The sequence below is a fragment of the Protopterus annectens genome, chromosome 15.part0, assembly GCF_019279795.1.
Source record: "Protopterus annectens isolate FY-2018-M chromosome 15.part0, PAN1.0, whole genome shotgun sequence".
Lineage (NCBI taxonomy): Eukaryota > Metazoa > Chordata > Ceratodontiformes > Protopteridae > Protopterus > Protopterus annectens.
In genome coordinates this window covers 810,304,953-810,377,041 of record NC_056749.1, presented here as the reverse complement: position 1 = coordinate 810,377,041, position 72,089 = coordinate 810,304,953, and positions in this window count along the sequence as shown.

The following is a 72,089-nucleotide window of genomic DNA, read 5'->3' as shown; positions in this document are numbered from 1 at the left end:
CTAGGCCTCTGCAGCAGCTGCAACACCCTCAAATGTTTCTCCTTCAGAGAACCCAGGGTATGAATACCCTGTCCTACACAGATTATCTTAAGGCCCTATTGCTTTAATCAGTCTCCTACAGGTTACTGAGATGTGATCTTTGCCTGGCATACAAGGCATCCTCTGAACCAGCTCTGATGGACTTCTTGCACATCTGAAAAACAAACATCACCAGGGTTACTAGACCCAAGAAAATGAACTTCACCTGCGACCCAAATAAACCATGCTGGAGAGACAGATATGTTGCTTAAAGGACCCCTGCACTATGGAACAAGCTCCCATCCATATAAAGTGGATTTCATCCCTGACCTTTTTCAAGTAAAACCTTGATCATTGGATGGGAAACTGTAAATTCACCCATGGTCTGATCCCCATGCCTCTGATGGACAGAAGCCAACAGTAAGTTAACTAATCCCAAACTGACATAATCCCCCCACATAACCCTTAGCAATGCCCTTACTAACATACCCCCATCATATACACATTCAATGTACTTGAGGCCAAAACTGTGTTGGGTTGCATGGCTAAAGTTATAAAGACTGGTAGTCAGTAGTACACTTATGAACCTATGAACTTTGAAACATTAGGCACAGGAACTATTTTGCATAGTGTCTGGCAGTTAACCCAGATGACTAAAGATATAAGCTGTCAATGAGCTGCTTCCTGTGTTCAGGGCATAGGATTTGATTCCTTCCACATTCATTTGCCTACTATGAGACTTTGAGCAAGTCACTTAACCAGACAGTACTCCTGGGTCATCCTTGGAAAGGGACAATTGGACCCAGCGAGGCTACCCAGTTGAGAAATAGGTAAACATGCTAAAAAATGTATATGTTAATAATAAAACAAATACAAAACAGTTGAAAATATAGCTCATTATCTATGTGCAATAATGACCTGTAAGGAAGTCACTGCAGAAAAATAACAGGCCTTCCACTGGTGGCTTTTGACCTCACAACATAGGATCATAGGATCATAGGAGCTCACTAGGATATTGACACAAAGGTCATTTCAAGCCTAGACATTTCATCTCACTATAATATAATAGAAATGCTAGTCAGTACCCAAGACTGCATTTGGTAATGACTGCCCATGTCCAGGAGGGTTGTGGGTGCTATCCCCAGTAAGAAATTATAGTGCATGTATTCCATCATATGTTCCATTTGATTTATGGATATGTAGCAAGCTTATTAGGTATGGGTATGAGATTTCTCTGTAGGCCAGTCATAAGTCTCCCCTAAGAAGTCTATATGATACAGAGTATAGTGACAGGGACTTTAGTCGGTCTGTATAAGGCATGTGTTGAAGTCCCTTGATCTTATTTGTTAGAAACCTCTGAGGTCTCTCCAACTGCTGCAGGTACTTTGTACAGTACATGTCGACTGGAGAATTATACTCAATTATGGACCGGATTAATTCCGAATGTGAGGATATTAGATATTGTTATCTGTGCTAGCATGGCTGGCTGAAGTTTTGTAAATACTTGTAAATAATTGTAAAGTACTCTATGTTATATATGCCAGCATGACTAGTTATACTTTTGTAAATAAGTTTATGTTTTTTGATTATTACTTTTATTTATGTAATATGTTTGAATCAGACAGCGTTCTTCTAATGTAGGTTATGCCAGTCAGCTGACTTAGATGTGATATCATCATGTGCCAGAGCTGAAAGGAATAGAATCTCTGCAGCAGCTGTTTTGTTTACTTTGTAAAGTCTGACATGAGACAGTAGAATTCTCATAGCGTTCTGTGACTTAAAAAAAAATCTTCTATAAAAGCAGGTTCTGAGTCAAAGTTCAGTAGCAGTAGTTGCTGTAGCTGTTCAGTGGTTGCTCAGTAGTCAATTGTTGTTTCCCAGATCAGTAGTTATCACTCAGAATTTTCCAGAGCTGTTCAGAAGAAATAGTAGGAGTTGCTTTTCCAGTAGCTGAGGACAAGACAACAGCCTGAAGAGTAGACATATATTCTTATTTTGCCTTGCACAAGTAAGAGTATCATCTTGCCTTGCTGACTTAAATAGATTAGACAGGGAAACATAAACTTTAGACACGTAGGGAACTACAGTTTTTTGCTACTGTCAGTGTGAAACCTATCCTAGAGTGTTATTTTCATAATTCTTGTGTGTGAAACTCTGTGGTTTATTGGAATCAGTTATTCAGTGTATATATGTTTTAAATCATTTATTCATTAAATATTTTAGGTTCATAGGTTGGTACTAGGCTATGGGCCCTAGGGCCTATACAAGCCTAGCCATAACAATTCCCTGGCTATTTCTTCCCACACTATTTACTTCCCTGGACCCCTGTCTAGCAGGGCAACTGACGTGATCCCCAGGGTGAATTTCCTTTCTCCCATCCAATCATCAAGGTTCCTTTTGAAGAGGGCCAAAGAGGTGCTCTGCTTGACATGTATGAGCAGTCTATTCCAGAGTCTGGGGAGTCTCTGGGTCAGGAACCTATCCCTCCAGCATGTTTTATTTATTGTGATGACAAAGTTTAGATCCCTGGAGCATGTGGCTCTGAGGGATTGGGATTTCTTTAAGTGTAGCATGTCCAACAGCTCTGGGTTTGACATGGCCTTGTATGTTAAGCAGAGATCACCTCAGAGTAGACGATATGTGACAGAGTATAGCTGGAGTTTTTTAAGACGGTCAGTATAGGGCATCTGCTTTAGTCCTGTGATTCTTTTAGTGAGTTTTTTCTGCCTTTTGTTGTGGCTGGTTATATAGAAAGACATTTAATCACCTGAGAGGGTTTATGCTTATTGTAATAACACCAGGGCCACTCTGAAAAGCCTTGCTGCTTAGATTACATGCTACCCTTTATAGCAATATTTGTTTTACCCAATATAATTGAACACCCCTTTTGAAGGTCATTGTGGTATTTGACAGGTGTCAGCCATTACCTTGTAATTTCGGGAAGAGGACATAGTAGGGAAATATGTGCCAATCTTTCCCAAGAGTGTTTGTATGTGTGAGTATCAAACATTTAAGAGTGAGTCTGTCAAATACCTAGAACTGGGACACAGTGCTCTGCAGTGGTTAGTGTGAAGACTTATTTGGGGACCTGGAGTGAAGCATATAGAATAGCCCCAGGTTTGTAGCCTGATCCTTGTGTACTCTTAGTGGAAATTGTGTATTTCTATCCCTGCTTTCAGTGATGGTCCCTTAACAGAGACAGTGGTGAGGATTGAGGTTCCTTAGTTACTGCCCTAGGTTTAAGTGGGGTCATCATACAGAGTAAAAAGGGGTTATAACCTCTTTTGCTCTTTAGATGATGACTTTACTAATCAAGTATGCTATGTAGAAAGCCTTCTTATTACAGTAGACATATGGTGGTTGAAGTTAAGGTCACAGTTAACTTGTGATCCCAGGTCCCTTATCACTCTGTGGGTACTTATGGTATTGTTGTTGATTTGATAGTGTGAAAGGACATTGTGCTGAAGGGAATGATGATGCATTTCTTTGCATTCAGTTTGAGACCATGACTAAGACTTCAGTCACTGGTCTGTGTAAGACCCTCCTGGAGTATACTGACATTGTCTGGGGATTCAAAAATTGCACCCAGTTTGCAGTCATCTGCAAATTTGGTCAGCCACAACACCTTAGCTTTGACCTAAAATTCTGAGAAGTAAATACAAAACAGTAGGGGGAGTACTGACCCCTGTGGCACCCTGCTGGTAACAGGTCTGCTGGTTAATGTGGACTCACCCACTTGATAGTGCGTGCCCAGTTTATGAGCCAGTTGGCAACCCATCTTAAAAAGAAGGGGTTTACATTAAGTTTGCTAAGTTTATCGATAATGCCCGAGTGTGGGATTGTGTTGAAAGCCTTTGCCAAGTTGAGATATACTGTGTGCACAGATTTGCCCTCGTCAATGGCCCTGGTCACATTTTTGAAGAAATCCACCAGATTTAACAGGCAGGATCTGCCCTTGATGAAGCTGAATTGGTAGGATCCAGGGTTTGGAGATCATGCTTTATTTATGAGGTCCATAATGATACTTTCCATGGCCTTAAAGATGAGGCTGGTCAGGATTATTGGTCTGTAATTCCCCGGGTCTGTTGCTAGGCCACCTTTTTGGAGGGGAATAACTGTTGCTGTTCTCCATTCCACAGGAAGAAAGCCTGTGCTTAGGCTATGATTGAAAAGGGTACTTAATAGTGATGTTAGTTCATGTTTTAGCCTGTTAAAAAGACAGTCTGGGATGCCCTCTTCACCCATAGCGGCTTTGTTTTTTGCTTTGGATAAGGCTTTGGTAACCTGCTCTTCAGATATCTAAGGTGGGGGGAAGTTTGGGAAAAGGTTTGTGATAAGTTTGGAGGGGATAAGTGAGTGAAATTTTCACCAAACTATCCACTAGCAGGTTTGATATCTCTGTGGGGTCAGTGTGTATGATAACATTGTTCAGTAGTTCTGCACATGCTCGGATCCTCCCTTTTAGGCTACGTAGCTACCTGTACTTGCTAAGTATTTCTCAAAAAAGCCCTTAGAGTATTTGACAAGTTGTCTTATTTGCCTGTTGAGGCTGAGGAGGATGCTTTTCCATTGTTTGGGTTCATATTTCTTTTCTTTGACAGCAGCTTTTTGCATTTACTGTAAAGTCTGTTGATGATAGATGTCCTCCATGGTGTCTTGTTTTTACTTGGGGCTCTGGCTTTGATTCTTTCTGGTACAGCTGTCTATACACTTATGCAAGTGATTGTACAGGGCTTTCATAGGATCATAGGAGGTTACAAGGCTAACAACCCCAGGGCCCTTACAAGCCTAGCCAAGTTCATCTTATGTTCCCAAGGGTATCTGGTTCAAGAAGACACTAAAATCAGCACCTATTGCCCCTATTCAAGAGGGACACAGGTGGAACCCCAGGGTGAATTTCTGGTTACCCATCCAGTCATCAAAATTATGCTTAAATAGGGCCAACAAGAAGATTTGTTTAACATGAATAGGAAGCTTGTTCCAAAGGTGGGGCACCCTCTGTGAGGCAAATCTGTCTCTCCAGCAATTTCTTTTGATGTCACATACCAGGTTAAGGTCCATTGACTGACTGACCCATGTGCCATTTGACTTGCAATTGTGCAGCATTTCCATTAAAGCTGGGTCAGAGATTGCTCTATATGCAAGCCACAGTTCACCTCTGAGCAGTCTGTACTACAGAGAGTAAAGTGAGAATGATTTCAGTCTGTACACGTAAGACAGATCTTGAAGACCTTGAATTTTTTTTGTAGCAAACCTTTGTGGTCTCTCCAATTGCTGGAGGTGTTTGGAAAAGAACCTACCAAAGGAAACATTCTACTCTATTATTGGCCTGATGAGGGAAGAGTACAGGAGGGTTATAACCTATTATTTTTCTGGAGGCAATGCCCTTACTTATGAGATGAGCAATACAGAATGCCCTTCTTACCACTGCGGAGACATGGTGATTGGATTTAAAGTTGATGTCGCATATCGCCTACTCAGAGGCAATCTCTGCCTAACATGCAAAGCTCTGTCAAACCCAGAGCTGTTGGACATGCTCCACTTAAAGAAATCCCAATCTGTCTGAGCTACACGTTCTAGGGACCTAAACCTTGTCACCACAATAAACAGAACATGTTGGAGGGATAGATTCCTGTCCCAGAGGCTTCCCATACTCTGGAACAAACTACCTATCTGTATCAAACAAAGCTCCGCATTAGCACTCTTCAAGAAAAATTTTGATGATTGGATGTGAGATAGGAAATTCACCCCGGGGATCACTTCTGTGGCTCTGCTTGACAGGGGCACAGGAAAATAATTTTCTTGGGTGGCAAAAGCCAGGGTACCATTTGGCTAGGCTTATATAGGCCCTAGGGCCAATAGACTAGTACCTACCTATGAACCTATGAACTTATGTCAACCTGTGTGCCCAGATCCCACACCACTGACTGTGCGCTTAAGGTATTGCTATTGATGTGGTAGTTTGCAGGAATATCAGTCTTGCCAAAGGGGATGATAATGCATTTTGCATTAAGTTTAAGACTGCGACCTTGGCACCAGTTATTAGTCTCAGTAAGACCTTTTGCTGGATGTTGACATCCCTAGGGGTTTCAATGATCACTCCCAGTTTGCAGTCATCAGCAAACTTTGTCAGCCACAGTCCTTTAGCTGTAGCCTGTACTTCAGAGAAGTAGCTTATCAACAGTAGGGGTTCCAGAACTGATCCTTGTGGAAAACTACTAGTTACAGGTCTTCTGGCGGAGATGGAGCCCCTATTGTAACCATGTGATTTCTATCAGTGACCCAGTTTGCAACTATGTTGTGTCAAAGGCCTTGGCTAAGTCTAGGTAAGCTGTATGCACAGATTTGCCCTTGGCTAGGGTTTTGGTGACTCTCTCAAATAAGTCCACCAAGTTTAACAGGCATGATCTTCCCTTGACTAACCCAAACTGGGCAGGGTCTAGCATTTGGAGATTTCCTATATCTTCTTTAACAAGGTCCATAATGATTCATTCCATGGCCTTGCAGATAAGAGTGGTCAGGCTAATGGTTCTATAGTTCCCAGGGTCTTCGGTTGCACCCCTTTGTGCAAATGGATGATGATAGCTGTTTTCTATTCCACTGGGATGGAGTCAGTAATTAGGCTGTGTTTGAAAAGCATGTTCAATGGTGATGCCAATTCCTGTTTTAACCCATGTAGAACACAGCCTAGGATGTTGTCTGGTCCCATACAGGCTGTGTTTTTGGCCTTGTAGAGGGCATTTAAGACCTGCTCCTTGGAGATATTAGGTGGGCAACAGGTGTTAGGGATTCTTTGGGTTATATGTGGCAGGGACAGGGGAGTGAAGTTTGCACTGAACCTGTCAGCCGGCATGTTTGCTATATCCACAGGTTCAATATATGTAGTACCATTAACTATAAGTTGAGCACAAAGTTGGGCCTTACTTTGAGGTTATGGATTTAACTAAAGAATGCCTTGTGGTTATCCTTAGCTTAGAGAAGCTAATTTGGATTTATAGTTAGCTTTGGAGGACTTCATTATGAGTCTTATTTACTTGTTTAAGTTGAGGAGGGAATGTTTCTAGTTTTGAGACCATTCCTTCCTACTCTTAGACAAAAATGTATTTCTCCTATTGTATAGCCTATTAATGGCAGTTGTCCACCAGGCAGATTTATTTTTCCTTGAAGATCTTGCTTTGGTTCTATCAGGTATAGCAGAGTCAATACAATTATACAGGTGCTTGTATATAACTTAGCATAGGTGTTTGTTCCACCAGTGGGGGGAGAGGCTATTAAGCTATTTATGCTGTCACATAAGAGGTTGTATTTGGCCTTGGAGTAGTTTGTTTGTCTAGTTGTTGCTAAGGGGATGTCTTGTATTATTGTTACTTCTACGGAAACTAATTTGCGGTTAGATCTCATCAGGGATGGCCACACAATGGGGGTAGAGCAGCAATCCCCCATGTTTGTGAGCACCAGACCTAGGATGTTTGAGCCCCTTGTAGGTGTGTCAACCAGCTGGTCCAGGGCATTCATGTTAACAAAGTCCAGGAACCTTTGGTCAAGTGAGTTAGAACACATATAATTTACCCAATCTATGGACAGGTAATTAAAGTTTACCCAATCTATGGACAGGTAATTAAAGTCACCCAATATCAAACACCCTAATTCATGGAGGGGGTCCTATAGCTGGCAATGACCTAAAGAGGGGTCTTACCTACAGTCAATTGCACCTGAAGTAATTCAAGGGAACTGTGCTGTTTAACCAATCAAGACATGTATTTATATTTAATAATCATTGATACACCACCTCCTTTAGTTGTCATGCCTTCAGTTTATGGTCTGAATGTGTGGAAGGAAATGTAACCTGGTATAGCTGGGGTGCTCACCACAGCCTTAAACCAGGTCTCGGTGGCTGCACAAATGTCAGCATCTTCTAGGGAGAGGACTGCTTCCCATGAATGCAGTTTCTGGTTTGGATGCCTAGCATTTAGCAGCATAACCATGAGGTTGTTTTTAGAAGGTATTTTTGCACTGGGAATTTTGTTCTTGCGACATTGCCTAAAAAAGGCACTATGGGGATGGCAAGAGCTTTAGCTAGTAACCGAAATTCCAGGAGTGACAGATGAAAACCATCTCTGGCAAAGCATTGAGGTCTGTTGACCATGTTATCCCAGGCTGACAGATACTGGATCTCCTTTGAATGACACCAGAAGCTAAGCCAATTATTAAAGTTAATAATTTTTTGTTTGTATTGAGGTATCATCTTAGGCAAAGGTAAAATGCTGCTTAAGGCTAGGGACATACCTGCCTGAGACACATAATCAGAGTGTTCAGTCATGTCTCTCTTCATATAGTCTAGTGAGATATGTTTCAAGTCATTCACATCTACATGGACTATGACAGAGTCATAACAGTGCCTGTTGTTGGGAGAGTAGTGTGTGTGTGTGTATGTGTGTGTGTGTGTGTGTGTGTGTGTGTGTGTGTGTGTGTGATTTGGTGGATCCTAGCATCTGACAGAGAGCTGACCGTGACCTTTTCCTTATCCAGCATAGTGAGAGGGACATCTGTGTGTCTTACAATTGAGTCACCTTTGACTAAGATTGTTTTAGTGTTATGTCTTAGGGGCTTGACTGATGAGATACTGATGTGTGATATATTATGTGTACCATGTTCTGCAGAGGCTGCATTATGTGAAGTGTGCTTGTGTTTGTGTTTGGGAGTTCTCTGATGTTTAGGTAAGCTTCTTGTAAGGACCTCCACATATGCAGGTTTATGTGTTGGTGGTTTGGTAGGTGCAGGAGGTGAGGTGTGCATGCTGACAGCTGGCTTAGCATCAGATGAACTGACTAGTGAGTGAGAGGGCCTGAATTCTAGGTTCTTGATATAGACACATCTCTGACATAATGAATTTGTGTGGACTAGAATGAGAGAATTGCCAGTGTACTACAGGAGGTAATTACTACATTGCCTCAGGAAGCCCATGTCAACCAGGCTGGCAGGACAACTGTGGGAAATTGTCTGCCCATAATGCTAGGTAAGTTGATATGGTCAGAAAACAAGACAGGAAGGACCAGGTAAAGTACAGGACAGGAGAAGTGGACAAAAAACATGAAGGGCTAGTAGGTAAGATCTGTGTTGGTGCCTCAGGAGCTTCATTGAATGTATCACCTGTCAGTGAGGGACAATCATGATAACTCACTAATGGAGAACCAGCATAGTACTAAAGGAAAATTGGCAGTCAAAATTGTTTCCATCTATAACCACCAATGGTGCCCACCCCTGCATGGCAGTGAGCAATGCACAAACTTGGTGTTATGTAGCAAATAAGTACAAACTGATCTAAACAAATTAACCAATAAAAAAACTCAAACCTGAGCCCTGTTCCAGCAACCTTCAATAAGATGAGTTCTAACTGCACACTCCTGCCACTAGGGAGCTGGGAATCCTATCCAACAAAAGATGACCTGGTTTAGTACTCAAGTTATACAAACAGAAATAGATTCAGCACATCTGAATATAGTCTATGCTACAACAAACAAAGTGCAACAATTTCAGCAAAAAAAAAAAAAAAAACAATTCAAACAAGCAGTGGCATGGTAAAAATGCAGTTCAATAGTATAATATATAGTGAAAAATTCTACTTACGTTTTGTAGAGATCAGCAGATTTACTGGATTTGCTGGTGTAGCAAATGAGAGCAAAATGATTTAAACAAATTAACCAATAAAAAAACTCAAACCTGAGCCCTGTTCCAGCAACCTTCAGTAAGATGAGTTCGAACTGCACACTCCTGGCACTAGGGTGCAGGGGAACCTTCTCCAACAAAAGATGGCCTGATTTAGTGCTCATATACAAACAGAACTAGATTCAGCATGTCTGAATCTAGTCTATGCTACAATAAACGAAGTGCAACAATTTCAGAAAAAAAAAAACAGTTCAAATAAGCAGGAGAAATAAGCCTTCAACCAACAATTCCCAGCCCAGAAAGGCAGAAGCTACCTTCTCCTCCTACAAAAGTGTAGACCACAAACCTTCTTAATGTAAAATAGCTGTCCTGAAGCCCAAGTGCTTAACCCAGAACTAATACACTATAACAGACACATTAAGGATTCAGCTATCAATTCCCAACTTAGAAGGATGTAAGCTACCTCCCCTGCCACAAGAGTGTAGACTACAAAAATCTTGATGTAAAACAATTGGCCTGAAACTCAAGTGCTTAAACCAAAACTGAGAGGCTTAGAATAACAGTTTAATGAGGCTACTAGCAAGCAGTAATAAATGCAACATAATAAATACAATTGAACACTTTTAAAAACAAGCAGCAAAAGCAAAATAAAGTAATAAAGTAGGAAGAAACATAAATACAGTAAAAGCAGATGAATAAAGTGCATTTTTAGGCTAAGTGGGAAGGGAGAAAACAGAAGATAATTCAAGTTTGAGAAACTAAGGGGTGAGCCTTCCCAAGTTATCTTTCTGTACTCAGTAGAATGAGCTGGTGAGATGGGACTGGGAGGAATGTTCAAAATCAGATTTATAGCAGGGGCTGGAAACTCAAAAGTCTCCAAGTTTAAGAACATAACAATTGGGCAGGTGGGAGGGAAAAATAAAATGCAACCAGAGATCAGCAATATTCAGGCAGAGTACAGCAAATAGGCCAAACACTTCAGCTAAATAGAGATATTTCTAACTAAAAGAGGAATGCTGTTTCTCAGCTCCTCCCACTAATTAACTGATGTTATTCACTCTTTGCAAAGGAATTCTTTGCTAACTTTTCTAATTAACCTTAGCCAAGACCTCTTAAAACTACAACATAACAGAAGACTTAAAATCCCAGCCCAGCTAGCTAGAATTTTGTAAATAACCATGCATCATTTGTAAATGTTAATATAATCCATAGGCTTGTCTTACAAATGTTAGTAAACTGTATGTTAAATGTGGAGCTTCAAAAGTGTAACCACATTGCACCCTACTGGAAAAGAGCAAAACTCTAAGAAAATAAATTGAATTGTTTATGATGGGGTTAATCTCAACTAGGAGACAGAATGTCTGCAGCTAGAAATTCTTTATATTGTCTGGAAAGAGAAATAATTACAAGTTTCCAAGGTAAAAGTGTTTAACAGTTTTATGACTTCCACTTCTAGGCAAAACTTCTGAGAGATAAGTATTTTTGACTCATAGGTGGTAAATGTTATGTTCCTGTTAGCCTGGAAACTAAATGCAGAGGTGACAAAAATGATGTAATCTGAGATAACCCAGCATAAATGTTTGTTAGAAATGTAAGAACTATCTGAGAGAGTGAGTCTGGGCATTTTGCTTTTGGTTCTGATAACATTCTCTCATCAGCACTTCTTGTGTTGCTCTGTTAGTTGTTTAGAACATAGTTTCTCTTAGGGATAGATAGGAATATAATACGATCAGTCTAGATGTTTTCTGTATTTATGTCAGACTGTCCTGCAATGTTGTTTTAAAATATTCCCTATGATTCTGAACACTGTTGTCACTGTGTTGAGTTATTGAGTATTGTCCTGTGCTTTTATTTTTTATTATTAAATATATTTAAAACTTTTAATTGTGGCTGGTTTGTTTAGAGATAGTTAAGCTCTTAGAGTACTTGCATATGTATTTGGGGGCACTGTACAGGCCACTCTTGAATAGCCTTAAAAGTTTGGTCACACTTACCATTTGGATAATAGTAACATTGCATGGATCTATATCAGTTCACCAAAACAACTGAAGTTCGAACACCATATGTTCGAACTTCTGACCACGAAGTACAAAAACATCAAAGTCTTAGAACTGTGATTTTTTTCCCAGGGAAAAAAAAATCGCTGTTCCAAGAAACACACACACAACACAAGCACACCAAAAAACAGCAATCCACAAACAAACACTTAAAATCCTACATATAACCCAACACTAAACTGTACATACACTATTTATCCACTTACCTTAACCCAAACCCTAACCCTAAGGTCCATCACTATCGCACACTCACCTGACCTGCACCCTAACCTTAACTCACCTATCCCACCCTAACCCTAAAGTCTGTCACTATCGCACACCCACCTCACCCCCGCCCTAACCCTAACTCACCTAACTTGCACCCTAACATCCACACAATCGCACACTTACCTGAACCTTGCCCGTAACTTCCAACCACAGTCCAGATAATCGTGAAGCCACAGAACCGGCCCACCAAATTCTTTCCCTAGGAAAGAATTCAGTGTTCTGCGGCTTCGCGATAATCAGTGTTCGAACTTCACAGTTCGAACATCTGGTGTTCAGTTGTCAGCCATTTAGACGGACTGATATAGACCCACATTGCACAGTAGAATTGGTCACCTTTTGGGAAGGGCCTTATAGTAGCTAAAAAAAGCTGGCTGGTGGCAGTGATTACTATCTTATAGTCTGGGCAGCAGGGGGCATAGCTGCTGAACCTGTGCCAGCCTTCCCCAGGAGTGTTTGTGTGTTAGTATAAATGAACTCTCACAGTGTGTGTGTGTGTGTGTGTGTGTGTGTGTGTGTGTGTGTGTGTGTGCATGTGTGGGAGCTACTTGGGCAGGGACATGAAGCACTGGTTGGACAGAGAGGGTGCTGGAGATTTTGGCTTGACCACTTGGCTGAGATCTTAACCCTATAACTGTGCCAGTGAGGAAACTTATTTGGGGATCTGGAGAGAGAGGGAGAAACCAGCCCAGCACTGATTGTGATCTCTTGTGCTCTTAAGGAAAATTGTACCTTACTGCAGTGTTCTTGTCATCCTCCCTATGTGGAAGTCCCTCATGGGTATTAGTGGTGAGGATTGAGGCTCCTTGATTACTGGGCCAGTGTAGGAGCATCACATATTAATTGTTTGGCTGTGATGGGATATCCACATCAAATATTAATTGGTTGACTGTGGTGAGATAGCCACAACACATATTAATTGGCTTGTAGTGGTGTGGATATTGAATTCCTGTAGCTTGTGTACAGTGGTCACTGAAGTTGTTTTTGCACTCTAAATCAGCCACACAGTGAACATTCAGAGTTCATATTACAATTGTTTTATTTATTTTTTTGTTAGCTTAGATAGTTAGGGAGAGCAGGCAAGCATGTCAGTTAAGGAGTATGGCAAGCTGGCAAGGAGATGTGCCAGGCTAAATTACTGGTGCATGCCAACCTGACTAAAGAGACATGATTGCAGCTTTTGTCACAGCTGCATCAGAGAATAGCAACCAGGAGGACAATCAGAATGGCCATGAAGGTGTACAACTCTCAAAAAATGGACAGCAAAACCTTTACACAGAGGACATAAAATTCATCTGGAGTTAAAGAGACTTGAGCTAGAGGCCAAGCATTTGGAAATAGAGGCAGCAGAGAGACTGAGGCTTCTAGAGACTGAGGAAAATGAGAAACAGTGATGCCTGGACGCTGAGGAGAAGGAAAGGCAAAGGCAACATGAAAATGAGATGCTGACTCTTTTGCAGAGTCATGGAAGTAATGGGGAAGTGGGTAACTGAACCCCAGAAGCAACAAAGGTTAGTAAATTTCTTCCACAATTTACAGAGGAGGGAATTTTGATAGTTTCATTCATATGTTTGAGAGGGTATTTAAATAGTATGATGCTGAACAAGGGCTCTGGGTACAGTTCCTGACCCCTTTACTCCATGGTAAAGCTGTAACTGTTTTTTTCAAACTGTCTGACCATGAATGTTTAAATTATAATGTTGTAAAGAACTGTTTGCTAGAATTGTTTATGTTAACACCTGAAGCTTATAGGAAAACGTTTCATGAGTATAGACGCATGGCAGAGGAAAATGTGTGCAAATATGTTGCTGAACTAAGCACTTATTTTCATAGATGAATGAGTGGATGTCAGGTCACCCCTTCTGAAGGGCTGACAGACCTTTTAGTGAGGGAACAAGTCCTTAGCTCTTTGCCTGAAGACATGAGGATCTGGTTAGCTGATAGTCAATATGCTACTGTTAATGAGCTGGGGAAAAGGGAGACATATACCTAGCAACAGGGCATCACTGCACAGGAAAGGAACACCCAGTGCTGCTCGTGGGTCTAAGGGAAACCATGGTTGGAGCCCAGACTGCCCAAACAGAACCTGCCAGCAGCAGAGGAAGCGACTAATCCAGGTACATGTCAAGGACCTAGGGATAAATGCTTTAAATTCAATCAGTGGGGCATGTAGCATATAGATGTCCACTGAGGCAAGGTGGGGGAACAAAAGGTGAGACAACCAGTAAGTGGAAATGATAAAATGCCAACAGTACCAAACTACCTCAAGAGGTTATAGCCTATCTTAGTGAATGGAAAATATACTATTGCTAAGAGATAAACAGCCTCTGACATAACCATTGTGAAGCCTGCAATGGTTGCAGAGGAACACTACTTGTCTGGGCAGTGTACTCTAGTCAGAGCTTTAGGAGGGACCCCATTCCAAATACCTTTGGCTAGGGTTCTCCTTGACTGAGAGGGTAGAAAAGGTAGCCAGCAAGTAGGTGTGTTTGATGATATCACTGCAGATGTCCTGATAGGGAATGATTTTTATAATGCAGTACTGTCTGTTTATGCAGTTACACACAGTCAGGCTTGGATACAAGCATGTGGGTCTGGTAGCCTGGGGAGACCCAGACAGACCACACACTTGCAGCCAGGACTGGTGAGGCGGTTACTTCAGGGAGGGAGCTACCCTGTAGCAGTGAGACTGAAGGTGAGCCACAGCTGCTTGTGGGTACTGATGATCCCTTGAACAGAGTGACCGCAAGGGCAGAGGTGAGTAGTAGTACCCAGGCTGATGGTGAGGCACCACTGTTGGAGAATGCCAGACTTCCTGTGGAAGGGGAGCTGGGAACGGTTAGAAAGAGACAGTTGAGACAGTCTCCACTCTCAGACCCTAAATTACAAGGCCTGAGGAAGGTAGCTAGCAAGGAACCTGATTGTCAAGGGAAGGGGGAATCTGTATACTGGGATAAAGGGTTGCTGTATAGAGAGTGGACCCCTGAGGAAGGGATAGAAGGTGAGAGAATATAGCAGTTGGTAGTGCCCAGAGCTTACAATCTGGCTCCCATAGCCCATGATATTCCCTTTGCAGGTCATATGGGCATAAAGTGTGCAGAGACATATTATGCAGAACCTCAAATTAAGAGATTTCCAGAGATGTAAGAGGGTACTGCAGGACCTGTGAGCAGTATCAAAAGGTAGAAAAGGCAGGAGACAAGGTGAAAGCTCCTTAGATGCTTTTGCCTGTGATTAAGGAGCCATTTCAGAGGGTAGCTATGGATATTGTGGGGCATCTGAGTACCCCAAGTTCCACAGGGAAAAAGTATATCCTAGTGGTAGTAGATTAGGCTACCAGATACCCTGGAGCAGTGGCTCTGTCCTATATTGAGGCAGAAAAGTTGGCAAATGCTTTGTTAGAAATTTTCAGCAGAGTAGGTTTCCCAAAAGAAATACTGATTGACAGAGCTGCCAATTTCATGTCAGATCTGCTGGCTTGTCTGTGGAAGTACTGTGACGTGAAGCACCTAAAGACCACCTCTTACCATCCCCAGGCTAATGGTCATGTTGAGAGATTAAACTCTACACTTAAGACCATGCTACAGGCATTTGCAGACCAGTTTAGGAGGGACTGGGGCAAATATTTGTCCCATCTGTTGTTTGCTTACAGAGAGGTTCCCCAGGAATCCACACGTTTTTCACCCTTTGAGTTGTCGTATGAGCATATGATGAGGGGACCTCTAGATTTAATTCGAGATGAGAGGGAGAGTGAGTGTGAATCCCACAAGGAGTCTGTTGTGGCATATGTCCTAAACCTGAAGACAAGGCTCAGGGAACTCATGGGCTTGGCCCAGGAGAACCTGGCAGAAGCTCAACAGCAGAAAAATGTCTGGTATGACAGAAATGCTCGAGCTAGTGAGTATGCTGTAAGGCAGCAGGTAATGGTTCTCATTCCTGTCAGAAACAACAAGCTGCAGGCAGCTTGAGAGGGACCCTAAAATGTGGTAAGGAACGTCAGTGATGTAAACTACATGGTAGAATTGCTAGGCAGGAGACAGGGGTGCAAATTGTACCATGTTAACATGATGAAACCTTACCATGATAGGGGAGCCCTTTTTGCTGAGTATTTGCAGTGGATTGCAGGAGGAGTCTGAGGGAGATCTGGTGACCAATCTCCTCAGTCAGCCTTGGATTGACACATCAGTGGAAGGAGTAGCAATACAGCAGCAGGTATCTCCTACCCAGGTTGGAGAAGTCTGCACACTGTTACGTAGTTTGTGGACATGTTCGCTGAGAAACCAGAGTGCACCCACCTGGTGCAGCACCATGTGGATACAGGACCTCAAAGGCCTGTTAGGCAGGCCCCTTATAGGGGGAGGGAGGAGATACAGGAAATGTTGCAACTAGGGGTAATTCAGGAGTCCAGCAATCCCTGGACTTCCCCAGTGGTGCTGGTACCAAAGAAGGATGGCAGCACCAGGTTCTGTGTGGCCTACAGGAAATTAAATAGTCACACAGAGTCAGATGCTTACCCCAAGCTTATGACAGATGAAGCCCTAGAGCAGCCTGGTGGAGGTAAGTATCTTACCACTATTGATCTTACCAAGGGTTACACTGGGAGGTGCCCTTGACTCCCAGTGCTAGAGAGAGGTCAGCCTTTGTGACTCCTTTTGGCTTGTATAAGTTCACAAAGATGCCCTTTGTGATGAAAAATGCCCCAGTGACTTTTCAGAGGCTGGTAGATCATATCCTAGAAGGAGAAGGTGATTTTGCCCTTGCTTACCTATATAATATTTCCATCTACAGCCATTCCTGGCAAGAGCACCTTCAGCATGTTGGGAGGGATGCTGGACAGACTACAGAGGACAGAGTTGACCATTAAGCCCAGCAAATGTCAGGTGGGTATGGCAGACCTCTCCTACCTCGGACATAGAGTGGGGAGTGGTAAGATCAGGCCAGAACCTGCCAAAGTGGAAGCCATTCAGGCATGGCCTGCACCTGTTACCAAAAAGCAGGTGAGGGCATTCTTAGGGACAGCAGGCTACTACAGAAAGTTTGGCCCCAATTATAGTACCATAGCTGCTCCCCTCACAGACATGACAAGGAAAAACAGGCCAGATAAGGTAGTGTGGACCCCATCATCTGAGAAGGCATTCCAGAATCTTAAAGGAGCTTTAGGAGCACCCCCCCCTCCATGATAGCCAGTCCAGATTACAGCAAAAAATGTGTTGTGTAGGTGAATGCTTCAAACCATGGGCTGGGGGATTTACGCAGCCAAATTTCATCAGAGGGAGAAGAGCACCCAGTGGTTTATCTCAGTCATAGGCTCCAACTCAGGGAGGAGTGCTATGCAGCTGTAGAAAAGGAATGTCTAGCCATAGTGTGGGCCCTGCAGAAACTTCAGCCTTATCTAATTGGAAGGAAATTCACTGTAGTTACAGACCACAATCCCTTAACATGGCTACATCGAGCCATCCAGCAAAATGTCAAGTTACTAAGGTGAATCCTAGGATTGCAAGCATATGATATGACAGTGCAGCACCACAGTGGGGTTAGCAATGCCAACACAGATAGGCTGTCAAGACAGGGAATGGGGTAAGTTATTCCCAGATAGGCTCAACCCCTTCAAGCAACATTTCTCAAGGGTCACTTAAAAAAACTAGCTTGAGTTCTCATGGGGGGGGGGATTGTGAGGCCACCATACCAGCTAGCTAGAATTTTGTAAATAATCCTATGTCATTTGTAAATATTAATATGATCCATAGGCTTGTCTTACAAATGTAAGTAAACCGTATATTATGTGCTGAGCTTCAACAATGTAACCACAGTACACCCTACTGGAAAAGAGCAAAGCACTAAGAAAGTAAGTTGAATTGTTTATGATGGGGTTTATTTCAGTTAGGAGACAGAATGCCTGCAGACAGAAATTATTTCTATTGTATGGAAACAGAAATAATTACTGGTTTCCAAGGTGAAAGTGTTTAACAGTTTTACGACTTCCAGTTCTAGGCAAAACTTCTGAGAGATAAGTATTTTTGACACAGATGTGGTAAATTTTAAATTCCTGTTAGCCTGGGAACTAAAGGCAGAGGTAAGAAGAATGATGTAATGTGAGGATAACCCAGCAGAAATGTTTGATAGTAATTTAAGAACTATCTCAGAGAGTGAGTCTGACCATTTTGTATTTGTCTTTGGATCTAACAACATTCTCTCATCAGCACGTCTTGTGTTGCTCTGTAAGTAAGTTATTTATAGCATAGTTTCTCTTAGAGATATATAGCAATATAGTAAGATCAGCCTAGATGTTTTCTGTATTTATGTGAGACTGTCCTACAATGTTGTTTTAAAGTATTTCCTGTGTTTCTGAACTCTGCTGTCACTGTATTGAGTTATTGAATATTGTTTTGTGCTTTTATGATTTATTATTAAATATATTTAAACCTTTTTAATTATGGCTGGTTTGTTTAGAGATATTTAAGCTCTTAGAGTACTTATTTATGTATTTGGGGACACTGTACAGGCCACTCTTGTATAGCCTTAAAAGTTTGGGCACACTTACCATTTGGATAATAGTAACATTGCACAGTAGAATTGGTTACCCTTTGGGAAGGACATTATAGTAGCTGATAAAGTGGTAGTTGGTGGCAGTGATTACTACCTCATAGTCTGGGCAGAAGTGGGTATAGCTGCTGAACCTGTGCCAGCCTTCCCCAAGAAAATATGTGTGTTTGTATATAAATCAAATCTCAATGTGTGTGTGTGTGTGTGTGTGTGTGTGTGTGTGTGTGTGTGTGTGTGTGTGTGTGTGTGTGTGTGTGTGTGTGTGTCTGCCTGTCTGTCAGCTACCTGGGCAGGGACACAAAGCACTGGTTGAACAGAGAGGGTGCTGGAGGTTTTGGCCTGACACTTGGCTGAGCTCTTAACCCTATAACTGTGCCAGTGGGCAGTCTTATTGGGGATGCGGAGAGATAGAGAGAGAGAGGGAGAAACCAGCCCCAGACTGACTGTGATCTCTGTGTGCTCTTAAGGGAAATTTTACCTTACTGTATGTGTAGTTGTCATGGTCCCAATGTGCACATCCCTCACTGGTGTTATTGGTGAGGACTGAGGCACCTTGATTACTGGGCCAGTACAGGGCATCACAGTAATACAAGAATAAGACACAAAATAGAATTGACCAGACCTTAAATGAAAATCTTCAATTCAAAATAAAATGCTGCCAGAATCAACAATATTCAGACTGAGTACAAAAAGCAGGTCAAACAAATAAATAGAGATATTTCTATTTAGTGTAAGCTTCTATATAGGTACCACTTCCAGCTGGGGATGGGGCGTGGTAGGCATTTATACCTTCACCTAGGAGGGTATAGTTTGCCTTGGTGAAGTGTTTTCATTTGATTTCGCCCTTTGTGAGTTCTGATGTTAGTGCCAGCTCAAAGGTGACTGACCTGCGGTCACATTTAACCAATGAGGGTTTGATGACTGAGGCATTGCATCTGTTTTACATGTTAATGATGACCAGAGCTAGTATCTTTGTTTCTCTTCTGGCGGTATGAACAATTTGTTCCAGGGCATTTGAATTTAAAATGTCAAGGAGCTTTTGGGTTTGCAAGTTAGGGCTAGTTTAGGTTTCCCAGTTGATGGTGGCATAATTGAAATCTCCCATAACCAGAGTGTTTGGTAATATTTGGATTATCTCCCATTGGTTCAGGCAGGCTTTGTGCACATCATAACCCATGGAGCGATATCTATAAGTGGCTGTGACTTGAATGAGAGTCTTTCCCACCGTAACATGAACTTGGAGTAACTCCATGAACTTGTCCAATCTTACTAGATGGCGGTGAAATTTTCTCTAATATAGATAGAAACAGCACTTCCTTTGGTTCTTACACATTCGTTTTATGGTCTGAAGGTATGGAAGGCATTGTGGCCTTGCATGGCTGGTGTACTCTCTGAATCATTGAACCAGGTTTTTGTGATTCCACAGACATCTACATCTTCCATGGATAGAAGTACTTTCAGGATGTGCAGTTTTTGGTTTAAGCTACTGGAGTTTAGCAGCATGACCTTTAGTTTGTTATGACTAGCAAATTTCACTTCAGGAAGTTTGTTTTCTAAACCTTGCCTAAAAAAGGCACTATGGAGGAGGCAAGAGCTTTTGCCAGCAGTCAAAAGCGTAGAGGTGCCAGGTGCAAACCATCTCTGGCAAAGAAGTGAGGTTTGTCAACCATGTCTTCCCAGGCTGACAGGAAGTGGATTCCCTTTGAATTATACCAAAAACGAAGCCACTTTTCAAAATGAATCAGTTTTGTTTATACTGTGGCATCATTCCAGGTGAGTGTAGTATGCTGTTCAAGGCTAGGGGCATACCTGCCTGGGACCCATACTCAGAGAGCTCAATCATGTCTTTCTTCATATAGTCCAGTGAAGTATGTCTCAGGTCATTCACTCCAACATGAACTATGACAGAATCATAATGGTACTTGTTGCTGTAAGATCTAATGAATCCTGGCACCGGACAGGCAGCTGACTGTGACTCTCTCCTTGCCCATCCTGGTGAGTGGAACATCTGTATGTCTCACTACCGAGTCTCCTATGACAAGAAAATTTATTTTTTGAGTGTTAAGCCTTATGGGCTTGGTAGGTGAGACACTGGTATTACAATGTATCATGGGTGCTGTTGGAACAGTGCTGTAGCAGTCTTGTGTTCTGGAGGTCTCTGGTATTTCAGTAATTTTTTTGAGAGAACCTCCATGTATATTGATTTTGTGTTTGATGCATACTATGTGTATGAGTAGTTGTACTATGTACATGTGTGGTGGTGGGTGTGTTGACAACCTCTTCCTTGTTACTGTTTTGAGTGTGAGACAGCATGGATTCAAGATTCGTTGTGTAGATACATCTCTCACACTCTGTACTAGAGTGAGTTAGTAGAGGGTTGTTGGTGTAGATGACACAATTGCTACATTGCCTCAAGAGACCCAAGTCAGCAAGGTTGGCAGGAGAAACAAGGCTAGTCCAACTGTCTATAATGTTAGGTTGAAGGCTGTTATCACTAAGGGGGGGTTTCTTAGGAACAAGCAAGGAGAAGCTCAGTAGATGGACACTCCTGCCTGTTTTTTTTTTTTTTTTTTGCTGGTGTTTTAATAGGTTATAGATCACTAGCAGTATTTCTTTGACCAGGAGAGTTCTAAGGATAAGGGCTACACTAATGTGCTACAACTGTATCAAAGGGAAATTGTTGAATTTATCTGTGCGACTATGGCTCACAATTGTGCGACACTGCATGCTATTGTGCAACATGCAAATAAGGAGAGACCTGCTCAAACACAGTGCTTAAATATCAGAAGCTAAAATCTTGAAAAAAAATTAAAAAGGTTCAGAATGACCAATGAGGATGCTTACTCCAAGCCCTAGACCAACCACCCTTCACCAGCTAGGTTCTAATCAGCACACCCCTCTCACTAGATTGCAAAAGGCCCCTCCCAATCCAAGGTGTTCTGGAAAACATGCTCAGAACAAACAGCCACTACAAACAAACCATTATCTGGACTATGCTACAGATACTATTTACTCTAGTTTTAGTGAGAAACCCTAGAGAATGTTTAACACAACAGAAACATAGCAGCGATACACTAAAAAGACATTTAAAACAACAAAAAAATCAGCAAGGCGACCCTAAAGAATGTTTTAAAGAGCTAACAAATCAGTTTGTATAAACCTGCTTTGCAGTTAAAACAGAACAAGCAGAAGAGATTGTTTTGCAACAGTGAAAAGTACCAGCAAATACAGTGAAAATAGCAAAACGAGCTTTGTAAACAGTGAAAACAGCAATAAAATATGATTTAACAGGCACAGTAAGGCAAGGCAAAGAATTGCAGTACAACAGTGTAGTTTAGTGCACAGTATTTAAATACAGTATTAAAGTAGGTGTCAGGCAATAAAAATTGCAGTAAATAGTATAAATAAACAAAATAAATAAATAAATAAAAAACAGGCAACTTATGGTTTTTGGAAAGCTCAGAAGCCTCTAGTTCTCAGCTCAGAGTTGTGGCTGGTAGCCCACCTCAAGTTCAGCTTGGTACAAACAAGCAGAAATCTGCTCAATTATCAGAAGCTAAAAACATGAAAAAAAACTTTAAAAAGGTTCAAAAGGAAAATAAATAAATAAATACAAATAAATAAAAGGTTATGGTTTCAAAGAGGGGTAGGGGAGTGCTTTTTTAAATGTTGCCTCCATGTTATTTGAGTTGATGTGATCATGCATTTCAGAATATATTCAGTCTGTTGTGATGTTTTCTGGGTGTTGGGAAAGATTTTTTTACCACTGCTCACCTCGTGGGCATATTGTGGGGATATTATATGTGCAAGTTTGCATCTCTGATGTTGCTTGTTGGAGTGACTGTTTGTGAGTCAGTAAATAGAATTGTGCACTTTGTGGATGGGGTAACATGATGCAGATGTAAGGAATAAAACTGGCCTACCATTTAATGTATGTCTGTCATCACCCTTACAGAAGCAGCGGAAGGAGATGGAGAAGGTCTCCTGGGTAGAGGATCACATCGTATTACAGGCCTTCTGTGAATGCAGTTGCAGATGCTCTTTACAGGTAAGACTGATTGGGACTTCCATAAGTGTGTGTGCAGTAACATCTTGTTGTGCAGTTCAGCACTTTTGGTTGCATAACAGTAAATAAGAGAAAGTACAACATAAGGCCACAAACATGATCTATTATGTCCGTAACAAGGCATTCCTCCTCACAGCAAGGAAGTGGAGGGCCATGGGGGGGTATCTGGCCGCACCACCATCCCTAAATAACACAGAGTGATCTCTGGCATCTCTGATTTGAGAGGCACAATGACTACTTCATACCTGATGGAAGACTACTTGACATTGGTGTAGAACCTCACCAAACACCACAGATGTCACTGAGTTATTTCCCAAGAGGGTATGACCTTCTATATATATATATATATATATATATATATATATATATATATATATATATATGAGCTGCAAACCTATACCATAGTGGGCATAGTAATTTTGTCATTAGAGGCACATCAGATCTTTAGCTGCAATGTAAGTCTAAGCAAGGTATGTAGCCTATACTTTTTGCATGACACTTACACACTAGGGTGTGTTTATATGTTTTCAGTGGTCCTTTAGTGTCTGTGTCCTCCACAGTGGGTCTTGGCAACCCTGATGTAATTGGAAATGTCTGAGTATGATGACGATGGATACTGTATCCTGCTGCAGTCTGCAGCAATGATGGTACTGTCATGCAAAAATAGCATGCTGGTATACCACTTACCCCTGATACAGCCATTGCCCCATTGATTGTGCTACCCCATTCTGAGTCTTAGGATGCAATGGAAGTCTACAAGTTGGCCCAGGATGCATCCTTTTCCTGTTATGTCCAGACATCAGTGGGTGTGGCAGCTCATATGATTACTGGAAGAACGTCAGGGCTGTTGTAGTGTAGGTCATGTATGCATGAGAGCCACACAACGGATGTGCATCATCATCATACAGGCTCACACTGATACCATCACACAGATTCCATAGCTAATTGGTGTGGTAAGAGCTTTGCATGATGACCTCAGACAGGGCTCTGCCCATATATGCAGCACACCATGGGCATTGCCATTGTCTTGGCCACTTCTCTACTACCTCCAGTGAGGAATCCCAGCATGGTATGACCACCATCTAGGTTAGTAGCACCACCTACTCCCTGTGTACTACCAATCCTGTGGCCACTGCTGCACACCATGGACACCAATGCAGATGGAATGCGTGTGCTGAATCTACCTATGGCACAGCCTGCCATTCATGTATCCAATCAGTGTGAACCTGTATCCAAGGAGGTGATTGTGTCCCTTTACTCCTCACTCATTAGGCCCATAATAGAGCACAATGCCCCATTTGGGATGTACCTCACTAGACACCTGCAACAACTAGAAAGACCACAGAAGTACCTCACTAAGAGGATTAAGGGCCTTAAACAATTACCCTATGAAGCATGACTAAAAAGCTCCAGCTCTTCTCAGTCGCTTACTGTCTGCTCAGAGGTGACCTATGCCTGACCTATAGGGCCATGTCAAACCCTGAACTAATGGACATGCTTCACCTCAAAAAAATGAGATCCCTCAGAGCCACTCGTTCTAGCGACTTGAAACTATGTACAACAATAAACAGGACATGCCGGAGGGATAGATTCCTGTCCCAGTGATTCCCCTCACTCTGGAATAGAATCCCAATCCATATTCGACAGTGCTCCTCTCTGACCCTCTTCAAAAGAAATCTTGATGAGTGGATGGGAAATCATAAGTTCTACCCTGGGATCACTTCAGGAGCCCTGTTGACAAAGGCCCAGGTTATTATTTTAATGGGGAGGCGAAAGACATCACTCTGTGGCTAGGCTTATAAATGCCCATGGGCAGATAGACTAGTACTTACCTATGAACCTATGAACCTATGTTTACTGACCACACTATCCTTTGTGCCAACAATGGATACCAGTGACGTTCATCATATAGGCTGCCCTGTGCAAGGCCAGGGCAGATTCCTCTGGAGGGTACCCTCAACTTTTCCCAGAGACATAGGCACACTACAGTGTCTTCTGTTTGAGCTGTATAAATGCACACACGCACACACGCACACACACACACACACACACACACACACACACACACACACACACACACACACACACTCACACGTGTACACACACAAATACACCTCTTCCCAACAACACCACAACAGAGACACTATGCCTTATTCAGCAATCATAACACATGCACACATATACACACACACTTACCCACATCAGTGGCATCCCACATTGCCTGTTGTCACACCGGTCAATGTAGCCATCCCTACCTATGCCTATGATAAGAATGTCCTGCCATCACTACCCTGTTACAGTAGTAACCTGTTTCTGATGTGCAATATGCATGATATAGCCATATATTAGTATTGCATGCATCATTATTATGTCTAATCTGGCCAATTGTTGTGAACCAAATGTGGCTTTTTGGCAGTGTCAAGGCTTACAGTATCCAGATCTCACTTGCATGGTTATCCCCTTCCCTTTAGTAGAGCTCTTCACAAACTACTCAGCAAGCATCTATTGTGTTACTGATGCCTGCATTTCCTTTCATCTGATAGCAGTCTACTGCTGTATTTGTTTGCATACTAATATGTCATGCAACACAGCACATGTAGCAAATATTTTTCCACATATTCCTGGATTATTTTGCAGAGCAAGAGAAGAGATGTTCGAACAGTAGAAGTTGGCCAACAATCAGGATATATGGCTGGTGATGTTTTAGGTCTGCCTCAGGGTGGTGTTGTATTCTTTGTCATGGTTTATGGGTTTCTTATCAGTGTCATTAGCCATGAGTCCATGGCATATCTGGCAGTATCAATAAGATGTGCTAAGTGGAATCACCCTGCACAAATCAATGATATAAGCTGCACATGGACCAGATGGGAAATCATGGGCACTTTGGGTGGTTCTCTGACTTACCATTTGTTAATACTCTGCATTGCAGACCACCATGCAGCTGATGGAATTAAATCCCTCACATTTGACATGTTGTTGTCCCCTTTTCCCAGTTGGGCGTTGATGGCAATGTGGGTACCTTTAATGGCTACCAGTTCCTGAAGGAAATGGAGTATATCACAGAATTTCACCATACTGTAATTTTCTTCCTCTTAGGTACACGAGAACAACATATGTTTCTATGTGTGCTGCAGCATGGCAGTAAAACTCTGTTGTAGTATTCATGAGGCAGAACGCTGGGATAACCTCCACTGTGCCCTCCCATTGGTTGCTGTTAATACCTTGACATTTACATGAATAAGAATTCCATGCATCCTATGAGCCTGAATGTCACAGTGACACTTCTGCACCAGCTCCTGCTTGGAGTATGTCCACATGACAGTGGTCTACTATTTCTGTGTCATGGAGGGGATGAAATTTAGGATTCGCTAGATCCCTCTGTGATGCATCAGGTGAAAATGAGCACCTCTATATGTACTACTTGCCATGACTGTAGCATAAGTGTACAATTGTGCTAAACCTGACATTTACACTGAATGTGATTTTGTGATCTCTGTCTCTGTTCACCATGATTTTGTGATCCCATCTCTATTCACTATGATTTTAATCTCTACCTCTGTTCACCATGATTTTATGGAGTACATCTATACTAATAGTCACAACTTATTATAAAATGATGTGTTTCTCAATCACTCTACCATAATGTTTATATAACGTTGTTATATGTTTATAAATCACTCTACCATAATGTTTATATAAAACTGTTATATGTTTAATAATTACTCTACCATAATGTTTATATAAAATTATGTGTTTATGAATCACTCTACCATAATGTTTATATAAAATGATGTGTTTATGAATCACTCTGCCATAATGTTTATATAACTTTGTTATATGTTTATGAATCACTCTACCATAATGTTTATATAAAACTGTTGTATGTTTAAGAATCACTCAACCATAATGTTTATATAAAATTATGTGTTTATGAACCACTCTACCATAATGTTTAGCCTAATTTTGCCTTCTCAGTCACCCTCATTATGGTAATGTTGCTCATTTCCTTGACATTTCTAAGTCTAGCACAACCACAATTCATGGATCTAAATCACCTCTGCTTTGTTCTCCACTACTTGTTGCACAATTTCAAGTTTTGCAATGATTGTTTTTTTTTTCTGAATCCCAGGCAGATTTCCAATAAACATTGGAAAAAAGCCTGTCTGTCTTTATCACTAGTGACTGAGTTACTTATCATTTGGTGAGATGAACTTAGACAGTCACTACAAAATTTCCAGCTTTTCTGAAAAAGTTAGACTTACAAAACAAACCACAATGTTTGTCTGATAAATAATATATAGCAATTTATTTCCCCGGGACCATGACATAAGCCTTCCAGGGCACCAGGAGAAATACATTATATAATTTGTATTTCATTTTTTTTCTAGTTAGTAGTGTGTTTAAGTTAACATATTATGGGCATCTGCAAATTTCTCAGAGATACAATTTAGCCCACAGAACAATCAATGTGTCTTCTAAAATATTTCTGATTGTTGAAAATTGAATATCCATCCATAAGTTAAAACAGGACAATAAACCTTCAGCTTCAAATCCATCTGAGTGCTCCAGCCAAAGCGCTATGCAGATAAGATAATTATTGTTAATAAAACACATAAAAACATGAATACAACTTCCTAAAATAAAGTAAACAAAACAAATTAGGAGAAAAAACAGTAAAGAATTTAACACACAACATGTCAGTCATTGGCTAAATCAACTAAAATGATTTAGGAAATGTTAACTGGATACTCATGTTAGCTCTAAACAATTTGTGAGGTCAGATTGACAAGTATATAAGCATATTATTAACAAGGTCATCATCATCTTCTTTCAGCTGTTCCTGTTAGGGTCGCCACAGCAGATCATCTGTTTCCATTTCTTCCTGTCCTCTGCATCTTGCACTGTCACACCAACCACCTGCATGTCCTCTCTCACCACATCCATAAACCTTATCTTAGGCGTTCCTCTTTTCCTGTTAACTGGTAGCTTCATCCTTAGCATCTTTTTCCCAATATACTCAGCATCCCTCCTCAGCACATGTCCAAACCAATGTAATCCTGCCTCTCTGGCTTTGTCTCCAAACCTTCCAACCTGGGCTGACCCTCTAATATACTTATTCCTAATCCTGTCCACCCTCACACCCAGTGCAAATCTTAACATCTTTAACTCTGCCACATCTAGCTCAAACTCCTGCCTTTTTGTCAATGTCACTGTCTCCAACCCATATAACATAGCTGGTCCCACTATCCTCTTGTAGACCTTCCCTTTCACTCTCAAAGGTACTCATCTGTCACAAATCACTCCTGACACTCTTCTCTACCCACTCCATCCTGCCTGTACTCTCTTCTTCACCTCTGTTCCACACTCACCATTACTCTGAACTATTGATCCCAAGTATTTAAACTCATCCACCTTCGCCACCTCTACTCCTTGCATCAACACCATTCTTCTATCCTCCCTCTCATTCACACACATATATTCTGTCTTAGTTCTGCTGACCTTCATTCCTCTTCTCTCTAGAACATATCTCCATCTCTCTAGGGTCTCCTCCACCTGTTCCCTGCTCTCACTACAGATCACAATGTCATCTGCAAACATCATAGTCCATGGGGACTCCTATCTGATTTCAGCTGTCAACCTGTCCATCACCATTGCATATAACAAAGGGCAAAGAGCTGATCCTTGATGTAACCCCACCTCCACCTTAAACGCATCCGTCACTCCCACCGCAGACCTCACTACTGTCACACTACCATTGTACATATCCTGTACCACTCTTAAATACTTCTCTGACATTCTCAATTTCCTCATACAATACCACAACTCCTCTCTAGGCACCCTGTCATATGCTTTCTCTAAGTCTACAAAAAGACAGTGCAACTCCTTCTGACCTTCTCTGTACTTCTCCATCAACACTCTCAGAGCAAACATCACATCTGTAGTGCTCTTTCCTGGCATGAAACCATACTGCTGATCACTAATCATCACGTCCCTTCTTAACCTAGCTTCCACTACTCTTTCCCATAACTTTATGCTGTGACTGATCAATTTAATCCCTCTGTAGTTAATACATCTCTGCACATCACCCTTACTCTTAAAACTCGGTACCAAAACACTTTTTCTCCATTCCTCAGGCATCCTCTTACTTTCCAAGATTTCATTAAACAATCTGGTTAAAAACTCCACTGCCATTTCACCTAAACACCTCCATGCTTCCACAGGTATGTCATCTGGACCAACAGCCTTTCCATTCTTTATTCTCTTCATAGCTATCCTTACTTCCTCCTTGCTAATCCATTGTACTTCATGATTCACTATCTCCACATTATCCAATCTTCTCTTCCTCTCATTCTCTTCATTCATCAACCCCTCAAAGTACTCTTTCCATCTGCTCAACACACTCTCCTCACTTGTGAGTACATTTCCCTCATTATCCTTTATCACCTTTACCTGCTGCACATCTTTCCTAGCTCAGTCCCTCTGTCTAGCCAATTGGTACAGGTCCTTTTCTCCCTCCTTAGTGTCCAAATTTTTATACAACTCTTCATATGCCTTATCCTTAGCCTTCACCACCTCTCTCTTTGCCATGCACCTTATCTCCTTATACTCCTATCTACTTTCTTAATCTCTCTGACAATCCCAATTCTTCTTTGCCAACCTCTTCCTCTGTATACTCTCCTGCACTTCCTCATTCCACCACCAGGTCTCCTTGTCCTCCTTCCTCTGTCCAGATGTCACACCAAGCACCTTTCTAGCCATCTCCCTTACTAGCTCTGCTGTAGTTACCCAGCTATTTGGTAACTCTTCACTGCCACCCAGTGCCTGTCTTAACTCATCCCTGAACTCCACCTCACAATTACCCTTTTTCAATTTCCACCATTTGATCCTTGGTGCTGCCCTCACACTCCTCCTCCTCTTCTTGATCACCAATGTCATCCTACAAACCACCATCCTATGCTGCCTAACTACACTTTCCTCGGTCACCACTTTACAGTCTCCAATCTCCTTCAGACTGGCCCTTCTACATATGATATAATCCACCTGTGTGCATCTTCCTTCACTCTTGTATGTCACCCTATGCTCCTCCTCTTGTTAAAATATGTATTCACCACAGCCATGTCCATCCTTTTCACAAAAACCACTACCATCTGACCTTCTGCATTCCTTTGTTTAACACCATACCTACCCATCACTTCCTCATTCCCTCTGTTCCCTTCACCAACATGCCCATTGAAATCTGTTCCAATCACCACTCTCTCACCCTTGAGTACAGTCATCACCACTTCATCCAACTCACTCCAAAATTTTTCTTTCTCATCCATCGCACACCCAACTTGTGTTGCATATGCACTAACAACATTCATCATTACACCATCGATTTCCAGCTTCATAAACATCACTCTATCCGACACTCTTTTCACCTCCAAAACACTCTTAGCATACTGTTTCTTCAGGATAACTCCTATGCCATTTCTCCTCCCATCCACACCATGATAAAACAATTTGAACCCACCTCCGATACACATAGCCTTACTCCCCTTCCATCTGGTCTCTTGCACACACAATATACCAACCTTCCTTCTGTCCGTCATATCAGCTATACATACATACATACATAAACACATATTATTAACAAGGTAATACAGTAAATTAACATATCATAAAATAAAAAAAAATGACAAGACATCCACAGTAAAACTTTATTTCTTATGGAGCCTCTGCTGAATGCCTTCAGGGAAGATAGAAGAGGGAAGAACATAACATAGCATTTTAAACACATGCAGCAATCAGTCAGTGATGGATGAACATTAAGTAATTAAAGCATTTCAGTCACATTTGTGGTGTAAAGTACCGGGTAGGACAGTGTAACATTTCAGAATATATATGCTCTATTTGTAAGAAAGTAGCTGTTTTAGTGTTCTTAGATTATGACTAGCTTTTTTCCCCTAAAATTATGGCTTTAAATTTGCACAACTGTCCCATTTTCTCAGAAGATGTTTAGGCACCAGGCTTACAAGTAACTTTTCTCATTGATTATCACATGATCCTGCTGCCTAGCCTTTGGCTTTTTTATCTCTCACTAAAATAAAATTGATCACATGAACATGCCAAAAGTATCAAAGACATATTCAAAACAGTGATGAAGAGATCCAAGAACAGACTGAAATGTGTGCTCCAGTTTTGACTAGGACAACCATATGAGAGTTGAATCTTTAGCAAACTGTATTAGTCATGATCAGACATTAGTTGTGTATGTTGAACTCGCCAAAGCAGCAGATGTTCAGATGATCATTGCGACACTACCCTTAGCTACAAGGGTTATATCTTGCCAAGGATATAACAGTTGGCCAGCTTTCAAAGCTTCAAAGCACTTCCAAGTGCCCAAACTGTCCAGCAGCTGAAGTTGAGCTGACTAAAAAACAAGCTTTAGCATAAACCCTTCAGAGCATTCCTGCCAGCAGAGAGAGGGAGGGAGGCCGAGCCTTGAAAGGACAATGCTAGGAAAAAAAAAAAAACAAATATGCACACCCTGGCATAAAAAACACACCAAAAGCCAAGGGGGATGGAGGGAGGGAGCAGCTAATGCAGCAGTGATCATTTGAACATCTAGTGTTATAGTAAGTTCATCTTACACAATCTACCCCTTACAACTGTATGGGTAGATTACCATAGCTAGCTACATTTGGGAGGTGGAAGGAAAGGAGTCCAGGAGCCCATGGAGAATGCTCCTAGCAAAGCTTGATCTGGACTCAGTCAAGCCATTAAGCTTAAAGTGCTTTGTAAAAGTTTGTACAAAGGATAAAGTATAGATGAAACCAAGGTCCTGGTAGAGATGGCCTTGACTCTGTCAGGAATAGTTTTGTTATGGTGAGTATAACAAAAGGTAATAGCCTTAGACAGCCATTTGGAAATAGTATGTTTTGACACAGGTTGATCCTACTTTTACCTTCACAAGAAATAAACAACTGTTCTGAATATCTCAACAATTTAGATCTGTCAAGATAGTACCTGAGTTGTCTATGGACATCCATGGTATGATGTATCCTTTCTTCCTCATTTTTAGACTCAGGAAAGAAAATGGGAAGACATATACTTTAACTTAAGGTAAATTCAGATGTCTCTTTAGGGTCTATATTACATTATTGAATACTCATGTATTCGAAAACGTAATAGTCGACCCATAAATGTCAAAAACTTCAAACATTGTACAAGTAAAAAAAAAAAAAACACACTCCAGCAAACCATTTAAATGCTGTACCCTCCCCCACATCCCCGCTACTTAAATATACCAACTCTGAGATCGCCATACAGTGCAGACAATGGAAAACATCCATTTCCTCACTGTACGGAGATCTCCATTGAATTGTTCAATATTTGACGTTTTTGACATTTACGGGTCGACTGTTACATTTTTGAATACATGAGTATTCGAAAACATAATATAGACCCATCTTTTTAGGCATAAAAAAAGGATGACTTCACCAAGAAACCCTGTCCCTATGGAAATTGAGATAGGGTTCACTCACCATAAGAGATTGCAACTTATATACCCTTCTCATAGAGGTCAGAGCAATCAGCAAAACTGTTTCTATGTTAAGAACTTCAAATCAGGTAGATTAGCTGGTTCAAATGGAGAAAGTGGCTTCTATTATACAAAATTATGTTCCCAAGGAAGGGCCACTGGTTTTCTTGAAGGCGCCTTATGCAAAACCTCTTTCAAGAAAATTTTGACATAACTGATGTTTGTCATTATGAACTTCTGACAATCAAAATGAGAACAACTAGAATTACCACATCTTACAACATCTGGATAAAACTTAAGGAACTGCTAAAAAAAACAGCCGTAAATATGTTAGTAACTATATACTTTTTTGCTTTAATTGATTTTAAAGAATATTTAACATTTTAGTTATTTGGTAGACACCTTTGTAAATAGTTGTTTAGTTATGGTTTATTTTGTTTGTTTAAATGTTTCTATTTCTACAATTACTTTAATTTAAAATGTATTACTTTTTTATTAAAATCAATAAAAAAAAGAACATTTGACATGGGACTGCATTGAAAGAGGGGGGGTCCATGGGCAGGCATGATAAAATGGCCAAAAAAATAACTTTCACAGAGGAATAACAAGGGCCATAGGATTGTAACTCACACAAATATTGTAAAACCAGAAAATAACTAGCCCTGAATGGCTGCTTGTTATATGTTCATAGGTTCATAGATTGGTACTAGGCTATCGGCCCTAGGGAGTATACAAGCCTAGCCATAACAATTCCCTGGATATTTCTTCCCACAATATTTACTTCTCTGGACCCCTGTGTAGCAGGGCGACTGACGTGATCCCTGAGGTGAATTTTTTATCTCCCATCCAAATGTTAAGGTTCCTTTTGAAGAGGTCCAAGGAGGCGCTCTGCTTGATACATATGGGCAGTCTATTCCAGAGTATGGGGAGTCTCTGGGTCAGGAACCTATCCCTCCAGCATGTTTTGTTCATTGTGATGACAAGGTTTAGATCCCTGGAGCATGTGGCTCTGAGGAATTGGGATTTCTTTAAGTGCAGCATGTCCAACAGCTCAGGGTTTGACATGGCCTTGTATGTTAAGCAGAGATCACCTCTGAGTAGATGATATGCCACGGAGTACAGCTGGAGTTTTTTTAGATGGTCAGCATAGGACATCTGCTTTAGGCCTGTGATTCTTTTAGTGAAGTATTTCTGTGGCCTTTCCAGTTGTTGCAGATGTCTTGTGAGGTACATACCAAATGGGGCATTGTACTCTATAATGGGTCTAATTTGGGATGAGTACAGTGGGACAATGACCTCCTTTTTTCTGGATGAAAAGCCCTTAGTGATGAGGTGTGACACATAGAAGGATTTCCTGACTGTTGTGGCAATGTGGTTATCGAAGGTGAGACCACTGTCCACCTGTGTCCCTAAATCTCTCATTACACGTTCTGTGTTTAGTGTACTGCCACCTATGTTGTAATTCATGCGTACATGGTTTTTCGCAAAAAGGACTGTGATGACCATGCCCTGGCACAGCAATCAAGGACCCTCAATCCTCACCACTAACACCAGGGAGGTTGTCTCATATAAGAGAAAAGGATAATTAATACACACAGTAAAGTACAATTTCCCTTAAGTGTTCACAGAGATCACAGTCAGTCTGGGGCTGGTTGCTCCCTTGCTCACCATGTTCCCAATAAGACTCCTCACTAGCACAGCTATAGGGTCCAGGTCTCAGCCTAGCTGGGCAAGCTAAAACCTCCAGTACCCTCTGTGTCCAACCAGTGCTTCATGTCCCTAGCCAAGTAGCTGACACAACACACACACACTTTGAGATAAGTATTTATACAACTTCACAGACACTCCTGGGAAAGGCTAACACAGGTTCTCCAGCTGTGCCCCTTTACCCAGACTGTATGGTAGTAATTACTGCCACCACCCAACTAATAATACCATCTACCAAAAGGCATTTAAAAGGGTGTCCAATTATTACTGTGCAATATTATTATCCAATGGTAGTATGACTAACAGTCAAGGCTTATGTTAGAGTGGCCTATTACAATATCTCTATAAATATGCAATGTACTCTAGAGCTTATCTCTACACAAACTAGTAACAGGTAGAATGTTTTAAAATATTTAATAATTAATAATTAAAACTCAAGACAAAACTACACCACAGAGATATCTAAGAGTTCAGAGATCACACAAAAACTTAAAATAATACAGTAGGGCAGATCTGACTTCAAAGAAAAATACCTAATTAATCTTTACTAGCTTTAACTATTCCTGCAAGAAATCACAGTGCTAGAACTTACATGTGAGCATAAGGCAGAGTGCTGATAAGTTGGATATCAAGATCAAAATGCTCTCAGTCTCTTGAGAGAAATAGTATTTAAACATTACTAACAAACATGTCTCTAAGGCCCTCCAAATTACATCATTTTTGACACTTAGGTTTTCACAGTATTCATATTGCTTCATCTTAACACCTGGTCTGAGTTCTCAGGCCACAAACAGCATTATTTAGCAATCTAACACCTGCACAGAAACTTACAACAATAGAAGACATTTCACATGTATATTCTAACAGAAACTGGAGCAATAAAGCACATTCCATATCTAAATGCTGGTCATAAACTTTAGCCTTAAAACAATGGGCATGAAACCTTCATCCAGCCACACTGGATCCAAATTCTAACATGAAAGGATCACAACATGCTACACTGGGCCAGTAGAGTGCAATGTTGTCACATATTTTGCAGTTCCACATTTCACAGTATTCTTTACACTCAAGAAACATGCCTGTATTTTACATTTATTATCAAGAAAACATGCCTGTATTTTACATTTATTTACAAAAGCCAGAGTTATATATCAAATTCTATTTGACTAGGCTGGCAGCCTTTGCCCATCTCTCCCCAATCATCACATCTCTTCCCCACCAGGGAACTCAAGCAAGTTTTTCAAGTGCTCCTTGAGAAATATTGCTTGAGAGTGTCAGGTCTATCTGGGTGTACCTCACCCCATTCACTGTCTTGAGACCCCATCTGCATTGGCATTGCTACTCCCACTGCGGTGCTCCACTGACATATCATATGCTTGCAACCCCAGACTCCATCTTAGCAACTTGGCATTTTGCTGACTGGCTCTGTTTAACCATGTTAGAGGGTTGTGATCTGTCATCACAGTGAATTTTCTTCCATACAGATAAGGCTGAAATTTTTCTAGTGCCCACACTATGGCTAGATATTCCTTTTCTACCACTGCATAGCATTCCTGGGTTGGAGCCTATGACTGAGGTAAACCACTGGGTGCTCTTCTCCCTCTGAAGAAATCTGGCTAAGTACAGCCCCCACCCCATAGTTTGAAGCATCCACCTGCACAACAAATATTTTGCTGTAGTCTGGACTGGCTAACACAGGGGATCCTCCCAAAGCTTCCTTAAGCTTCTGAAATGCCTGCTCACATGCTAGAGTACACACTACCTTATCTGGCCTGTTCTTCCTTATCAGGTCTGTGAGGGGAGCAGCTATAGTACTATAATTGGGAGCAAACTTTCTGTAGTACCCTGCTGTCCCAAAGAATGCCCTCACCTGCTTTTTGGTAACAGGTGCAGGCCATGCCTGAATAGCTTCCACTTTGGCAGGTTCTGGCCTTATCTTACCATTCCCCACTCTATGACCTCTGCCATACCCACCTGACATTTGCTCGGCTTAATGGTCAACCCTGCCCTCTGTAGTCTGCCCAGCACCTCCCTAACATGCTGAAGGTGCTCTTGCCAGGAATGGCTGTAGATAGCAATATCATCCATGTAAGCAAGGGCAAACCCTCCTTCTCCTGCTAAAATATTATCTACCAGCCTCTGGAAAGTCACTGGGGCATTCTTCATCCCGAAGGGCATCTTCGTGAACTCATACAAGCCAAAAGGAGTCACAGACTCTGACTTTGCTCTAGCACTGAGAGTCAAGGGCACCTGCCAGTAACCCTTGGTGAGATCAATGGTTGCAAGATACTTAGCCCCACCCAGCTGCTCTAGGGCCTCATCTGTCCTAGGCATGGGGTAAGCATCTGACTCTGAGTGTCTATTTAATTTCCTGTAATCCACACAGAACATGTTGCTGCCATCCTTCTTTGGCACCAACACCACTGGTGAGGCCCATGGACTGTTGGACTCTTGAATCACCCCTATTTCCAATATCTCCTGTACCTCCTCCCCCAGAGTCTGTTTGACTCTCTCAGGCACCCTATAAGGGGCCTGTGTAATAGGCCTTTGGAGTCCTGTATCCACCTGGTGCTGCACCAGGTGGGTGCTCCCTGGATTCCCAGTGAATACGTCCCCAAATTTCTGCAACACTGCTCAAATTTCTCAAACCTGGGTAGGCGATAGCTGCTAGGACATTGCTACCCCTTCCACTGAGGTGTCAGCCCTAACCTCACTGAGGAGATCAGTCACAAGATCTCTCTCAGACTCCTCCTGCAATCCACTGCAAATGCTCAGCACAAGGGCCTCCCTATCATGGTAAGGTTTCATCATGTTAACATGGTACAGTTTATGCACCTGCAGTCTGCCTAGCACTTCCGCCATGTAGTTAACATCACTTACCTTTCTTACCTCCTTGTAGGGTCCCTCCCAAGCTGCCTGCAACTTGTAGTGTCTGACAGGAATGAGAACCATCACCTGCTGCCCTACAACATACTCTCTAGCTCAAGCATTCCTGTCATATCACATCTTTTGGTGTTGTGCAGCTTCTGCTAGGTTCTCCTGGGCCAGGCCCATGAGTTCCCTGAGCCTTGTCCTGAAATTCAGGACATATGCCACAACAGACTCCTTGTGAGACTCACACTCACCTTCTCACTCATCTTGAATTAAATCTAGAGGTCCCCTCACCCTATGCCCATACAAGCAACTCAAAGGGTAAAAAACTTGTGGATTACTGGGGAACCTCTCTGTAAGCAAACAACAGATGGGGCAAATATTTGTCCCACTCCCTCTTAAACTGATCTGCAAATGCCCATAGCATGGACTTGATTGTAGAGTTTAACCTCTCAGCAAGACCATTAGTGTGGGGATGGTAGGGGGTGGTCTTCATGTGCTTCACCCCACAGGACTTTCACAGACAAGCCAGCAGGTCTGACATAAAAGTGGCACCTCTGTCAGACAGTATGCTGAAAATCTCTAGCAAAGCATTTGCCACCTTCTCGGCCTCAATGGAGAACAAAGCCACTGACTTAGGGTATCGTGTAGTAGAATCTACAATCACTAGGATATACATTTTCCCTGTGGAACTTGGGGTACTCAGAGGACCCACAATATCCATAGCTACCCTCTGAAATGGCTCCTCAATCACAGGCAAAGGCATCAAAGGAGCTCTCACCTTGTCTTCTGCCTTGTCTACCATTTGGCACTGCTCACAGGTCCTGCAGTACCCTGTTACATCTATGGAAATTCCAGGCAAATAGAAGTTTTGCATAATACACCTCTTTGTACATTTTATGCCACATGACCTGCAAAGGGAATATCATGGGCTATGGCAAGAAGTGCCAGGCGGTAAGCTCTAGGCGCTCCCAACTGCTGTACTCTCTCACCTTCTAGCCCTCTCTCAGGGGTCCACTCTCTGTACAGTAACCCTTTGTTCCAGTATACAGATTCCCCCTTCCCTTGAGAACCAGGTGCCTCCCTAGCTACCTGCCTCAGCCCTTGCAATGCAGGGTATGAGAGCTGGCCCTGTCTCAAGTCTCTCCTTGTAACCCTTCCCAGCACCCCTTCCACAGGAAGTCTGGCATCCTCTAACAGCTGTGCCTCACTGTCAGCCTGGGTACTACTACTCACCTCTACCTTTGCAGTTATCCTGTCCAAGGGAACATCAGTACACACAAGCAGCTGTAGCTCACATTCAGTCTCACTGCTGCAGCATAGCTCACTCCCTGAAGTAACTACCTCAGCAGTCCTTGATGCAAGTATGCAGTCTGTCTGGGTCTCTCCCAGGCTACCAGATACACATGCTTGTCTCCTAGCCTCACTGCATGTAACTGCATAAGTACATAGTACTGCCTCATCCAAATTATTTCCTCTCAGAACATCTGCAGGATGGTAGTGCCATACCCCTGTTGTCCCAAGACAACCTACTGTTGGCATTTTGTCTTTCCCACTTACTGGTTCCCTCACCTTTGGTTCCCCAATTTGTCTCCATGGACATCTGTATCCCACATGGCCCCACTGGTTGCATTCAAAACATTTAACCCTAGCTCCTGGATGTGTACCTGGACTAGTGGCTTCCCCTGCTACTGGCGGATTGTGTTGGGGCAGTCTGTGCTGCCCACCATGGGTTCCTTTAGTTCCATGAGCAGTACTGGGGTCCCTTTCCTGTGCAGGGCTGCCCTGCTTGCTAGGTGTAGGACTCCCTTCTTTCCCAACTCCTCTGAAGTAGCACACTGTCTATCAGCTAACCAGATCCTCATGTCCTCAGGCAAAGTGCTAAGGGCTTGTTCCCTTACCAAAAGGTCTGCCAGCTCTTCAAAAGTGGTGACCTGACATCCACCCACCCAGTTATGAAAATAAATGCTCAGTTCAGCAACATACTCACATACATTTTCATCTGCCTTGTGTCTATGCTGACAAAACTTTTTCCTATATATTTCAGGTGTTAGCTTTAAACATTCCAACAAATGTCTTTTTACGGCAGTATAATTAAAATAGTCAGTGTCATGCATTTTTGCTAAAGAAGTTACAGCTTCACCACGGAGTAAGGGGGTTAGGAACCGTACCCAGAGCCTTTGGTCATCTTCATACTGTTTACATACCCACTCAAACATATGAATGAAACTATCAAAATCATCCCCTTCTTTAAACTGTGGAAGAAATGTACTGACCTTTTGTGCTTCTGGGGTCCAGTTATTCCCTTTCCAATTACCTCTATGACTCTGGCAAAGAGTCAGTATTTCCCTTTCATGCCTCTTCTGCCATTCATTTTCCTCAGCTTGTAGACTCCTCATTTTCTCAGCTGCTTCTAGTTCCATATGACTGGCCTCCAACTCATCTCTTTAGCTCCAGCTGGATTTTTAAGTCCACTGCAGAAAGATTGAGCTGTCCATTCTCCGAGGATATTGTATCTCCATTGTCAGTCTGATTGCCCTCGAGGCTGATGTTTTCTGATGCAGCTGTAACCAAGGCTGCAATCAAGTCTGCTAGTCAGGTTTCCATGCACCAGTCCCCTAGCCTGGCACATCTCTGCCAGCTGGCTCCTTGTCAGCTTTCCATACTCTTCTGCTGACATGCTGCCTGCTCACCCTGACTAATACTAAGCTAACAAAAGAAATAAAACAATTGTGATCTGAACTCTGAGTATACACTGCATGGCTGTTTTAGAGTACAAACCACTTTTAGAGATCACTGTACATAAGCTACAGGAATTCACTCTACCCACACCACTACAAGTCCAATTAGTATGTGAAGTAGATCCCACAACTACAAAACACTTGTGACGACAATGCCCTGGCCCAGCAATCAAGGAGCCACTAACATCAGGGAGGTCATCTCATGGAAGAGAAAAGGATAATTAAAACACACAGTAAAGTACAATTTCCATTAAGTGCACACAGAGATCACAGTCAGTCTGGGGCTGATTGCTCCCTTGCTCACCAGGTCCCCAATAAGACTCCCCACTGGCACAGCTATAGGGTCCAGGTCTCAGCCTAGTTGGGCAAGCTAAAACCTCCAGTACCCTCTCTGTCCAACCAGTGCTTCGTGTCTCTGCCCAAGTAGATGACACAACACACACACACTTTGAGATAAGTATTTATACAACTTCACAGACACTCCTGGGAAAGGCTGACACAGATTCTCCAGCTGTGCCCCTTTACCCAGACTATACGGTAGTAATTACTGCCACTACCTAACTAATAATATCAGCTACTAAAAGGCCCTTAAGAGGGTGCCCAATTATTACTGTGCAATATTATTATCCAATGGTAGTATGACTAACAGTCAAGGCTTACTTTAGAGTGGCCTATTACAATAACCTCTATAAATATGCAATGTAGTCTGGAACATATCTCTACACAAACTAGCCACAGGTAGAAGGTTTTAAAAATATTTAATAATAAATAATTAAAACTCAAGACAAAACTACTACACCACAGAGATATCTAAGAGTTCAGAGATCACACAGAAACTTAAAATAATACAGTAGTGCTAGAACTTACATATGAGCATAAGGCAGAGTGCTGATAAGTTGGATATCAAGATCAAAATGCTTTCAGTCTCTTGTGAGAAATAGTATTTAAACATTACTAACAAACATGTCTCTAAGGCCCTCCTAAATTACATCATTTTTGACACTTAGGTTTTCCCAGTATTCATATTGCATCATCCTAACACCTGGTTTGAGTTCTCAAGCCACAAACGGCATTATCTAGCAATCTAACACCTGCACAGAAACTTACAACAATAGAAGACATTTCACATGTATATTCTAACAGAAACTAGAGCAATAAAGCACATTCCACATCTAAATTCTGGTCATAAACTTTAGCCTTAAAACAATGGGCATGAAACCCTTATCCAGCCACACTGGAGCCAAATTCTAACATGAAAGGGTCACAACATGCTTCACTGGGCCATTAGAGTGCAATGTTGTCACATATTTTGCAGTTCCACATTTCACAGTATTCTTTGCACTCAGGAAACATGCCTGTATTTTACATTTATTATTAAGAAAACATGCCTGTATTTTACACTTATTTACAAATGCCAGAATTATATATCAAATTCTATTTGACTAGGCTGGCAGCCTTCACCCATCTTTCCCCAATCGTCACAGGGATAACTATACATTTCTTGGAATTAAGCTTGAATTCATGGCTCTGGCACCAAGCATCTGTTTCTGTAAGGCCCTTTTGTAGAATATCCACATCATTTGAGGATTCAGTAATGGCTCCCAGTTTGCAGTCATCTGCGAACTTTGTTAGCAAGACTCCCTTAATGTTACCCTGTACTTCAGAGAAGTAGATACTAAACAAGAGCAGTCCCAGGACTGAACCATGAGGTACTCCACTTGTCACCTGTCTGGAGCTGGATTTGGAGTTGGCTACTTTTACAGTCTGGGTTCTCTCAGTAAGCCAGTTGGCAACCCATCGAGTGATGTAGGGATTTATGCCCAGCTTAGTAAGTTTATCTATGATTCCAGAGTGGGGGATGATGTCAAAAGACTTGCTGAGGTCCAGACAGGCTGTGTGGACCTCCTTAGTCTTGTCCACAGCTCTGGAGACTGATTCGAAGAAGTCAATCAGGTTCACGAGACAAGATCAGCCCTTCACAAACCCAAACTGCTTGGGTTCCAGGGTTTGAAGGTTGCCAATGCCTTTGTTTATAAGTTCCATGATAATGCATTCCATTCCCTTACAGATAAAGCTCATCAGACTGATGGGACAGTAGTTCCTGGGATCCAAGGTGGATCCCCCTTTGTGGAGTGGGATAACTGTGGCTGTGCACCACTCAATGGGCATGAAGCCCGAAAGGAGGCTATGACTAAACATGACACTTAGGTGAGGTGCCAGTTCATTTTGTAGTTCATGTAGTACACAGCCCGGAATGTCATCTGGTCCCATGGATGCTGTATTCTTAACTTTGGAGAGTGCAGTTTCTACCTGTGTGACCATGATTACCGGAATTTGGCAATTTTTTGGTATTGAGATGGGCCCTTTAGGGGGTGAGAGGGGGGGTGAAGATGGCACTAAATTAATCTGCCAGGATATTGGCAATATCCTTGGGATCAGTATATTTAATGCCATTCTGTTGAAGCTCAGAGCAGATCTGAGCATTGCATTTAGATTCTTGACATAACTATAGAATGCCTTGTGGTTGTCTTTGGAATCTTTGGCAACTGTATTTTCATAAGTTGCTTTGAAGGATTTTATGAGGGATCTCAGCTTCCTACTGAGGCTGGTAAGGGAGTTTTTTGCATCCTGGGATTTTTCCTCTTTTCTGCAACAGTTTCTTCCTTCTGTTGTATAGTTTGTTTATGGCAGGGTCCACCAGGTCGGTGCCCTTTTTTTGGAGGAGAGTGTCTTGGTTCTATTTGGGATGGCATGATTCATGCATAAGTGGATGTGCTCGTACAGTGTCTTAGTGTAGGATTCAGCAGTCAAACATTCAGCTCCCTTCTGCATGGGTGTCATGAAGTTTGTCAGTTCTGACTTGAGTAACATGAAGTTAGCTTTTGAGAAGCTTTTTACAGAGGTTTCCTTACTGGGGGATGGCAGTAGGATGTGGATGTCAAGGGTGATTTGCTTATGGTCAGAACTGACCAATGAGGGAGTGAACACTGGTGTGGAGCATCTATCTCCATTGTTGGTAATAATGGATTAGTTGATCCAGGGCATTAGAATGTATGAATTCCAAGAACTTTTGGGAAAAGGTGTTGGTACCCGAGTAGTTCTCCCAGTTAATGGCAGGGTAGTTGAAATTACCCAGTATTAGGGTGTTTGGTTGTATCTTAATATTTTCCAGTATGTTTAGAAAGGTGTAGTGAGAATCTTGAGGCATGGTGGGGGATCTGTAGCAAGCTACAATTTGGACTGTAGTTTTACCTAGTGTTAGTTGCACCTGGAGAATTTCAGATGCATTGTGTTGGGCAACTAGCCTGGAGGTGTGAATATCCTTGGTGAATATGGACACTCCTCCACCTTTAGTGTTTCGGTCTTGGTTTGGTGGCCAAAAAGTGTGGTAAGAGTTGTAGCCTGGTATTGCAGGGGTGCTCTCTGAAGCCTTGAACCAGGTATGTTGTTGGCACCAACTAGAAAACCTTTTCCATTTGTTAATATATAATTTTCTAGTAGTAGCCTTTCTTGTCTCCATAAGTACTGGCTGCACATCCTCAGTTAGACCCTATCATCCAGGAAATTGACTGAATGTGACTGATGCAGTGGTGTATCAAACACTCCTGTTCTGCAATGAGTAGATTCAGTCTGTGAGGAAGCTTGTGGTATTTGCCACTGGCCATTTCCAAAATAAGGGAGAACCAAATTTGTCTGGGCCAGAAGGGAGTCACCACAATGATCTTAGGGGATTCCTTTTGAATCTTGAGAAGTACCCTGGTTATTGGAAAGGGTGGAAAAGTGTACAAAACCATTCTTATCTAAGAAAAATAAATGTCACCTGTCTTCCATCTGCCTTCTTACATGGAGTCCTTTAACAGGATCTTGCCAATTGGCTGTTCAGAGAGGAAGCAAAGAGGTCTATCTGAGGAACTCCCACAGATGGATCATATCTTGGAAGACCTCCTGATCTAGTTTCCATTTGTTGGGGTCTGCAGTGGTACTGATCAGTATGTATGCCACACAGTTTTGCTGTGACAGAATGTAGAATACCTGTAGAATAAGATTATGCTGTGAAGCTATATCCCAAGCTAATGTGTCTAGTCTGCAAAGGGGGTATGTAAAGGGGGTATGACCTGGTTCTCCTTGCTTGTCAATGTACCACATGACTGCTGTATTGTCTGTCACCACTTAAACCCAGAACAAAAGATGGTTCCGACAGCTGAGTGACTTGATCAGGGAAAGCATCTCCTTTATATCTATGTCCTTTCACTTGTCCTCAGTGTCCCACATCCTCTGCACTTTTATCCTTCCTGAAACTGCTCCCAAAGCAAACCCTGAAGTGTCTGTGGTGACTTACTGCTTTGGAGCTGAAGGATAGAAGGGGAGACCTAGATTGAAGTATATCTTTCATATCCACCAAAAGATTTCTCTTCTGACAAACCTCAGCACTGAAATTTGAAAAGATAAAGGGTGTTGATACTGAGACCAAAGATATTTCAAATACCACTGTATCTTTCTCATGTGGTGTCTTGCCAGGGGTATCATGAAAATCATAGATGCCATGAGACCCAAAATCCTGAGGTATTCCCTTACAGTAAATAAAGTATGAGTCAAAAACCCTAACAATAGATCCAAATAAAGATATATGTTTTCTCATGTAAGAAACGTTCTTTAAACTGAGCTGTCTTATTGACATCACAGGATTACAGTCCTGTGTAAAGGAGTCAAGAAAAACGTTTGAATGCTTTTTTGGAATCCAAGCTTGTGTAAGAGATCTCTCACCTATAAGTGAGATGAGATTCCTGGCACTTTAAAAAAGATTATGCAAAGACAAGCACATCATCTAAATATGAAATATGTGGATACCCTGTAGTCTCCAATAATCTATAACTGGAGCTAGACAGTTTATGAACACACTTAGTGCGGTTGATAGTCCAAATGGGTAAGGCAGAGAAGTGATAATGTGATCTAGGCACATAAAACCTTAAAAAGCATCTGAAATCTGGATGACAAGATGTAATGATAAATATCTTTTAAGTCTAGTATTACCAGGAAACTTAAAAGAAGAAGAAGTGGTAACAGATTGTGAAGTGACATCATTTTGAATCTGGGCACTATCACAAACAGGTTTAGGAAAGGAAGATCCAGAACTGGTCACCAAGCATTTTCTTTCTTTGGCATTAAGAACATTTTTGAATACAAACCCGTCCTTTCCTGGGAAGAGGGAACTGGTTCTATCACTCTGTGGGACATCTGATGAGGAGCAGATGGAAACAAAGGAGTCTGATTTGGAGAATGAGGAATGACCCCCTGGAAAGTTTCCTCCCATCTGTAACCTTGATGAATGATTTTCAGAACCCAAGTGTCTGAAACAATCTGTTACTAAAGTGAAAAAATGGAGGTTTAGATTTTCTAGAAGAAAAAAAAAGGATTAGGGTGGGATGGGGTCACAAAGTCTCTTGAGTAGTCATTCAGACCTGTTGGACTGAAGGTGGTTTCAGGATGTTCAAGACTTGTTTTTAGAACCTCCTTGCCATTTCTTCTTCTTTTTTATTTTTAACTTTCTACTGGATTTTCAGTTTGTAAAATAATCACAATGATATTTATAGTCAGATATTTGTGAAATTAATAAATGAAAAAAAAATCAACTAAACCTCACACACAAAAGAAAAAATAACTATTTACAGGAGTGTCCATTAAGCCATTAACTGTCATGTCATTCAAGTTAATATACATTACATTAAATCTAAAATGCAGTTATTTTTGCTTGTCAAGCAGATCTTTTTCAAGCAGAAGTTTTGTCCATGCATTGTAGCAAGAGTTAATCCTAGTTGTTCCTGACTTAATTGCAATGATTTCCAGGTGAAAGACTTCAGTTGCAATATTTATAAATTCTTTGATGGAGGGTGTAGATATTTCATTTTTTTAACAAATATAGGAATATGAGTGTTAAAAAGGATTAGTGATATGGATAAAACAAGTTTATCTCCCCCCCCTCAAAAAAAAAGCCTGTAAAAAGGGATTAATGTTATTCCAATAAGGTGTTAAGGCATTACAGTCAAAAAAACATGTGCTGCCAAACTACTTTAAGTTCTTGTTTGCATCTCCAACAAACTTGTTTCTTTTTGAACATTAATTCAGTTTTATGTGGTATGAAGAAAGATCTATGCAAAAAAAATTCCAAGCAAAGAGCTTCCATGTAAGAGATGAAGTTGTATTTTTAGAAGTTATTAGAATTAATTTTTATTTTCTTCACTTGGAGGTCTGTTATTAATTTGGGTAAAATAGTTCCAATAATCGTCATTGCAACTATTTTTTCTATCCTCACAACTCTATATAATTTGGGTAAGATATCCTGTCCCTATGTATTTTGTTGCATTAAGAATATTAGATATTCAATTAATTTTGGAATATGATCTCTTATCCTTGGTTGCATTAACTTCATTTTCTCTTCTATATGTTGTCTGCAGGATTGCACATCTATCCACATCTACATCATCTTTATCTAAATTATATGTGTTCTTAGTATAATCAACAAAATGCAGCTTTTCATCTTTTATTAATTGAAACCAATATAGCACATTCTTCTCTTTAAATGTGATCATTGTTTCTAACTTTGAGGTGGAGATGTTGTTTGACTATTTGCCATAAGAATATAAGGAAGCTCAGTGCTTTATATGCCAGGTTTTTATATATACATTTTTTAAAAGTGATTAATATAGTAGAAATGAAATAGGAGTCACTTGTTTGGTGACTTTTTCCTATAAGGTAATCCTTTAATAACCAATGTTAGACAGTTATTTAGTATAAAATAATTATTAGAATATCTATTATGTTTAGAGTTCATACAAATATTTCCTAAAACCTCTTTTTACCTAGCTGTGAATTATTAATACAAATATATATTGTTTATATAATTGATGATAATGAATATAATTCTAGATCTGGTAGACCTATCCCCCTGCTGCCCAGTCTCCCATATGATAGTTTAAAGCAATTCTTGGTTTATTGTGGTACCAGATAAATATCAAAATTAAAGTGTTAAATTCTTTAATCCAACTTTTTGTGATGGGTAATGTTAGTGATTGTATAATATATAAGATTTTTCATAAGATTATCATTTTGATTATAGATAGCCTCTCTTCCATAGTGAAGAAAATTTTATTCCATTTTTCTATTTGATTCTTTATATTGTTTATACTGTTAGTATAATTATAATTTATTATATCTTTAATATTATCTGTTATAATAATTCCTAAATAATTAATTTTCTTCTCTTTGGCAATATTGTTAATGAATTTATTTTTGAGTCTATTCTTATTTGTATTTATAGGTAGGATTTTTGTTTTGTCGTTGTTAAATGTTAAACCAGATTTTCTTTGAAATACAGCCATTGCTAAGAAAACTGCAGCTAAAGAATCATCATTGTCATTTAATATCACTAGAATGTCTTCAGCAAACAGTTGAATTTTAGTTTAAATTCTCAGTTTTGTTAATAACGTTTATATCTATATTTTGATGTGAAAAAAGAAGCAAATGGTTCCATAATTAGGGTAAAAAGCAAGGGTTGAAAGAGGACATCCTTGTTTGCTTCCTTTCAAAGTTTGTATTGAATCAGAAGTAAAAGTACCTATTTTAACATATGCAACACAATCATTATAAAGAAGATTAATAAGATGTGTCAAGTTACTTGATAAATTATATTCTTCTAAAACCAGCAAGAAATATTTCCAGTTTACTGTGTCAAAAGCATTATTAATATCAAGACTCATTAATGTTACATTCTTTTTTGCTTTTTTTTGCATAGTCAATCATTGCAAGTATTCTTTTAATATCATCATTATCTTAAGTATTTCTGCTTACGATAAAGCCAGTTTGATCTTCATCAATCATGGAGGGTGGAAAATATTTAAATCTATTAGCATGAATTGCCATGAACAATTTATAATCTACATTTAAAAATGAAATCAGCCTGTATGAAATGCATTCAGTAGGATCTTTGTCATTTTAAAAAATGGAGAGCTAAGGGTATATTTCCAGGACAGAGGAACTTTAGGTCTTTGACTATAGAAAAAAAACCTTGTACAATGTGTCTAGGGCTTCTTTGGGTAACATCTTATAAAGTTCAGATATAATCCCATCATTACCTGGTGCTTTATTAGGTTTCAGTTTAGAAATTTGAGTTTGAAGTTTAGACATTGGTTTTTCAATTAATTTCATTTGGTCAGTAGATAGTTTAGTTTTGTATATTTTTACATAAATATTACAATTATTTCTTCTGGATCTATTAATATATTATTTTGATTGGTTTTATTAGACTAATCTCTGAATTCCTTTAGAATATCTTCTATTTCTGTTACTTTTCTTTTCTTCCTATTTGAGTAGACTTCATTTATGTGATTGGACTTACTGAGTAATTTTGTTTTTGTGGCTAAATTGAACATAGATTTTGGGTTACTAGAAAAGCTAATTATTTTAAACTTCTCCAGGATGATTTTAGTTTTATGGTTTAAGATTTTCAAGTATTGTTGTTTTGCTTATTAATCTCTTTTGTATTATTTTTATTTGTCTGATTTTCTAATTTTAGCTTTTCAAGTTTTTCTTGCATTTCATGCAATCCTTTCCCCCGTTGTTTTTTTTATTTGACAACCAATTAGTGACTCTACTAAAAAGATATGCTTTTAGTGCATCCCATAAATACATTTCTGAAGTATCTTCTATATTATTAATTTCTATAAAGGAAAGGATTTCTTTAATAAAAAAGTCCTTAAATTCTTTTAAACAAGTTATGTATCATAATATTCTTATTTTAACATTTTTATTAGATTTCAAAAACAGCTCAAAGGTGATTGGGGCATGGCCAGGATGCTGAAGAGATAGGAGCAGAATTCCTCAGCTCTGCTGTTCTTGAAATATTCCTGACAGGAAATGTTATTCATATGTTATTTTTTTTTTGTTTTTTTCTTAAAAAGTTTATAAGTCAGGTCTTTATCTTCGATAACATATAAAAATTATTGAGGAATTCCTACTTTTTCCTTTCAAAAAAGCAGCTAGAAGATCATTTTATACTGTAACAAGATGAGTCACAAGAAGCAACTCTCATGGCATTACTTCGAGGAAAGACCTTCAGATGGTTTTATTTAATTTACGGGAACTCTCATTAGAAATAGATAAAATGGACTCTAAATGTGAAAACTATATGGACAAATGCACCAAAGAAATGGAATTACTTCAAGAAAGAATTATTCAGCAAAAACATCAAATCTGTGTAACAGAAGATTCCTTAACTGACATGGATAAAAGACTATCAGAAGATAAGAATAACACTGAATTTTTATTAAAACAAAATACTCTTCTTTTGGCCAAGTTGGATGATCTAGAGAACAGATCTCATAGAAATAATATAAGAATTTTGTCCTTCCATAGAAAATTAAAGGATATAATACGACAAGCTTCTTAACTTCATGACTTCCTAATGTATTTGAATTAACTGAGGGAATGTCATTTAGTATTGAGAGGGCTCACAAATCTCTCTCTCTCTATGTCTCCTTCTGACTAATACTTTATTCCACGATCAGTTATTGTGAGATTTTTTTCATCAAATGATAAAGAATTAATTTTAAAGACAGCTTGGTCTATGCCTCCAATTAAGTTAGATGGACAAATAATCAAATTTGACAATGATTATTCCAATACAGTAATTACAAAAAGAAAAGTGTTTCATCTCATCATAAAAGATTTGAAGAAAAAACGCATTAAAGTTCACCTGCTTTTCCCTGCCAGACTTAAAATATTTCTCACTGATGAAACCAGGACCTTTGAGGATCTAAACTCTGAATTATCATTCCTTAAAACTAAAACAGTGATTTATCAAGTTGAGCAACAGTTCATTGAAAAGATTGGCTGAAGGGAACAGATGGAAAACCTTGGAAAGGTAGAAAAAACTAAAAGAAAAGTGACTTCTTAATTTCTGTCTATAGTGTGTATATTGAAGTCTTCTTTTTTGTTTTATATACCCCCATTAGTTTCTACATAACTTTTCTACAGCTATAAGGTAAACTTCCACTCAATTTTTTTTTTTTGGAACTTATGTTTGCATTCTTAAAAAATATCTAGATATTTTATTTTGGATTCTTTCATTGTTTTAATCTGTTTTAATTGAGTTCGGAGGGGCACTGTTATTCCTTTTTGTGATATCATGTGAATGTATGGATTCACTTTATATCCTTGAAGTACTGAAATGTAGAAATTCAGTATTCTGAAGCTATAAAGTTGAATCTTTAAAACATAGAAAACTCAGAAGCATGAAATTCAAAATCTTGCACACCACCTCCCACACCCCCTACTTAAATATTCTAACTCCGAGGTTGCCCTACACAAAAACACACACACAACACCACCACACAAGCTACATTCTGCTCGCACACACACATCACAGCAACACAACACACTAACACATACCACAGCCCCTACCCAAAACCCTTAACACACACGCACTTACCTGAATCCATAATCACACTGGAACCTCAGAATCGCAAAATTAAAAACCTCCGGTATTCGATGTTTTGAATTTTGTGCTTCTGAGCTTTCACTCTTTTCAGGATTCCACTTTATGGGCTCGAAACACTGAAATCTGCCTAACATACAAAGCTATGTCAAACATGTACTTGTCAGAGCTGTTGGACATGCTCCACTTAAAGAAATCCCAATCCCTCCGAGCTACACACTCTAGAGACCTAAACCTTGTCACCACAATAAACAGAACATGCTGGAGGGATAGATTCCTGTCCCAGAGACTTCCCATACTCTGGAACAGACTACCTATCTATGTCAAACAGAGCTCCTCATTAGCATTCTTCAAGAAAAATCTTGATGATTGGATGGGTAATAGGAAATTCACCCTGGGGATCACTTCTGTGGTTCTGCTTGACAGGGGCACAAGAAAATAATTTTCTTGGGTGGAGAAAGCCAGGGTACATTTTTGGCTAGGCTTGTATAGGCCCTAGGGCCAGTAGCCTAGTACCTACCTATGAACCTATGAGATGCTTGCAGCCTTGGACAGGATTTCAAAAATAAGTTTTGTTAGCCAAGTTATTCATTTGTCGTGTTCATTTTTCTTTAACTACTGAGCCAAAAGTATTGAATCTATTAAAGTCTTTAGTTTTTGTGTAGTTCTAAATGTGCAGAAGTGCAAATATTCTACATATTATATGCACTCTCCAGGGTACAGAATATAGTAAGTTGTTCCTAGGCAAAATGCATGTCAAGTGCTGCTGGTGGATATGTCTATTTAGATGTGTTGTGGATCCTCCTGGAGTGTCTTATCATAGTCCAGTAAATAATCCACTGTACTTGTCTTACATATTGGTACTCTGATAGTAAATAACTGCTTACACACATACTTGTCATATATAATGACACTCTGTTATTAAAGAACTGCTTATACACGTACTTGTCCTAGATAATGACACTCTGTTATTAAAGTACTGCTTATAGAAGTACTTGTCATAGTTAGAAAAGAACTGCTTACACATGTTCTTGTCATAGATAATGACACTTTGCTGGTAAAGAACTGCTTACACACGTACTTGTCATAGATAATGAAAGTATGTTAGTAATGAACTGCTTATACACATAATTGTCATAGATAATGACACTCTGTCAGTAAAGAACTGCTTATACACGTACTTGTCATAGATAATGACACTCCGTCAGTAATGAATGGCTTATACAAGTACTTGTCATAGATTTTTGACACTCTGTTAGTAAAGAACTGCTTATACATGTACTTCTCATAGATAATGACACTCTCTTAGAAAAGAACTGCTTATACATGTACTTGTCATAGATAATGACACTCTGTTAGTAAAGAACTGCTTATACATATACTTGTCATAGATGATGACACTCTGTTGTAAAGAACTGCTTATACACATACTTGTCATAGATAATGACAGTCTGTTATTAAAGAACTGCTTATAGACGTACTTGTCATAGTTAGAAAAAAACTGCTTATACACGTACTTGTCATAGATAATGACACTCTGTTAATAAACTTCTTATACACGTGCTTGTCACATGAAATGACACTCTGTCCATACAGAACTGCTTATACATTTACTTGTCACAGATAATGACACTCTGTTAGTAAAGGACTGCTTATACACCTACTTGTCATAGATAATGACACTCTGTTAGTAACAAACTGCTTATACACGTACTTGTCATAGTTAGTAAAGTACTGCTTATACACACTTGTCATAGATAATCACACTCTGTTAGTAAAGAACTGCTTATAAATCTACTTGTCATAAATAATGACACTCTGTCCATACAGAACTGTGTATACATTTACTTGTCATAGATAATGAAACTCTATTAGTAAAGAACTGCTTATACACGTACTTGTCATAGATAATGACACTCTGTTAGTAAATAACTGATTACACACATACTTGCCATAGATAATGACATTCTGTTAGTAAAGAACTGTTTATACACGTACTTGTCATAGATAATGACACTGTTAGTAAAGTATGGCTTATACACATGCTTATCACAGATATTGACACTGTTATTAAAGAACTGCTTATACACGTACTTGTCATAGACAATGACACTCTGTTATTAAAGAACTGCATATAGAAGTACTTGTCATAGTTAGAAAAGAACTGCTTATATACGTACTTGTCATAGATAATGACATCCGTTATAAAAGAACTGCTTATACACATTCTTGTCATAGATAATAACACTCTTTTAGTAAAGAACTGCTTATTCAGGTACTTGTCATAGATAATTACACTATGTTAGTTAAGAACTGCTTATACACGTACTTGTTATAATGACACTCTTTTAGCAAAGAACCACTTATACATATACTTGTCATAGATTTTGACACTCTGCTAGTAAAGAACTGCTTATTCATGTACTTGTCATAGATAATGAAATTTCATCAGTAAAGAACTGCTTATACATGTACTTGTCATAGATAATGACACTGTTAGTAAAGAACGGCTTATACACGTACTTGTCATAGATAATGACACTCTGTTAGTAAAGAACTGCTTGTACACTTACTTGCCATAGATAATGACATTCCATCAGTAAAGAACTATTTATACATGTCCTTGTCATAGATAATGACACTACGTCAGTAAAGAACTGCTTATACATATACTTGAAAAAAACTATTTAGAGAACCAAACTAAAAAACGTATAAAGAAAATATAAAACTTAGAATGACCACCACGAGATAATGTTGTTTAGCGCTTTCTTTCACAATTTAATGCGTGAACTTCGTCAGAAAAAGAAGAGTCTTCCCATACTCTTCTTTTATATTACATAGTAGGAAATGATGTCATAAATTGACTGCCACAGTAATGAAACCATCTTATATCTGTGTATATTAGATTTAAAATTATACATGATGCAATACATAATATAGAAATAATCACATTAAAACATGCTCATTTTAGAACCAATAATATGAACACTCTATCTTTGATGTATATAATGTCTTAGTTATGTAAAAAATATATATAAAAAAATATATATGTATGTATATATGTCAATGTAATTAAATACTTTGTCCCATATATATTGTTGATTATACAAACTATATGTGAATGCACTATGTGAATGTGTGTGCACACACGTAAAAACTAATTTAACCAGTATACTTTAAGCATTTCTTATGTAACCAGCTTATTACTAAAAATTCCCTTACAAAATCATTTATAATGACAATAATACTGTATCTTATAATACACAGTTTTCTAATACTACCAATAATCTACAAACATTTTCTAACTGATGTTAAACCAATTAGTCTATCTATCAACCAAAAGCACTTTAAATTAATCATCTCGTTTAGACCTGGTGGACTGTCTGCCCATAACATAAGTTGCCACAAAGATTCTCTTTGTTCCAACTTATTGTTCAAGTCACCCGTAAACACACCCTGTTCAATCTGTTCTAAAATGTAAAACTCAAATTTTTTGAAATTTTCACAATCTACAGAGTGTCTGGCCAGAGCATTGTTTTTATCTTTTTTCTTGATGGCTAAGACGTGCTCGTATATTCTACGTCTCAACATTCTTTTGGTTTTTCCAATGTAATAACTTTGGCAGGTACAACAACTTGCCAAATAAACAACGAATTGGCTATTACAAGTATAGTATTTTGAAGCCCATAATGTTCTACTCAAGTGTTTTATCTTGATGAAGGAGGTGTTGCTAAGGAACCTACATTGTTTGCAGTTGTTGCATGCATAAGTTCCCTTTTTATTCACAAGAACTCTATTGACTTGTTTGAAACTATTTGATCTCTCTAAAATTAATTTCATGTTTGTAACCATTTTGAATGTGAATCTTGGACATCTACCCACAATATTGGACAAATCCTTATTACCTAGAATTATGTTCCAATTCTTTTCTATTGTATTTTTTATTAACCACATTTCATCAGTGATTGGTAATGGAAAGGCACTGTTGTAATCTCCTTTTGTTGTAAACTCTTTCCTTCCAATAATACTTGCTCCCTGCTAGGACATCAATTGATGTCAAAATAGGCCTAGCCACCCCCCGTCTCAATTTAGTTACTTCGTCTTCCAATTTCATCAACCAACTAATTCCATAGCCCCTTTGTATAAACATGTTTCTAAGAAGCATTAACTCTTTTTTTAGACCTCATCCTCAGATGTTAGTCTACTTAACCGAATCATTTGCCCTTTTATCACTCCTTTCTTCATATGTTCGGGGTGGAGGCTATCCTTATGCAAGTATTGGTTGACGAAACAAGACTTCCTGTAAATTTTGCTTTGTATGTTACCTGTTGCACCTTCCATTTTTAAATTTAAATCTAGAAAATTGATCTGTTTACCAAAACCACCTATTTTGAATATTAAAAATTCTGTGGTTTTGTTTAAGTCATCCACCATAGTTTCAAAGTCTCTTTTCTCTCCGTCCCAAACAAAAAACAAATCATCAATGTATCTGCAATAAAATATCACTTTTCTGAAACTTTGATGTGTTTTTAAATGGTTTCTTTCCCAGTTGGCCATCACAATATTAGCAAAGGCTGGTGCAACCCTTGACCCCATAGCCACTCCAGATAACTGTTTATATAAATGTTTATTAAATCTAAAGATGTTATTTTCTAACACAAGACCCATTAGTGTACATAATGTGTTTACTCTATCTCCTTCAAGGTCAGTTTTAATAGTGAGATATTCTCTCATGTACTCCAGGCCTTCTTCCTGGTTAATGGATGTATATAGGCTCTTCACATCTAGAGTTGCAAAGAATGCCTTCTCACTTGTGATTTTAATATTATGTAAAATTTCTAACAAGTGCCAGGAATCTCTCAAATAATATTCAGAACTTTGTGCTATGGGGTTAAGAAAGTGATCTAACCATACTGAGATGTTTTCCGTTTTAGCATTTTTTGCAGATACAATTGGTCTAAATGTTAGTCCTTCCTCTGTGTTTTGTATTTTAGGAATACCGAAAAATTTTGACATGTTTGGATTTTCAACTATCAAAAAGTTGTAGTCAGATTGATTAATCTCACCTTGACAAAACATGTCAAACAGTGTTCTATCTATATTCCTGAAACTCTCTTTTACTGACTCCAGAGACACTTTACAGTAATTAATGTTATCATCTAGGAGTAACTCATTTCCTTTTTCATATTCTACGTTGTCCATTATAATAATCTTACCACCCTTGTCGGCTTTCATTACCCTTAAATTGGGATTTCTAGCTAGCTCATCAAGGGCTTCAAATTCCTCTTTACTTAGATTGTCAGTTGCCAGGAATGTGTCTAATTCCCTAAATTGCCTTTCACACACATTCTGAAATACTTGTAGTGTGTTTAACAAAGGCGGGTTGAAAGTGCTCGGTCTAGTGGGTGTTGAATGGTTGTGTGAAATATAGTTAGTTCCAACATCATTCATAATATATTTCAGGTTCAATTTCCTCAAATATAATCTAAAATCTAACAAAAGCTTATCCAATTTTACTTTGTTTCTTGGAATGAAAGAGAAACCTTTCTTTAATACATCGCTAGTAGCAGCTGAAATTGAAACACAACTCAAGTTCACAATACTTATGGAAAACAGTTCATGTAATAAGAAGTCAGATTGTTCTATCTGTTCTTCCCCTTTCTTTTTCCTTTCTGTTGTGTGGTATTGAACCACTTTTTGGTGCCTCTCAATTGGTAGCCCTCCTTCCGAAAAGGGGTATTAGGTTTGTCACTGTTCTGACTTAAAACCTCTGCAAAAGTGTTACAATTTGCTGAAAAAATGTTCCTGTTTGTACCAGCTGAAACTTCCGTTCCCCTACTCAGTTCGGAAGTTTCCCCGTCTGTAATGATCCGGGTATCTGGATTTTTACCAGCATTTGAATTTTGATGCAAAGGAAGATTTAACTCTGTAACTGTACTGTGAACGACAGTCTCAGTATCATTGCCTTTGTCTGTATTACTAATGTAAGCTAGGTCTAACTTATAAGCTCTAATATCCCTCTTGAGCTTATTTTGTTTACGTGAAATGATGGTAGCACGATGTCTATTTACCTTTGCTTCTACACTGTTATACAGAGACAAAAAGTTACTGAAACAGTCAGAGTCTTTAATAGAATCATCCAAAAGTTTGATGTCCTTAGTGATTTTGGAAAGTTCACTTTCGTAATGATTCACCAATAACCCCATCATGGCAATGCCCGTTTCATTGTATAAAGATATTAATTGGTTACACAGGTCGTCCCCTGGGTTCACACAATTGGGAAATTTAGCAACCCTTAGTCCCTGAGGCACTATCTTCCGTTTGATACACTCGTTAAGATAGTGCACTTCCAAGACTAAAGTAGCATGTCTAAACACAAGTTTTTCCAAATTGTGAATACTTTTTTTACAAGAGAAACTGTCGTTTAAAGAACTACTCACTTTTGTGCCTACCGGAACGTCTTCTATATCTGAAAACGGGTTGGCAGTCTTGTTGTGAATGTAGCCCATGATATCATTCTCAAACATTAACGTTTCAGTCCTCTCGTGTAATCCACTGTTAACAGTTGACCCCCCATTGTCTCCGCTCCTCGCTGCATCTGAATCAACCGGAACTGTTGACATCTGTGATCCGGTCCTTACAGAACTCGCCAGTGCTGCCGACTGATGCATGTCGGTGGAACTAGCTGGTAATCCACTTTTACTCGCAGTTAAATCAACTGCTTTAACTGATTTGTCCTGTTGGTTAGCAGTTGATTTATTTGGAACAGTGTTCAGAATATCACCTGCTCTGTATTCTTTTTTGAAGAAATCAAAAACCATGTGTGCTACTTTCGTAGCCAACCTCTCCTCTGAGTCTGATAAATTTACTGGCTCTTCAGCCCGCAACGTGATATCCCCAGGAACTGGATATGTTGACAAATCTAGTAGCTCGTCTTGGGAAGACATCTCCGTGGCCATCCTTAAGTCTTATTTTTCGATCACAAACAAGAAAAAAAACTATTTAAAGAACCAAACTAAAAAACGTATAAAGAAAATATAAAACTTAGAATGACCACCACGAGATAATGTTGTTTAGCGCTTTCTTTCACAGTTTAATGCGTGAACTTCGTCAGAAAAAGAAGAGTCTTCCCATACTCTTCTTTTATATTACATAGTAGGAAATGATGTCATAAATTGACTGACACAGTAATGAAACCATCTTATATCTGTATATATTAAATTTAAAATTACACATGATGCAATACATAATAGTAGAAATAATCACATTAAAACATGCTCATTTTAGAACCAATAATATGAACACTCTATCTTTGATGTATATAATGTCTTAGTTATGTAAAAATATATATAAAATATATATATGTATGTATATATGTCAATGTAATTAAATACTTTGTCCCATATATATTGTTGATTATACAAACTATATGTGAATGCACTATGTGAATGTGTGTGCACACACGTAAAAACTAATTTAACCAGTATACTTTAAGCATTTCTTATGTAACCAGCTTATTACTAAAAATTCCCTTACAAAATCATTTATAATGACAAAAATACTGTATCTTGTAATACACAGTTTTCTAATACTACCAATAATCTACAAACATTTTCTAACTGATATTAAACCAATTAGTCTATCTATCAACCAAAAAGCACTTTAAATTAATCATCTCGTTTAGACCTGGTGGACTGTCTGCCCATAACATAAGTTGCCACAAAGATTCTCTTTGTTCCAACTTATTATTCAAGTCACCCATAAACACACCCTGTTCAATCTGTTCTAAAATGTAAAACTCAAATTTTTTGAAATTTTCACAATCTACAGAGTGTCTGGCCAGAGCATTGTTTTTATCTTTTTTCTTGATGGCTAAGACGTGCTCGTATATTCTACGTCTCAACATTCTTTTGGTTTTTCCAATGTAATAACTTTGGCAGGTACAACAACTTGCCAAATAAACAACGAATTGGCTATTACAATTGTAATGTGTGTGCACACACATTCACATAGTGCATTCACATATAGTTTGTATAATCAACAATATATATGGGACAAAGTATTTAATTACATTGACATATATACATACATATATATTTTTTTATATATATTTTTTACATAACTAAGACATTATATACATCAAAGATAGAGTGTTCATATTATTGGTTCTAAAATGAGCATGTTTTAATGTGATTATTTCTACTATTATGTATTGCATCATGTATAATTTTAAATCTAATATACACAGATATAAGATGGTTTCATTACTGTGGCAGTCAATTTATGACATCATTTCCTACTATGTAATATAAAAGAAGAGTATGGGAAGACTCTTCTTTTTCTGACGAAGTTCACGCATTAAATTGTGAAAGAAAGCGCTAAACAACATTATCTCGTGGTGGTCATTCTAAGTTTTATATTTTCTTTATACGTTTTTTAGTTTGGTTCTCTAAATAGTTTTTTTCTTGTCTGTGATCGAAAATTAAGACCCAAGGATGGCCACGGAGATGTCTTCCCAAGACGAGCTACTAGATTTGTCAACATATCCAGTTCCTGGGGATATCACGTTGCGGGCTGAAGAGCCAGTAAATTTATCAGACTCAGAGGAGAGGTTGGCTACGAAAGTAGCACACATGGTTTTTGATTTCTTCAAAAAAGAATACAGAGCAGGTGATATTCTGAACACTGTTCCAAACAAATTAACTGCTAACCAACAGGATAAATCAGTTAAAGCAGTTGATTCAACTGCGAGTAAAAGTGGAATACCAGCTAGTTCCACCGACATACATCAGTCGGCAGCACCGGCGAGTTCTGTAAGGACCGGATCACAGATATCAACAGTTCCGGTTGATTCAGATGCAGCGAGGAGCGGAGACAACGGGGGGTCAACTGTTAACAGTGGATTACACGAGAGGACTGAAACGTTAATGTTTGAGAATGATATCATGGGCTACATTCACAACAAGACTGCCAACCCGTTTTCTGATATAGAAGACGTTCCGGTAGGCACAAAAGTGAGTAGTTCTTTAAACGACAGTTTCTCTTGTAAAAAAAGCATTCACAATTTGGAAAAACTTGTGTTTAGACACACTACTTTAGTCTTGGAAGTGCACTATCTTAACGAGTGTATCAAACGGAAGATAGTGCCTCAAGGACTAAGGGTTGCTAAATTTCCCAATTGTGTGAACCCAGGGGACGACCTGTGTAACCAATTAATATCTTTATACAATGAAACGGGCATTGCCATGATGGGGTTATTAGTGAATCATTACGAAAGTGAACTTTCAAAAATCACTAAGGACATCAAACTTTTGGATGATTCTATTAAAGACTCTGACTGTTTCAGTAACTTTTTGTCTCTGTATAACAGTGTAGAAGCAAAGGTAAATAGACATCGTGCTACCATCATTTCACGTAAACAAAATAAGCTCAAGAGGGATATTAGAGCTTATAAGTTAGACCTAGCTTACATTAGTAATACAGACAAAGGCAATGATACTGAGACTGTCGTTCACAGTACAGTTACAGAGTTAAATCTTCCTTTGCAACAAAATTCAAATGCTGGTAAAAATCCAGATACCCGGATCATTACAGACGGGGAAACTTCCGAACTGAGTAGGGGAACGGAAGTTTCAGCTGGTACAAACAGGAATATTTTTTCAGCAAATTGTAACACCTTTGCAGAGGTTTTAAGTCAGAACAGTGACAAACCTAATACCCCTTTTCGGAAGGAGGGCTACCAATTGAGAGGCACCAAAAAGTGGTTCAATACCACACAACAAAAAGGAAAAAGAAAGGGGAAGAACAGATAGAACAATCTGACTTCTCATTACATGAACTGTTTTCCATAAGTATTGTGAACTTGAGTTGTGTTTCAATTTCAGCTGCTACTAGCGATGTATTAAAGAAAGGTTTCTCTTTCATTCCAAGAAACAAAGTAAAATTGGATAAGCTTTTGTTAGATTTTAGATTATATTTGAGGAAATTGAACCTGAAATATATTATGAATGATGTTGGAACTAATTATATTTCACACAATCATTCAACACCCACTAGACCGAGCACTTTCAACCCACCTTTGTTAAACACACTACAAGTATTTCAGAATGTGTGTGAAAGGCAATTTAGGGAATTAGACACATTCCTGGCAACTGACAATCTAAGTAAAGAGGAATTTGAAGCCCTTGACGAGCTAGCTAGAAATCCCAATTTAAGGGTAATGAAAGCCGACAAGGGTGGTAAGATTATTATAATGGACAACGTAGAATATGAAAAAGGAATTGAGTTACTCTTAGATGATAACATTAATTATTGTAAAGTGTCTTTGGAGTCAGTAAAAGAGAGTTTCAGGAATATAGATAGAACACTGTTTGACATGTTTTGTCAAGGTGAGATTAATCAATCTGACTACAACTTTTTGATAGTTGAAAATCCAAACATGTCAAAATTCTTCGGTATTCCTAAAATACAAAACACAGAGGAAGGACTAACATTTAGACCAATTGTATCTGCAAAAAATGCTAAAACGGAAAACATCTCAGTATGGTTAGATCACTTTCTTAACCCCATAGCACAAAGTTCTGAATATTATTTGAGAGATTCCTGGCACTTGTTAGAAATTTTACATAATATTAAAATCACAAGTGAGAAGGCATTCTTTGCAACTCTAGATGTGAAGAGCCTATATACATCCATTAACCAGGAAGAAGGCCTGGAGTACATGAGAGAATATCTCACTATTAAAACTGACCTTGAAGGAGATAGAGTAAACACATTATGTACACTAATGGGTCTTGTGTTAGAAAATAACATCTTTAGATTTAATAAACATTTATATAAACAGTTATCTGGAGTGGCTATGGGGTCAAGGGTTGCACCGGCCTTTGCTAATATTGTGATGGCCAACTGGGAAAGAAACCATTTAAAAACACATCAAAGTTTCAGAAAAGTGATATTTTATTGCAGATACATTGATGATTTGTTTTTTGTTTGGGACGGAGAGAAAAGAGACTTTGAAACTATGGTGGATGACTTAAACAAAACCACAGAATTTTTAATATTCAAAATAGGTGGTTTTGGTAAACAGATCAATTTTCTAGATTTAAATTTAAAAATGGAAGGTGCAACAGGTAACATACAAAGCAAAATTTACAGGAAGTCTTGTTTCGTCAACCAATACTTGCATAAGGATAGCCTCCACCCCGAACATATGAAGAAAGGAGTGATAAAAGGGCAAATGATTCGGTTAAGTAGACTAACATCTGAGGATGAGGTCTACGAAAAAGAGTTAATGCTTCTCAGAAACATGTTTATACAAAGGGGCTATGGAATTAGTTGGTTGATGAAATTGGAAGACGAAGTAACTAAATTGAGACAGGGGGTGGCTAGGCCTATTTTGACATCAATTGATGTCCTAGCAGGGGCCCCAAGTATTATTGGAAGGAAAGAGTTTACAACAAAAGGAGATTACAACAGTGCCTTTCCATTACCAATCACTGATGAAATGTGGTTAATAAAAAATACAATAGAAAAGAATTGGAACATAATTCTAGGTAACAAGGATTTGTCCAATATTGTGGGTAGATGTCCAAGATTCACATTCAAAATGGTTACAAACATGAAATTAATTTTAGAGAGATCAAATAGTTTCAAACAAGTCAATAGAGTTCTTGTGAATAAAAAGGGAACTTATGCATGCAACAACTGCAAACAATGTAGGTTCCTTAGCAACACCTCCTTCATCAAGATAAAACACTTGAGTAGAACATTATGGGCTTCAAAATACTATAATTGTAATAGCCAATTCGTTGTTTATTTGGCAAGTTGTTGTACCTGCCAAAGTTATTACATTGGAAAGACCAAAAGAATGTTGAGACGTAGAATATACGAGCACGTCTTAGCCATCAGGAAAAAAGATAAAAACAATGCTCTGGCCAGACACTCTGTAGATTGTGAAAATTTCAAAAAATTTGAGTTTTACATTTTAGAACAGATTGAACAGGGTGTGTTTATGGGTGACTTGAATAATAAGTTGGAACAAAGAGAATCTTTGTGACAACTTATGTTATGGGCAGACAGTCCACCAGGTCTAAACGAGATGATTAATTTAAAGTGCTTTTTGGTTGATAGATAGACTAATTGGTTTAATATCAGTTAGAAAATGTTTGTAGATTATTGGTAGTATTAGAAAACTGTGTATTACAAGATACAGTATTTTTGTCATTATAAATGATTTTGTAAGGGAATTTTTAGTAATAAGCTGGTTACATAAGAAATGCTTAAAGTATACTGGTTAAATTAGTTTTTACGTGTGTGCACACACATTCACATAGTGCATTCACATATAGTTTGTATAATCAACAATATATATGGGACAAAGTATTTAATTACATTGACATATATACATACATATATATTTTTTTATATATATTTTTTACATAACTAAGACATTATATACATCAAAGATAGAGTGTTCATATTATTGGTTCTAAAATGAGCATGTTTTAATGTGATTATTTCTACTATTATGTATTGCATCATGTATAATTTTAAATCTAATATACACAGATATAAGATGGTTTCATTACTGTGGCAGTCAATTTATGACATCATTTCCTACTATGTAATATAAAAGAAGAGTATGGGAAGACTCTTCTTTTTCTGACGAAGTTCACGCATTAAATTGTGAAAGAAAGCGCTAAACAACATTATCTCGTGGTGGTCATTCTAAGTTTTATATTTTCTTTATACGTCTTATACATATACTTGTCATAGATGATGACAATCTGTTAGTAAAGAACTGCTAATATACATACTTGTCATCGATAATGACACTATGATAGTAAAGAACTGCTTATACACATACTTGTCATAGTAAAGAACTGCTTATACACATACTTGTCATAGATAATGACACTCTGTTAGTAAAGAACTGCTTATACATGTAGATAATGACACTCTGTTAGTAAAAAACTGCTTATACACGTACCTGTCATAGATAATGACCCTCTGTCAGTAAAGAACTGCTTATACACATACTTGTCATAGATAATGACACTCTGTTAGTAAATTATGGCTTATACAAGTACTTGTCATAGATAATGCCACTATGTTAGTAAAGAATGGCTTATACATGTACTTGTCATAAATAATGACACTCTATTAGTAAAGAACTGCTTATATATGTACTTGCCAGATAATGACACTCTGTGAGTAGAGAACTGCTTATACACCTACTTGTTATAGATAATGACACTCTGTTAGTAAAGAACTGCTTATACAGGTACTTGTCATAGATAATGACACTCTGTTAGTAAAGAACTGCTTATACACATACTTGTCATAGATAATGACACTCTGTCAGTAAAGAACTGCTTATATGTGTACTTGTCATAGATAATGACACTCTGTTAGTAAAGAACTGCTTATACATGTACTTGTCATAAATAATGACACTGTTAGTAAAAAACTGCTTAAACATGTACTTGCCATAGATAATGACACTCTGTAAGAACTGCTTATACACCTACTTGTCACAGATAATGACACTCTGTTAGTACAGAACTGCTTCTACATGTACTTGCCATAGATAATGACATTCCCTCAGTAAAGAACTACTTATACATGTCCTTGTCATAGATAATGGCACTCCTCAGTAAAGAACTGCTTATACATCTACTTGTCATAGATAATAAACACTTTTTATAAAGAACTGCTTATACACGTACTTGTCATAGTTAGTAAAGAACTTCTTATACACATACTTGTCATAGTTATTAAAGAACTGCTTAAACACGTACGTCTCATAGTTAGTAAAGAACTTCTTATACACGTACTTGTCATAGATAATGACACTCTGTCAGAAAAGAACTGCTTATACACGTACTTCTCATAGATAATAAACACTTTTTATAAAGAACTGCTTATACACGTACTTGTCATAGTTAGTAAAGAACTTCTTATACACGTACTTGTCATAGATAATGATACTCTGTCCATAAAGAACTGCTTAGACATTTACTTGTCATAGATAATGAAACTCTGTTAGTAAATAACTGCTTATACACATACTTGTCATAGATAATGACACTCTGTTAGTAAAGAACGGCTTATACATGTACTTGTCATAGATAATGACACTCTGTTAGTAAAGAACTGCTTATACTGGTACTTGTCATAGATAAAGACGTGCTCTTAGTAAAGAACTGCTTATACATTTACTTGTCATAGATAATGACATTCCGTCAGTAAAGAACTGCTTATACATGTACTAGTCATATATAATAAAACTCTGTTAGTAAAGAACTGTTTATACACATACTTGTCATAGATAATGACATTTCACCAGTAAAGAAATGCTTATATATGCACTTGTCATAGATAATGACACTCTGTTAGTAAAGAACTACTTATACAAGTACTTGTCATAGATAATGACAATCCATTAGTAAAGAACTGCTTATACATGTACTTGTCATAGATAATGACACTCTGTTAGTAAAGAACTGCTTATACACATACTTGTCATAGATAATGACACTCTGTTAGTAAAGAACTGCTTATACATGTACTTGTCATAGATAATGACACTCTGTTAGTAAATAACTGCTTATACATGTACTTGTCATAAATAATGACACTTTGTTAGTAAAGAACTGCTTATACACATACTTGTCATAGATAATGACACTCTGTTAGTAAAGAACTGCTTATACACATACTTGTCATAGATAATGACACTCTGTTAGTAAAGAACTGCTTATACAAGTACTTGTCATAGATAATGACACTCTGTTAGTAAAGAACTGCTTATACATGTACTTGTCATAGATAATGACACTCTGTTAGTAAAGAACTGCTTATACATGTACTTGTCATAGATAATGACACTATGTTAGTAAAGAACTGCTTATACACGTACTTGTCATAGATAATGACACTCTGTTAGTAAAGAACTGCTTATACATGTACTTGTCATAGATAATGACACTCTGTTAGTAAAGAACTGCTTATACAGGTACTTGTCATAGATAATGACACTCTCTTAGTAAAGAACTGCTTATACATTTACTTGTCATAGATAATGACACTCTGTCAGTAAAGAACTGCTTATACACATACTTGTCATAGATAATGACATTTCATCAGTAAAGAACTGCTTATACATGTACTTGTCATAGATAATGACACTCTGTTAGTAAAGAACGGCTTATACATGTACTTGTCATAGATAATGACACACTGTTAGTAAAGAACTGCTTATACACGTACTTGTCATAGATAATGACACTCTGTTAGTAAAGAACTGCTTATACACGTACTTGTCATAGATAATGACACTCTGTTAGTAAAGAACTGCTTATACACATACTTGTCATAGATAATGACACTCTGTTAGTAAAGAACTGCTTATACATGTACTTGTCATAGATAATGACACTCTGTTAGTAAAGAACTGCTTATACATGTACTTGTCATAGATAATGACACTCTGTTAGTAAAGAACTGCTTATACACATACTTGTCATAGATAATGACACTCTGTTAGTAAAGAACTGCTTATACATGTACTTGTCATAGATAATGACACTCTGTTAGTAAAGAACTGCTTATACACATACTTGTCATAGATAATGACACTCTGTTAGTAAAGAACTGCTTATACATGTACTTGTCATAGATAATGACACTCTGTTAGTAAAGAACTGCTTATACATGTACTTGTCATAGATAATGACACTGTTAGTAAAGAACTGCTTATACTCGTTTTTGTCATAGATAATGACACTCTGTTAGTAAAGAACTGCTTATACATGTACTTGTCATAGATAATGACACTCTGTTAGTAAAGAACTGCTTATACACGTACTTGTCATAGATAATGACACTCTGTTAGTAAAGAACTGCTTATACACATACTTGTCATAGATAATGACACTCTGTTAGTAAAGAACTGCTTATACATGTACTTGTCATAGATAATGACACTCTGTTAGTAAAGAACTGCTTATACATGTACTTGTCATAGATAATGAAACTCTGTTAATAAAAGAACTGCTTATACATGTACTTGTCATAGATAATGACACTCTGTTAGTAAAGAACTGCTTATACATGTACTTGTCATAGATAATGACACTCTGTTAGTAAAGAACTGCTTATACATGTACTTGTCATAGATAATGACACTCTGTTAGTAAAGAACTGCTTATACACATACTTGTCATAGATAATGACACTCTGTTAGTAAAGAACTGCTTATACATGTACTTGTCATAGATAATGACACTGTTAGTAAAGAACTGCTTATACATGTACTTGTCATAGATAATGACACTCTGTTAGTAAAGAACTGCTTATACACATACTTGTCATAGATAATGACACTCTGTTAGTAAAGAACTGCTTATACATGTACTTGTCATAGATAATGACACTGTTAGTAAAGAACTGCTTATACACGTACTTGTCATAGTTAGTAAAGAACTGCTTATACACGTACTTGTCATAGTTAGTAAAAAACTGGTTATGCACGTTCTTGTCATAGATAATGACACTATGTTAGTAAAGAACTGCTTATACATTTACTTGTCATAGATAATGACACCTTGTTATTAAAGAACTGCTTACACACATACTTGTCATAGATAATGACACTCTGTTAGTAAAGAACTGCTTATACACATACTTGTCATAGATAATGACACTGTTAGTAAAGAACTGCTTATACATGTACTTGTCATAGATAATGACACTCTGTTAGTAAAGAACTGCTTATACACGTACTTGTCATAGATAATGACACTCTGTTAGTAAAGAACTGCTTATACACATACTTGTCATAGATAATGACACTCTTATTTAAGAACTGCTTATACACGTACTTGTTATAGATAATGACACTCTTTTAGTAAAGAACTGCTTATACATGTACTTGTCATAGATAATGACACTCTGTTAGTAAAGAACTGCTTATACACATACTTGTCATAGATAATGACACTCTGTTAGTAAAGAACTGCTTATACATGTACTTGTCATAGATAATGACACTCTGTTAGTAAAGAACTGCTTATACACATACTTGTCATAGATAATGACACTCTGTTAGTAAAGAACTGCTTATACACATACTTGTCATAGATAATGACACTCTGTTAGTAAAGAACTGCTTATACATGTACTTGTCATAGATAATGACACTCTGTTAGTAAAGAACTGCTTATACATGTACTTGTCATAGATAATGACACTCTGTTAGTAAAGAACTGCTTATACATGTACTTGTCATAGATAATGACACTCTGTTAGTAAAGAACTGCTTATACACATACTTGTCATAGATAATGACACTCTGTTAGTAAAGAACTGCTTAAAGAACTGCTTATACATGTACTTGTCATAGATAATGACACTCTGTTAGTAAAGAACTGCTTATACACATACTTGTCATAGATAATGACACTCTGTTAGTAAAGAACTGCTTATACACGTACTTGTCATAGATAATGACACTCTGTTAGTAAAGAACTGCTTATACATGTACTTGTCATAGATAATGACACTCTGTTAGTAAAGAACTGCTTATACATGTACTTGTCATAGATAATGACACTCTGTTAGTAAAGAACTGCTTATACACATACTTGTCATAGATAATGACACTCTGTTAGTAAAGAACTGCTTATACATGTACTTGTCATAGATAATGACACTCTGTTAGTAAAGAACTGCTTATACATGTACTTGTCATAAATAATGACACTGTTAGTAAAGAACTGCTTAAACGTACTTGCCATAAATAATGGCACTCTCGAGGAAATGCTTATACACCTACTTTTCATAGATAATGACACTCTGTTAGTACAGAACTGCTTCTGCACGTACTTGCCATAGATAATGACATTCCATCAGTAAAGAACTACTTATACATGTCCTTGTCAAAGATAATGACACTACATCACTAAAGAACTGCTTATACATGTACTTGTCATAGATAATGACAATATGTTAGTGAAGAATGGCTTATACATGTACTTGTCATAGATAATGACACACTTTAAGTAATGAACTGCTTATACATGTACTTGTCATAGATAATGACACTGTGTTAGTTAAGAACTGCTTATACACATACTTGTCATAGATAATGAAACTTCGTCAGTAAAGAACTGCTTATACATGTACTTGTCATAGAAAATGACACTCTGCTAGTAAAGAATGGCTTATACACATTCTTGTCATAGATAATGACACTCTGTTAGTAAAGAACGGCTTATACATGTACTTGTCATAGATAATAACCACTGTTTATAAAGAACTGCTTATACATGTACTTGTCATAGTTAGTAAAGAATTCTTATACACATACTTGTCATAGTTAGTAAAGAACTGCTTAAACACGTATGTCTCATAGTTAGTAAAGAACTGCTTATACAGGTACTTGTCATAGATAATGACACTCTCTTAGTAAAGAACTGCTTATACATTTACTTGTCATAGATAATGACATTCTGTCAGTAAAGAACTGCTTATACACATACTTGTCATAGATAATGACACTCTGTTAGTAAAGAACTGCTTATACACGTACTTGTCATAGATAATGACACTGTTAGTAAAGAACTGCTTATACATGTACTTGTCATAGATAATGACACTCTGTTAGTAAAGAACTGCTTATACATGTACTTGTCATAGATAATGACACTCTGTTAGTAAAGAACTGCTTATACAGGTACTTGTCATAGATAATGACATGCTCTTAGTAAAGAACTGCTTATACATGTACTTGTCATAGATAATGACACTCCATCAGTAAAGAACTGCTTATACATGTACTTGTCATAGATAATGACAGCCAGTTAGTAAAGAACTGCTTATACACATACTTGTCATAGATAATGACATTTCATCAGTAAATAACTGCTTATACAGGTACTTGTCATAGATAATGACACTCAGTAAAGAACAGCTTATACAAGTACTTGTCATAGATAATGACAATCCATCAGTAAAGAACTGCTTATACATGTACTTGTCATAGATAATGACACTCTGTTAGTAAAGAACTGCTTATACACGTACTTGTCATAGATAATGACACTCTGTTAGTAAAGAACTGCTTATACATGTACTTGTCATAGATAATGACACTCTGTTAGTAAAGAACTGCTTATACACATACTTGTCATAGATAATGACACTCTGTTAGTAAAGAACTGCTTATACATGTACTTGTCATAGATAATGACACTCTGTTAGTAAAGAACTGCTTATACATGTATTTGTCATAGATAATGACACTGTTAGTAAAGAACTGCTTATACACTTACGTGTCTTAGATAATGACACTCAGTAAAGAACTGCTTATACATGTACTTCTCATAGATAATGAACACTGTTAGTAAAGAACTGCTTATACATGTACTTGTCATAGATAATGACACTCTGTTAGTAAAGAACTGCTTATACATGTAATTGTCATTGATTTTGACACACTGTTAGCAAAGAACTGCTTATACATGTACTTGTCATAGATAATGACACTTTCTTAGTAAAGAACTGCTTATACATGTACTTGTCATAGATAATACACTGTTAGTAAAGAACTGCTTACACACATACTTGTAATAGATAATGACACTGTTAGTAAAGAACTGCTTATACATGTACTTGTCATAGATAATGACACTCTGTTAGTAAAGAACTGCTTATACACACTTGTCATAGATAATGACATGCTGTTAGTAAAGAACTACTTATACACGTACTTGTCATAGATAATTACACTGTTCATAAAGAACTGCTTATACACGTACTTGTTATAGATAATGACACTGCTAGTAAAAAACTGCTTATACATGTATGTCATAGATAATGACACTCTGTTACATGTACTTGTCATAAATAATGACACTCCGTCAGTAAAGAACTGCTTATACATGTGTTTGTCATAGATAATGACACTCTGTTAGTAAAAGACTGCTTACTCACATTTGTGTCATAGATAATGACACTCTGTTAATAAAGAACTGCTTATACATGTACTTGTCATAGATAATGACACTGTTAGGAAGGAACTGCTTACACACATACTTGTAATAGATAATGACACTGTTAGTAAAGAACTGCTTATACTTGTACGTGTCTTACATAATGACACTCAGTAAAGGACTGCTTATACATGTACTTCTCATAGATAATGAACACTGTTAGTAAAGAACTGCTTATACATGTACTTGTCATAGATAATGACACTCTGTTAGTAAAGAACTGCTTATACATGTACTTGTCATAGATAATGACACTCTGTTAGTAAAGAACTGCTTATACACATACTTGTCATAGATAATGACACTCTGTTAGTAAAGAACTGCTTATACATGTACTTGTCATAGATAATGACACTCTGTTAGTAAAGAACTGCTTATACACATACTTGTCATAGATAATGACAGTCTGTTAGTAAAAAACTGCTTATACACATACTTGTCATAGGTAATGACACTCTGTTAGTAAAGAACTCCTTATAAAAGTACTTGTCATAGATAATGACACTCTGTTAGTAAAGAACTGCTTATACATGTACTTGTCATAGATAATGACACTCTGTTAGTAAAGAACTGCTTATTCAGATACTTGTCATAGATAATTACACTATGTTAGTAAAGAACTGCTTACAAACGTACTTGTTATAATAACACACTGTTAGTAAAGAACCAATTATACATATACTTGTCATAGATTTTGACACTCTGCTAGTAAAGAACTGCTTATACATGTACTTGTCATAGATAATGACACTCTCTTAGTAAAGAACTGCTTATACATTTACTTGTCATAGATAATGACACTCTGTTAGTAAAGAACTGCTTATACACATACTTGTCATAGATAATGACACTCTGTTAGTAAAGAACTGCTTATACATGTACTTGTCATAGATAATGACACTCTGTTAGTAAAGAACTGCTTATACACATACTTGTCATAGATAATGACACTCTGTTAGTAAAGAACTGCTTATACATGTACTTGTCATAGATAATGACACTCTGTTAGTAAAGAACTGCTTATACACATACTTGTCATAGATAATGACACTCTGTTAGTAAAGAACTGCTTATACACATACTTGTCATAGATAATGACACTCTGTTAGTAAAGAACTGCTTATACATGTACTTGTCATAGATAATGACACTCTGTTAGTAAAGAACTGCTTATACATGTACTTGTCATAGATAATGACACTCTGTTAGTAAAGAACTGCTTATATACGTACTTGTCATAGTTAGTAAAGAACTGCTTATACACGTACTTGTCATAGATAATGACACTCTGTTAGTAAAGAACTGCTTATACATGTACTTGTCATAGATAATGACACTCTGTTAGTAAAGAACTGCTTATACACATACTTGTCATAGTTAGTAAAGAACTGCTTATACACATACTTGTCATAGATAATGACACTCTGTTAGTAAAGAACTGCTTATACACATACTTGTCATAGATAATGACACTCTGTTAGTAAAGAACTGCTTATACACATACTTGTCATAGATAATGACACTCTGTTAGTAAAGAACTGCTTATACATGTACTTGTCATAGATAATGACACTCTGTTAGTAAAGAACTGCTTATACATGTACTTGTCATAGATAATGACATTCTGTCAGTAAAGAACTGCTTATACATGTACTAGTCATATATAATAAAACTCTGTTAGTAAAGAACTGTTTATACACATACTTGTCATAGATAATGACACTCTGTTAGTAAAGAAATGCTTATATATGCACTTGTCATAGATAATGACACTCTGTTAGTAAAGAACTGCTTATATACGTACTTGTCATAGTTAAGAACTGCTTATACACGTACTTGTCATAGATAATGACACTCTGTTAGTAAAGAATGGCTTATACACATACTTGTCATAGATAACAACACTCTGTTAGTAAAGAACTGCTTATACACATACTTGTCATAGATAATGACACTCTGTTAGTAAAGAACTGCTTATACATGTACTTGTCATAGATAATGACACTCTAATAGTAAAGAACTGCTTATATACATACTTGTCATAGTTAGTAAACACCTGCTTATACGTGTACTTGTCATAGATAATGACA